This window comes from Heterocephalus glaber, unplaced genomic scaffold (genome assembly GCF_053883595.1).
Source record: "Heterocephalus glaber isolate CG9 unplaced genomic scaffold, H.glaber_assembly_v1.0 deba00001504, whole genome shotgun sequence".
NCBI lineage: Eukaryota > Metazoa > Chordata > Mammalia > Rodentia > Bathyergidae > Heterocephalus > Heterocephalus glaber.
In genome coordinates, this window is record NW_028258324.1 from 386,946 (window position 1) to 458,752 (window position 71,807).

General features: G+C 40.0%; 2 protein-coding genes and 1 pseudogene across 7 annotated transcripts; 1 reads left to right on the forward strand and 2 right to left on the reverse strand.

Moving 5' to 3' along the window:
* Positions 1 to 5,817: 5,817 nt before the first annotated feature.
* Positions 5,818 to 17,574, reverse strand: Thap6 (THAP domain containing 6). Of its 4 annotated transcripts, none has more exons than XM_004833903.4 (5): positions 17,343 to 17,574; positions 16,910 to 17,012; positions 15,504 to 15,711; positions 11,398 to 11,523; positions 5,818 to 7,406 (listed from the first exon to the last, which is right to left on the reverse strand). In XM_004833903.4, exons 2-5 carry the CDS (start codon positions 16,987 to 16,989, stop codon positions 7,149 to 7,151), a joined length of 672 nt encoding a protein of 223 aa, XP_004833960.2. In that variant the 5' UTR covers positions 16,990 to 17,012; positions 17,343 to 17,574; the 3' UTR covers positions 5,818 to 7,148. The 4 variants fall into 4 exon arrangements, with proteins under 4 accessions (XP_004833960.2, XP_004833962.1, XP_004833961.2 ...); XM_004833905.4 differs by having other exon boundaries at positions 5,818 to 10,424; XM_004833904.4 differs by having other exon boundaries at positions 17,134 to 17,562.
* A 7-nt stretch (positions 17,575 to 17,581) lies between these two features.
* On the forward strand, positions 17,582 to 35,763 carry Rchy1 (ring finger and CHY zinc finger domain containing 1). 3 transcript variants are annotated; one of them, XM_013069687.3, is made up of 9 exons: positions 17,582 to 17,745; positions 23,135 to 23,254; positions 23,793 to 23,908; positions 28,291 to 28,369; positions 30,714 to 30,758; positions 30,859 to 30,917; positions 31,026 to 31,052; positions 32,009 to 32,129; positions 34,759 to 35,763. In XM_013069687.3, exons 1-9 carry the CDS (start codon positions 17,647 to 17,649, stop codon positions 34,885 to 34,887), a joined length of 795 nt encoding a protein of 264 aa, XP_012925141.1. In that variant the 5' UTR covers positions 17,582 to 17,646; the 3' UTR covers positions 34,888 to 35,763. The 3 variants fall into 3 exon arrangements, with proteins under 3 accessions (XP_012925141.1, XP_004833957.1, XP_012925146.1); XM_004833900.4 differs by having other exon boundaries at positions 17,594 to 17,715; XM_013069692.3 differs by lacking the exons at positions 17,582 to 17,745; positions 23,135 to 23,254 and having other exon boundaries at positions 23,793 to 23,904.
* On the reverse strand, positions 20,381 to 21,518 carry LOC101699838 (protein SGT1 homolog pseudogene; annotated as a pseudogene).
* Positions 35,764 to 71,807: the final 36,044 nt, after the last annotated feature.

Consider the following 71,807-nt stretch of genomic DNA (forward strand, 5'->3'; position numbering starts at 1 on the left):
TGGGGAGCCGGGAATTTTATTGTAAGCCACAGCCCTGTCGGGAGCACTGGTGCTTCCAGCTGACCACAAGCCACAGGTTGGGCAGGTCCAGGTAGTGGGGGTGACCTGGTGCTGTGAGACAGCTACTCAGAGCAGCCGGCTGAGGGCACCAAGGGGACTGGTCCTGAGGGAGAGAGGCCCTCGTCCTCGGTGCCAGCTAAGGTCTCCCTCTCAAGACAATGAGGTCTGAACTGAGCCATCGATGTGCTTCTGATGGAGCTGGTCTACACTCCAGGCAAGCCTTTTCACTTACATGCTGGTCTGTAAACCCTTTTCTGAGTAGCCCTGTTCAGCATGATTTATACAGTTGAATGAATGAAACACATCCAAGATGGGTGAGATGGCCCATCAGTGTTGGGGTGGGAAGATGGGTGATTAGAAGACAATCTTCTCTTTAAGTGGACAATTCTCCTTGTCTGCTTTGAGCTGCCACAGAGAGGGAAGCTGATTTAAGGCACAGACAGCCTGGCCACTCTGCCCACAGCACCTTCATTCTCTACCAAATCACATCCTCCTTTTGCTTCCTGCCATTCTTCCGTCCATATTTCTGGGATGGGTTTTAAGGAAGAAAGAAAATCAATCTGTGGAAGGTTCATTGTATGGTCTGTGTTTTATACATAATAAAAATCTCTCCACAACTGAGCTTGGAAGATACGATTGTCTACTTCAAAAAGGCTCAAATTCAGCAACTTGACAAGATCCTCTGTGTACGCCAGTGGCAGGGCTGCATCACCTGGGCTCTGTGATTCTCCCCAAGGTGAGACAGGAGACAGGTCTCCTGCTCTCACATCTGATGAGAGTGCTGAGAGAATCCGACACACTCCTGTGGAGTTGAGGCTCCATCGGTTTCACAGCCTCTGCACTGTGCTGGCCCCGGTGCTCCCCCCACTGTCTAGGAACCGTCCTGTGCAGGGCCTGTGTGCCGAGGGGGGTGAATGCTTCTCTCATTCATCTCATGTCCTCACAGCGGTGCACAGAACTACGGAAGCAGTGGATGTGAAGGGTTGTTACATTGAATATGCCAGGGGACAGACTCCTTTATGAGCCTGAAAAGATAAATATCAATAAATGAGGCTCCAAGACTTAGACATAACACACTGTGCTATAAATCTACAGAGCACATGTGCTGTCCTTCCAAACATGACACAGCTAGAACACATCGGGCCACCTGAAGACACCTCTTGAGGTAATCCTGATCCCTCTATGGTGGGTGTTGAGATGTTGGACTGGACTGCCACCTCCTGGAGGACTGGGACTGAGTCTTCCTCATTTCCTCCAACGCCTCACATATCCCGGACATCCAGCCCCCGTGTGTGCAAATGGTGTGGCAGAACTTCCGCCTATGCTGGAGTCTCAGTGCTTCCTCTTCAGCTGCTGTCTCTGGTACAAACTGAATGGGCACAATGCTGTGGTCTGAGCACAGCTGGGCTGCTGAGTGAGGCGTGAGCAGGGGCCAGATGTTTCTGCTGAGGATGTTCTCCAGAACAAGCCACAGCAGCTGTTACTGTTGGGGAAGGAAGCAAAGGAAGCAGTGTAACAGACAAGATACGACAGTTGTCAAGATCACTGTAGACGGACTGGGTGCCTGTGGGTGTCAGGGCCTGGCCCTGGGCCCAGAAGACCTGGACACCACATTCTTTCTATGAACCTACAGAAGAGCTGTTGCACCTCTTCTCCACCAGGCAGAGAAGATTTCCTTTCTTCTTTTGGTAGAGAATCAGGCTTTCCCTAAGCAGAAGTGGCAGGTGTTAAGACCTTGGAGGCATGAGCCAATTTAGGGGTTTAAAAAAGACATGACCTTATTACCTTGTAGTTGTGGGATCAGAAATCTGAAAGGAGCCACATGGCTGCACCCTGGAAACTTGGAGGATTCATTTTCTTTTCCTCTCCAGCTTAAGAGGGCACCCACATTTCTCAGCTCATGCCTGTGTGTCCCATCTCTCCAAGGCCTCACCTGGAGAATTAGGATCATCCTCCCTCATCAAGACCTTTGGGTTAATCATCTCCGTAAAGCAGGTAAGGAACACATGGTATTCACACATCCTGGGGATGAAGGTGCGTGCAGCTTGGTAGGGGGATGTTATTTATGTCGTAGTCCCTACTGATTTTGGTGACCCCCTGAACCATGGTTCTCTCCCTCAAGGGCTGTTTCCAGCCTTACCCATACTCTTGTTTTTGACAACTTATTGCAGTTCTATCAGTTGTCGCTTCATGAATTTTGAATCTGTTATTAGATCCATAAATATTAGGATAGTTGTGTCTCGATAGACCCACTCATTATGATGAAAAAACCCTCACTTTCCCTGCTTATATTCTTTGCTCTGAAATCTGGTTTTTAATTAGTGTAACTACTTCAATTTTCTTTTTGAAATGGGGGCCTTGTAGATGCTGAGCAAGTGCTGTGTACTCACTATGCCCTCAGCCCTCCAACTTTTTATTAGTGTTACCGTCTTTTTACATCCTTTTAATTTGTAATTTAACCTATTTGCTTTTGTATTTAAAGTAGCTGCCTGTATCTAGCATATAGTTAGGTTTCCACCCAAGTAGGCTGTTTAGGCTACTTGTTTCTTTCTCTTCTTTGAGAAAGGGCTAATCTTGCTCAGACTGGCCTTAAACTCTTGGCTCAAGTGATCCTCCTACCTCAACCTCTGAGACTACAGGTGTGCACCCACACCTGGGTTTTTTTTGTTGTTATTTTGTTGAGACAGGGTATCACTATGCAGTTCAAGCTGGGCTTGAACTCACTATGTAGCATAGGCTGGCCTCAAACTCATGGTGATCCTCCTGCCTCGGCCTCCTGAGTGCTGAGATTACAGGTGTGTGCCACCATGCCCAGCCATACCTGGTTTTAAACCACTTGTGCTTCATATAATTATTGACATATACATGAAGGGCAAAAACTTCTGGAGACAGATTAGAGCCAGTGATCCAGTTAAGAAACAATGGCTTAAAAAAAGAACAACAAAAAAACAACGGCTTTACACAAGGAAACCACTTGGAGAAGAGTGGATAAGGAAGGGCTGTGCCTGAGTGGCTAGGAGTATATAATCAGCAGAAATGGAGTGCAGACAGAGTTTTGAGTCATATGTAGGTACTGGATGAACTGCAGTTTGGAAGATTACCTATAATGCTTTCTTCAGGCAGGAAGAGGGAGGAGAGCACTTTAAAGACATTGCAGGATGAAAGGTATTAATTAAATGAGACCAGTCCAATACAATTGTGCCCAGGTGTGGGAAGGCATTGTTTTAGGTATTGGGATAATCCTGCAGGCTGCCTCTGACCCTACCAGTACTAGTTTACCTCCAACTTTCTCTATCTAGACTATGTCAGGCAATTCTGAAAGGATGTCTGTGTTGAGGTCCAGGAGCACCCCAAGCTTTGATGATTTGTCAGAAAGAGTCACAGAATTCAGCATATAGTTGTAGCTGTGGCTAGGATTACAGGAAAAGGATGTGAAAAAAAGGCAAACCAGTAAAGGGAAAAGGCACATGATCCAAAGGAAATCAGGTGTATGATTCCCATGGTGCTCTCAGTGAAGTGACACAGAATACACTTAATTTGGTGGCATCAAGTTGTGACATCATGGAGTGCTGTACCTCAGGGGAACCCATTAACAGTCAGTGTCCAGCATCTTAAGGACATGTCAGACATCCTCTGCCTGATGTACTCAGATTCCAGATTCTCTGAAGTAGAGCAGGTGTATAGTGTAAACACTGCTTTCACAAACAGTAAAGGTGCAGTGAGTCACTTTTAACGACACGTCTCCGAGTCCAACTCCCAGATGACAACCAAGAAAACCTTGTGACGCTTCACTTCCCACATGAACTGTTTTGCATACTACCTGTTTCAGAGATTACAGAGTTAAACTCCTCCTTTATGGACCTACAGCATACAGGAATGATGGCCCTCATCACGTGACATTTAATTTACACACTGCACCCTGTGAAATATAGACAGATCCTGCAGGGTGACAGTTCAGAAGCAAACTCAACCTAGTAGTAGTCCTGACTGGAGTGGCTGTGCCATCTCTTTTGGGACAGATGAAAATGCCAGTGTCCATGCTGTGTGACTGAGTGTGCTTTGCTGTCCCTAGTCCCTGGGAGACAACAGTTCCTGTCTGTCCTGAGGCTATGTTAGTATTGCTGCTTCTGTTATGCTGTAAGGACTGACAGCAGATGTTCTAAAGGAAATTCATAGGTCACTACATTGATGGATTATGTTATTCTAACAAAACAATTAAAAATGGCTAATAAATTGGAGGCCTTTATAAAGCACATGTGCTCTAGGTGAGATAAAAACCCACAAAATTTAGGGGGTTACAGTATCTGTAACACTTTGGGGAGGTGTGTCCAGTGTTCTGGGGGCATGCTAGGACATCCTCTCTAAAGTAGATTACAAATTACCAGGAGTCTGCGGCAGAACAGCAAGTTCAAGGCCAACCTGGATTCTAGAGCAAGAGCCAATCTCTAAACACAAAACAAAGGATCACAACTTGCTGGCTCTGCTGTGATAGAACCCTCTGGGGCCTGAAAGCTGCAGGTGTAACCCCGGAACACCGCCTGCCCTTACGCCCTTGTGTATGCAGGCACTGCCAGCAGGTGGGAGCAGGGGCCAGCTCTCACTGGTGAAAGGTGACTGCCACTCAGGTCAGCTGACCTAGCGGCCCTTGTTAGTTACTGGGGAGGGAAAAGACACAGAAGGAATGAAAGCAAACCTTTGTACCTGTGTTCTCATTCCCTGCCTACTTTATTGAATACAAATAAAATCATTAATTTGTTTTTATTAATAAAGACCATGACTCATTACTAGAGAAAATATTTTATTTTTTAAAAATGGATTTTTCACTCTTCAATTATTTAAGAATTTTATCTCTATTAAAACTAAATATTTGATATAATCCATCTTTTCTCAAATGAAAGACTATGGTAAAACTATACTTTAGCAACTCAAGTTGCTGTTCAGACCTTGACTCCTGCAGTGAGCAGAACCCTGAAGCCTGTCGTACCTGGCTTGCCACGGAGCTGCGCCCAGGCTGTGCACTTCTGGGCCCAGTGACTGCTTCATGAGGCAAAGCGCTGAACATTTGGTCTGCTCAGGCTGTCTGAGGACCTCTGGTTGGGGTGACCTGGCTTCACTGTACAGGATGGATCTCCCTGCAAGGACCAAGACCGAGGTCCATGTGGCCGCTGTCCAGGCATTCAAGCGGCAGATGTTGAGGACCCTGTTTTCATCAGGTTTCTGCTGGCAATCTTTTCTCAGTAAGAATCAAGAACTCTGGGTTCTTAAGGATGCTAATATTTTGGCAAATTACATGTCAGTGGTATTAGGTCCAGTGAGAAAGACAGGAGGGCTGAGCTCACTGCACACAGTAGCAGAAGTGATGGTGGCAACTGTGTATGGCAGCAACTGGGACTCTTAGAAGGGCCTTCCTCACACAGGCAGCAGTGTTGGAACTGAGGACACTGCTCGGGCCTGGCCACTCACTCTTCTCCACATCCACTCACTGACTTTGATCTGTATGCTCATAAGCAGAGTGAAGAAGTCTCTATTCCCATTAAAGTGTCTCTGTAAAACCTAAGGTTAGACCTGGAGGTCTCATTAGAGTGCCATTATGAATTCAAAATTAAATAACTAAAATAAGTAATAGATAATAAATTTTTAGGGTAGTAAAATGATTATGACTTCAGTGATCTCCCTTTAGCATAAATCTTTTAAATGTGGATAAAAATCTCATTTAGAAGGAAGATTTGGAGACCTACATAAAAATACACATTAAAACATAGAAAATTTGTATTTGTATTTAACAAACACAAAAATTCAAGCAACCATATCCGTACTGATACTAATGTAACATAAATAAAACTGCAATGAAGAAAAGAATATAAAATGCAGTTAGTTTCTGGTTAATACAATGACAATCTGGCAATCAAATGCTAACTACTACAGCACGGATGACGAGTGATGGTCATGTGCTTCCCAGAAGAGGGTGACTGTGGCTGAGTTTTATTCTAGTTCACAGTATAACTTATTACTCAGTTTTACCTGTTTGGGCATGAAATTAGGAGAGAAGGTATATTTCTGACACTCTAGTCAATCAAAAAATAGCTAAGTGACTTTTGTATATTTAGTAAGAAGCTATTCTAAAACTGCCTTTTTATATATCTATTTCTCTAAAAGCCTCTGGACAATAATTTACTCTCCTAACTACTATTTCCACTGGAAGATCCAGAATTATTAATTTTCAAATGGTTTCTTCTATATTTAAAAAAATGTCAGCAATATTACTTTCCATACAATACAAAGCAACAATTCAAGTATCTGGCTAACTCCAGCATGCAGACTTTGAGGCAGACCTTCATGGCGTAGTAACAGTCAGGGAGCCAAATGCTGAGAGTACTGGGGCAACTGACTGCTTAAAATCACACTTATACCATTTTTTAGGTTTGTTTTTAAAATAACTCTGGTTTACATCTGAGTGTCCCTCTTGAGGAGGAAGGTGGTACCCTTGTGAAGGATCTTCTTAAATCGGCTCTCAATTTTAAAAGCCTATTCATTTTTCCTATATCTTATTCTTAGGGTCAGTACTATAAGAAGCCATGTAAAAATGCCTTTTAGTATTATTAATGAAAGCATCTTGGGTTGGACGCAAGACAGATGTTGTTACAATAAATTCTGCTTTACACTAAAATATATTTAAAATAAAACCCTATTTGCCATAAAGCAAGTATAATTAAAGGTATTCACTTGAAACAAAAACTCTGTTGCTGCTGGAGTGTCTGGTTCCTACCACCAGAGTTTAACGTGGCTAATATAATTTCCTTATTTCTATGGAATTTTCTTGAGATTTTAACATCTTACAATAGTGATCTGGCACTAGTTTAAGTCTATAAAAAACATTAAGTATCACAAGTGACACAAAACATTGAATTACCACATAGGTATTTCTGCACATCATCAAAAACATCTATGGATAACAACCATAATGTGTAACTCTGCAAGGGACGGACCCAAGCAGCACTTCAGTGACAGAGACTATTCCGTGACACACGTGAGAATTATGCTCTGAAGGGCTGCAGCAATGCCCACTGCAGGCAGAGCGCAGCATGGCACTACCTCGAGGAACAGTCATGCTCTGTGGCCTCCTGAGGAGGCTCCCAGCAGAATGCATCCAGTCTCTCTGCTGTTTCTTGGCTGATGAGACATTCATCCTTCAAGTCCCTGATTGTCTTCCTCAGTGATTTTTGGAAATGCTTTTCTCGGTCTAGAACACTGCGCAGACTTTCCTGGGTATCCTCTAGCTGGCTGATCACATGATCTAACTTATGCTTGAGTTTCTTTGGACTGTCCATTACACTGTAGCTGTGTTCCTGAAAACATAAACACTAAGCTATTCAACAGACACACTAGCATTAGATAGAAGCTTGTTACCAGGTTTTGGCTGTTTTTTCACTTATGATTCTTAGCAAAGGTCTCTGAGTGGGTGACATTTAGAGGCGTAAAGACTCCAGGAGAAGATGGGGTGGAAGTAGTACATAGGCCTCTCTGCTCTCCCAAGAACAGGAAGGCACAAGGTACACAGAACATTACAGATGATCTGGGCTTACATTTGCTACAAATCCTGCATCCCTGCACTGACTACATAGCTTCATTCCTTGTGGCACCGGTGAGCTTAATTCTTATCTATTACTTTACTTTGATGACTATTGCACTTTATGAAAGATAAAAGGCAAAGAACATCGGGACAGGTCTGCATTTGGGGCAGAGGGGATCTGCAGAGGACTCTGGTCTCCAAGTTTTGCCGTGATAATTTAACTCCTGTTGAGACTTATGGTTATGTTAAAGGTTTGCTGTGTACAGATATGTTTTTCATTTTCAATTGAAAACACGGAAAATAACACTAACATATCTTATAAAAGATACCAAATAATAATGTTGAAGAGCTGTTATAGAGAAGAGGAAATAGTAAAAACAAAAGAAAAATGAAAATCCAAGTACAGAACTCCGTAGCACAACTTCAGCAATGTAGTATGTATGTGATTAGAGCCTTCAAAGGACAGGAAAGCAAAGGTGGGATACATAGAAAAATCTGAAGGAATCATGGCCCCAAAATTTCTAAGATTGATGAAAAATATAAATCCAAAGATAATAAACCTTAACAACACAAGCATAAGAAATATTAAGAAAAGTAAACCAAGCCATATCATAATTAATCAAAACTAGTACAAAATATTTTTAAAACCAAACCAAACCAAACCAAACCAAAAAACACCCTAAAAAATGTAATCCCTATCCACTCATTCTCTATACTTGCTGTTTCATGAAAACCCGTGTAACCGCTCCCCCTTCTCACTGCCTAATAAAGGCGGGCCAACCTCAGAGTTTTATTTGAGTCTGTCTGCTAGAGACAGGTCTCCTCCCTGTTCCCCTTCATATCTAGAAAACTGTCCCTCTCTTTTATTCCTCATCTTTCCCCCTAAAAAGTAGCTGAGGGTTTGACTGATCTGCCCTCAGTATAATCCAATTAAAAGGAAGATTATCAGTCTGGACTAAAAACAAATGAGAACAAAACCCAAAGTATATGCTGCCTACCAAAAAAATGCACTTCAAAGTAACACTGAAAAGAGCTGATAAAGATACTAACACTGATAAGAGTAACAATAGTCAAAAGTCAGCTCAGAGCAAAGATGATTACCAAGTATAATGAAAGTAGTTTTGTTATAACAAAGGGGTTGATTTATCAAATCTAACAATCTTAATATACCTGGTAATAGTGCTTCAAATATAATAAGTAAAATTACTGACAAGTGCAAGGAAAATCAGACAAATCTCCAATTATATTACATCATTTTAACACTCTTTCTCAAAAACAGATAAAATAAGTAGAGAGGAATTCAGTAGGGATAAGGAAGTCTTACACAATATCAAACAGCTTGACCTAACTGACTAGTGCATCCCAGGTAAGACCACAGGGCACTCTGCTGCACACACACAGAGAATGCTTACCAAGACAGACCACACCGTGGGCTGGAAAATACACCTCAATACATGCACTGGGAGTCAGGCTATGCAATGGATAGCCTCTAGCCACAACAGAATTTTCCAATATATGGAAATTATATAACACACTTAAAAATAACAAATAACAAAGAACAAATCAAAATGTAATTTGAAAGTATTTCCAACTGAGTGACAATGAAAACACAACACACATAATTTGTGGGGAAACAATACTTAGGGAGAAATTAATATCATTAAATTAATACCACTGAAGAAATACTTTGAGAGAAATAATACCACTGAATGCCTACACTAGTAAGTCTCAAACAATAACTTCAGCTTCCACTTTGATTGGAAACAGGTGAGCAAATTGAAATAAGTACAAAAAAAAGAAGTAACATCAATGAGTAGAAATCAGTGAGGTAGAAAGAAAATCAGTAAAAGCTAATCATTGATAAGATCAATGAAACTATTAAATCTCTAGGAAAACTGATCAGCAACACAAGAACAGAAATGACCAGAAATGATCAGAATGATTGATGTATCAATATAGATTCTATAGTTACTAAAAGGATTAATACAACAATGGTATGAACGACCTTAAGCTAATAAATTAGACAACTGTGATGAAATGGACAAATTCTTTGGACACAAACTATTAAAAAAAAAACACAACCCAACTTTCCCACAATGAAAACTACAAGTCTAGCTTCACAGAAAGAAATTTATCAAATATTTATAGAAGAAATAGGAACATCCTACACAAACTTTTCCAGAATATAAAAAATGTCAGCAATATTTTACAACACATTTTTGAGATCAGTTATTATTCTGATGCTGAAACTAGACAAATATATGAAAGTAAAAACAAAAGAAAACAAAAAATTATAGGTCAAAATATCTTTCTTGAACATATAAAGAAAGACTAGACAAAAAACAAACAGAATCCAACAACATAGAAAAGGGATAATGAATGAGTGAGGAAAATAAGGTTTATTCCAGGAACAAAAGATTGGCTTAATTTTTGAAAATCAATTTATGTAACTCATTATATTAACAGACTAAAAAGGAAACATTGTATGATCACTCAACAGACACAGAGACAGCATTTGGTGAAACTAACATAGACTCTTAGCAGATTGCGAACAGAAGAAACCTCCTCCACTGGATAAAGGGATAAAAGGCATTCATCAAAACCCACAGCTAAGATCACAGCTGTGAAAGATGGGACGCTTTCCTCCAACAACGGGAACCAAGGCAGGAGATAAGCTTTCAGTCCCTCTATTCAGCAGTCTTGAAGGCTCAGGGTAGTACCACAAAGAAAAGAAATGACCGGCATCCACACAAGAGAAGAACTGAAACTCCTCAATCACTGAGAACATGATGATCTAAGTAGGAAATCTGCTGTAATTAATATGTTTGAGTTGGGGCAGTCTGCCAGATACAACATCACTGCACAAAAGTCAATTTCATTTCCATATCTAGTAGTAAACAAAATAGTACCATTTATTATTATTATTATTTATATATTTATTTTTTTGATCCCAGGGATCAAACTTGGGACCTTGCGCTTGTGAGGCAGGCACTGGAACCACTGAGCTAAATCCTCGACCCTAAAAATAGTGCCATTTATAACAGCATCCAAACATACAAAATACTATGGAATAAATTTGATCAACTGAAACACCTGGGTCCTGAAACCAAAACAATGCTGAGAAGTTAAGACCCTAAACAGAGATATTCTGAGTTCATGTGCTGAAAGACCACTAAGATGTCAATCTTCCCAAATGGATCTACAGGTTAAACACAAAACTGGCCAAAATTCCAGCAGACTTTTGGGAAGAAAATTATAACATGACTCTAAATTCGTATGAAAATGCAAAGAACCTAGAACAGCCAAAACACCTTTTAAGAATAAAGTGGGAGAACTAATACAATTTTAAGAATTGTTATAAAGCTATAGTAAACTAGATTTATATTCCAGGTCTGGCACTAACACGAACAGGCAATAGATGAATAAATAAACATAGGTAGGTATCTGTAGGTGTATGACTGTTTTTCAAAAAAACAATAAATATTTTAACTAGGTATTTCCATACAGAAAACATAAAAAATACCTTTCCAAAGGGATTTTTTGAACTAAGGATTTAATTTAGTAAAGGATTAAGTAATTCTGTACTACATTTGCATACATACAAATTATAATGACCTTGGGAAGCAATATTTACCTATTAAATGTTAAAAAAACTCACAAACACCTATATTCCTAGCTTTTGGTGATTCTGAAAAGTTTGATCTTAATGGATAGGACATATTCATCTTAAAAGCAATGACATTAGCTCAGTAAGTAATTTTACTTACAAAAATGAACTGGGATTGGAATTCTTCAGTATATGAGGAAGCACCAACGAGCTGGTGGTTGTGCTTTGTGACTGGAAGGGTTTTGAGGGTGAAGTTTTTTCTACAATGAAGCTTTTCTTTTTTGTCCTGTTAAGAGTTAATAACAATCACTGAGGTACTTAATTTTTGTTTTCCGGAGTGGGGACTAAGCCCAGAACCTTTGCACTGAGCTACATCCCCAGCTATTTCATTTCTTATTCTGAGAGGGTCTTGGTTAAATGTTAAGTTGCCCAGGCTGGGCTTGACTTTGTGACCTTCCTGCGTCAGGCTGTCAAGAGTGCTGAGGTTAACAAGCATGTGCCATTTACAGCTGCCTTCTATCCCCCCTGCCCAAACTAGGCCTCACAATGCAGTTCAGGATGTCTTGAACTCATTATGTAGCCCAGGTTGGCCTCAAACTTGAAGGGATCCTCCTATTTCAGCCTCCTGAGTGCTGGGATTACAGGTTAGTGACACCATGCCTGGCTACTTAAATTTTCTTAACTTTGTGCAGTTTAATGAATACCTTATCTATTTTCATGAAAAAGGCTTTTAGAAATTCCAATCAGATTTTGACACTCTATAGTTCATTTGGAAACATAAATTTTCCTGAAATTGAACAGTGAAAATCAGGCAGGATATGCCCTCTAAGCTACTGAAAATATGGTACACAATAAAATAGCTCAAATAGTGGTCTGTTTTCTTAGGACTATACAGATCTAGACATTGATAAAGCAGATAAATGCCTTTAGTGGCAGTCTAAATAATGGGAGAAAGGCTATAAACCATGTAAAAACTATTTAAGAAAAGCAGTTATAGGGGCAGGGATTTAGCTCAGTGGTTCCGCCGCCTGCCTTGCAAGGACAAGGTCCCAAGTTTGATCCCCGGTACCAAAAAAAAAATCATGCTAGAACTTGTTTTCTAGGTAGGTATTGTTTTGGGAAACATAGTATGTTACCACAATGAAACCGGAGTACTAAAAATTTATGTAAAAATGAAAACCATGAGGAACTAGAAATAGGGAACATTTATATTTTCTTAAGATGGGGACAGCTAAAATCATACAAGAAAAAATATTCTATTGACTATATAGAAAATATAAATTTCAAAAAAAAAATCAAAGCCATAATCAGAAATAAAGACAAAAGGTCACTGTAACATAAATGGCAGCTAAATAATTGATGGCCTGTTCTTTTTTCAAAACAGCTTAAAAAAATATAGAAGAGGACCTGAGTAACTTTTTCAAGACATAAATGCTCCATAAATACATGAAAAAATACATAACTTCACTAGTGTTGAAAGATGAATGAAAACAATAGGTCTTTTTTTGCGTGTCAATTTTACAGTGCACTAAGGTCTTGGGTGGGCAGACGCCCTCATACATACCTGGTGGTAAGTAGGTTGGTTCAAGCTTTCTAGGGAGCCTTTGGGAGATCTGTATCAGAAGCAGGGCTTTAAAAATCTTTATACTCAACCATCTTATTTCCAGGAATTTAGTTCAAGGAAATAAGGATATGAATAAAAATTCAGCTAGAATAATATTCATTTCAGTGCTGTTTACACTGGTGAAAGATGATGACCAAATACAACAGTGAAGACTGGCAAAGTGAAATAATGTTCACACATAGGATAGATTGTTGTACGGGCATTAAAACCCCCTGTCCCATCAAGTACTGGCAAGAATGTGGATACAGAGGAAATTTTATGTGTTGAAGGTAGGACTGTACCTTTGAAAATCCTTTTGGAAAACGATAGCAGTATCTACTCAAACTGAACCTATACATCTCTGACCTCAGTAATTCCCATTTCTAACAGAAGCATGTATACACTCTACCAAAATGTGTAGAGTGCACTAGAGATAAGGACAAAAGTGTTCATAGCTATACCATTTATAATAGCTTCAAAATAAAAACCTAAATGTTTATCAATAGTTGAATGGAGAAATGAATTTATTCATTTAAAGGAATACTACATCACAAAGAAAATAAACGGTAAGCCATTGTGCACTGCATGGATGAATCCTACGTGTTGAGCTAAAGAAGCCACAGAGCACACTGTACACAGTGCTCCATTTACATAACTGGTAGTAATACAGGTCCAGGTGCTAGTTACCTTGACTCGACAGTGAGTGGGGAAGACCATGTGGAAGGCTTCTGGGACACTGGTAGGAAGTGTCACTCCTTGGTTTGAGGTGAATCACATGAATGTATTTACCATTCAGTGTGAAATTCAGTGATCTGCACACTTCATGTGTGCACTTTCCCACGTATGTAGAATTTTAAAATTGATGTTCTATATAGGTTTACCTTAAACAAATGATCCACCGATCTGTAGCACAAGGTAGGGTACTTGTTAAAAAGTGTAAGCTCACTGAATCAATTTCTCCAACTTACTGAATTAAATTCCCCAGGAGTGGGGCACAAAGTTCTGTATTTTAAACAAACCCTCTGAATAATTTCTGCAAAGACTAACATTTAAAAGCTATCATCATGGGCAAATACTGCACTTAACATCATGGAGCTCAGTAGTTAAGATGAAGCCTGGGGCTAAAGTGCCTGGGTTTTAATCCAGCCTCTGTTGTTAACCTAAGTGTGGTTCTGGGAAGGCATCCCAGCTCTCTGGGCTTCTGAGTCCTCAGGCAAGACAATGAGAATTAAGAGTACTCTCTGCCTATGGATGTTTCAACAACTAAGTTAGTATGTACGTAAAGTGCTTGGAGCAACGCTGACACATAGCAAGCACTGTATAAATGTGAAAACACAGAACAAATGAAAGCAAACAAAGGAAAAGACACAAAATGTAACTGTGTAAGATGTATAGAAATACAAATGAATTTATACAGAACGTGTACAAATGACTGGAAAAGTACACATCCAGGTGTTCAAAGTATTGTCTCTGGATGATTTGTGTAGTATTTTTATTTCACTTCTATCACCTAATTTCCTATTATCTTGTTATAAGGAAATAGATTTTAGAAGTTAGCAACTTAAGATTTGATTTATTTGTGGTGGCACATGCCTGTAATCCTAGCACCCAGGAGGCTGAGGCAGGAGGATTGCCATGAGTTTGGGCCCAGCCTCTGAACTTCATAGCAAGATCCTGTCTCAGAAAAAAAAAAATTGATTTATTAGGCCCATATTTCTTAAGTTCCCTTTTATATTATAGCTAGATAACACTGTTAGTGGCAGGAAAAAAGAAAGGGAAAAAGACATCCTTGAAGCTAACTGCACAAGATCCTGCACATCTGCTGAGGTGGAAGGATGCCAGCCATCTGCAGCTGAGGCAATGAGATGTGATCACCGCAGAGATGCAGCCTGCACAGAAGGGAGCAGCAGGGTTCAGGACCATCTGTGTCTCTTGCTGGCAAGAGAAAGTTCTTGGGGGATTTCTCCTTGAGTTTCTCACATGGGAACTGTCTTTCTGTCCAGTTTTGGGAAACAAACATGTCCCCAAATATCTGCCCGCAAGAGATACTGAGGGAGAGGCTGCCAACCCAGGTACCATCCCTGAGAAGAAAATGTACTCAACTACAGTTTACTTATTCAACTCTTCTCTTTTCTTTTTCTGACTTCTTTTTCCTTCTGTTCTTACCTTTTTATCTTGGTTTTCTTTCTTTTGATCCCTAGACTTTACACTTGTGTACCTGGCTGCTCTTGGAAGCACACTGTAATTCTGTTAGTGGTTTTGCTCTTGACTTCTTTCGTACTGCCAATGTGGAACTTCTGTTCAACCTTCTTACGTTGTTTATGTCTCTCCCCCCCGCCCCCTGCAGGTTAAGAGTAGGACAATTTATTGGGGAATAGGAATAGCTCCTGAGAGATTGGAGGGGTCCCAAATGGGTTGCCCTCAACCTTAGGTTAACTTTCATTTTTAAGACACAAATCTTGAGTTATGTCAATTCCTAAGTCAGTGTACTTTACCAAGCCTTCGTCATGCACCCGTATTTGAGTGCCTACCGGTAAAACATTCCTACTACACATTGTGAAAATGGATAAATAAACAATAGAAACATAGGCAACAGGGCTGAAGATCTTCAATCATGCCACTGAAAGTGAGCATTAATGCTAAGTAGTATCTCATAAACCAACCTGTAAGTGGTATGGGGAATCAAATATAGACGGGATGACTCCTGGTTTTAGTTTAAGATTTGGAGCACTTCTGTCAAAATCTGTCTTCTTAAAGTGCCTTGAACACAACACATCTCCTTTTTTAGGCTCCCACATACCTGCAGAATTCACATCAAGTCTTTTCATTGCTAATACCCATTTTCTTTTGACATTTTCATCTGTGGGGAATCTAGAAAAAAACACACAAAAAACTTAAAACTAATCACTACTGATATATACTTCAATTGAAGCTGTCCTCTATGACCGTGGCTAAACTAATTCCTTACCTAGTTGGTCACAACTCTTGGGAACTGCAATATTCAGGAAGCTATGATTTATGTACGTGTAATTCAGATTTAATATTCTGAATTTCGGCCAAATCTGCAGATGTGGCCCTCATTTTTCTCATATTATGAGAGAAAAGTTTCAACAGATATTTAGCATGTTATAGAAAGATCCACAATTAAAGGTTTTTCTCCATCTATAGATGATAAAAAATATCCTGGGCTTTTCCTGTATGAAGTGATATCTACAAATGATCCCCAATGAATAGGGTCCTGTGTACTTTATCAACACCAGAGAATTGCTCAGCCCACCATTTAATGCTCAGCAGGTCTATAAATGCTTAGTGGATGAATGAAAAGAAATGTAGTAGAATCTGGAATTCTGGCTATCAGAAATATAATGAGACATCTGAAGACCAATAATCATGTCTTTCTCAATTCTCCAAGCTGGTTCAAATATTTTTTTGGAATAAGGTGGGTATACATACTCAGAAAACAAGCTAGCAGATCTTTCTCTAGCACCATAGCACAGGCCTGGCACAAAAGAGGCCAAATGAACTTCTAGCAAGGGAACAATGATTAAATCCTACTACTCTCTTCATCACTGCCAGGGAAACGGCTAACATAAAGATCATCTTATCTGCACTACTGCTAAAGAATGCTTGGTCTGAACCATAATTTGTACTTTACAAGCTAAGCTTGATCATCTGTTTCTTAATAGAAAGGACAACATATTCGAGCAAAAATCCTTCATATTTCGTAAGCAACGCTGACCTTTTCTTTAAAGAAAATACAATGTTAAAACACAAAATAATAACTTTAGCAAAAGTTGAGTTTCATAGTACTTTTTTAACGAGTGTGACACCTTGGCAGTTATCTTAAACCTTACACTAATTTACTAAAGGGTAAAGGTATCACTGTCTCTGCAAATTTAACAAAAAGCTCATTTAGAAGTAGAACTTTAAGGACACAAAACGGTTATCCGGAGATAGGACTATCCAGAATAGTGGCCCTGGCACTTTGGGAACTGAAGTTTGGCGCTGCACCCTGGACTAGCCGTGTGCTGTGCAGGGCAAGCGCCTGGTGGGCCGCAACAGGTCTTACGCGTGGAAGGTCAGCCCTTTCAACTTGGAATTGGGTAGACAGCGAGAGGCGCATCCGATGGCTGAGCAGCATTTCACCATGACTTCAGCAGCTCATCACAGCGCTGAAAGACAATTACAGAGGGAAGCGTCGGTGACTCCAAGGCTGGGAGGGAGTGTGTGTGGATCCACCTTTGCCAGCGTTCAGGGAACGCTCGCCAGCACTGGCACGGGCGGTATCCTCACCTGGACTGCGGCCGCTCCTCTCCGGACCCGCGCTTCCTCCTGGCCGGATCCCTGGGGGATCCTGGTCCTCCGACCCGCCCTGTCTTCTGGTTCCAGGATCTGACCAGGTCCCCCGCGTCCCCCAGCGCACACCTGGCCGCCCCCCACCCCCACGTCCCCGCCCTGTCACCTCCCCATGTCATTTCCGAGACCCAAGCCGCAGTGCTCACTTTCCCCCCGCGGTATCCCGCGCAGGTTCACGCTCACGCGCATCCGAAAGAATCCTAGGCAGGGGGAGGCCTGGAAGCGCCAGGCGGTGCGCGGCAGGGAGAGTTTACGAGACGTGGCGGGAAGCAAGGCGGGGAAGAGCAAAGCTCAGAGGAACGAGCAAGGCCGTCAGAACGGTCGGCGACTAGCTGCGGAAGCGGCGCGCTCACTTCCGCCCGCCGGAGACCGGAAGTAACGTCATGTGACGGCCGCCTTCCACGCAGGGCGGCGGCGGGGTCGACCGGTGGGGTGCCTCCGGCGGCGGCGATGGCGGCGACTGCGTGCGAGACAAGGCGGCGGGGCTGCGAACACTATGACCGCGGGTGCCTGCTGAAGGTGACTCGTGGGTCTGGCGGGGAAGGGGAGGTGAGGCTGTGCCCCGCGGAGTTACAGTATCAGGTCGGGAGTGGCGAGGCGGCACGGGTCGGCCCGGTGTGCGAGGGGGCGGCGGTCACGGGCAGGTGACAGGTGGGTCCACGGAGTCATCGCCGGCCGTCACCGTAGTCCGCGCCTGCCGCCCAGCGAGCATCATACGCGGGCGACGGAGACAAATTGGAAATGAGGCATGGAGAACCGCCCACTAAGCTTGGATTGTTACCTTCGCTGTTTACTTGGAGGAGACTCGTAGTCTAGAGGGTTTAAGTAGTTGCTCCTCCAGCTGGAGCGTCCTGGTGCTTTTTTGCCGGAAAGCAGCGTAATCCTGCGCTCAGGCTTGGGGCAGCGTAAGAGTAGAGCCAGACCGAAGCCCCGGGGTCACTCCTAGAACCCCACCCCCCCAAAAGAAAAAGAAAGTCAGCTTGAGCTTTAAAATTGTACACCCTTATCCTCAAATCTTAGCTGTGCCCTTAATAGCGGTGTGATTTTGAGTAAGTTTCTGTTCAGTCCCCCCTGCATGAAATAGGGATCTCACCTAAAAGATTGCGTCGTAGAGTGCACGTGAGTGTTAGCAAGTACATTCCCTACCATCGCCCTCCTCCATTTTTTGGTCTCCTCACTCCACCAGTCAGCCGTTGTGGTCACTGACTAGAGATTAGAAGCAGGAGGTAGTCTCAGGCTGTACGGACAGCTGAGGCCCTTTCTCCCCAGATCATCTATTACCCTTTCAGATTTGATGTCTAAAAGGAAGTGAACTTCCTTTCTTCCCCTCTCCTCACCCCTCCGAAGAAACCACCCAACTCAGTCTGTTTCTTAGCACTGAGATACTTTGCCCTGAGGAAGCTCAAAAACTTCGTTTTTACTGAATACCAGAGGACAGTGGAGGGTGTGAAGGAGGAAGTGGTCAGCTAGATCAAGTGCAGCAGTTTGAGTAAGATAATTGAGAATTGATCTTTGAATTTGGCAAGGGCGTCAATGATGGTGACCTGGACAAGTGAGTGTCAATGGAGAGATTGGGATAAAATCTGATTGGAATGGATTCAAGAAAATGGGAGAACTGGAAATGGCATGAATAAAAAGTTCTTGGAGTTTTGCCTCTGAGTTTTGCTGGAGAGGAGGGAGAGGAAAAAGAGGACATTGTTGCTGACAGATGTGGGATAATGGGAATTTTTTTCCCCGCTTTAAGTTAGAAAGTGTTACAGCATGTTTGTAAATTGTTGGAAATGATCCAGTAGAGAACGTGTTGTAATGTGGAAGGAGGAGGGAAGACTTGTAAGAATATTGTCATTGGGTAGAGGAAGGAGAAGAGACCCAGTGCCTAAGTGGGGAAGCTGGCCTTAGCTACAGGCATGGACTAACTGGAGATGCTTTCTAAAAGAAGAGAAGGCACAGGATGAGGTGTATTTGCAAATAGGTTGATAGAATTTGTGGGAGGATGTTTTCTTGTATTTCACTTTAAATAAGGGGCAGGGTTATCACCAGAGTGTTAAGAGGGAGGAAGAGGTGTTAGGAGTTTTAAAGAGAGGAGAAAATATGACGTGATCATCTTAAATTCTGAGTCTTTTTTTTGTGTGTGTGTGAGGCAGGGTCCCGCTGTGTAGTTCAGCCTGGACTTGAGCTCACTATGCAGCCCATGCTGGCCTTGGACTCATTGAGATCCTCCTGCCTCAACCTCTCCAGTGCTGGGATTACAGGGTGTGCCACCACACCCAGTGATTTAATTCTGAGTCTTTGACTGTAGATATTAAGGACTTGTGATAGTAGGAATTTGCTTTTTATTAGTGGTTATGATTTAAAAGTGAGCCCAGACAGTATGTGGTCTTTTTTTTCCCCTAGCTATTGTCAGCTCCTAATGCAGGTTGAGTAGGAGAGAGTAGATTTGACTAGGATTGTGGTGTTGTAGATGAGTCTGAAGAGGAAAAAAAGAGGGGAGTAGGGTTATGCAAGGAAAGACTTGGAGTTAATTGAACAGAGAAGAGGTTGTAGTTAGTTTCATTTTTGAAATTGAACTACAGAGAGTACAGTCCTTGTACTGGACCAGCAGTTCTCTGAGTGTGATGAATGGACTGTGGGGATCCCTGAGGCTGTGAGGTCGAAACCACTTTCTAGGAGTACTAAGGCATCATCTGTTCTTTTCAGTGTGTTGACATGTGGACTGATGGTAGAAAGCAGTGACAAAAACCGCTAGTACCTGTGTTGAATCAAGGCAGTGACAGTGAACTCTGTGATGTAAATATAATTTTTGAAGCTGGTGATACTTAAAAATGTCATTGATGAAGCTGTAAAACTATTGTGTCAGTTTATCAGATCTCACCTTTGCACACATGTCTTTTTAATACTCTGTTTGACAAAACGGGCAGGTTTTTTTTGGTACTGGGTACTGGGGATCGAACTCGGGACCTTGTGCTTGTGAGGCAGGGGCCGGAACCACTGAGCTAAATCCCCGGCCAAAATGGGCAGTTTTAATCAAGTACTTTGTCTTGTGGAAAAGCTCTTGCATAATTGCATTGTGATATGAACTAGTCACTTTTTTCGTGGAACATTTTTTCCTTGAAAAAATCTGTGCTCATTCAGACTTGGGTATTTGGCAGACATTTTCTCAAAAAAGAGGGAATCAAGACTCATTACAAGGGAAACAATTGACAGTATCTGTTGCCAGTGAGAAAAGTCAAGCTAATTTAAGTGAGCTTGGTGTTGGAAACTTCCCAATACCGAGTGACTTTTTCTTTTTTTTTTACAGTGATAGCACATTAATTTATTTAGTATTTTTTCCATTCCATATCATCAGGAGGATTGATTTCAACTTTCCTTTTACCTACATTAGACCAGTTGGTACTCAAAACTGTACCACCAGACTCCATAAATGATTTGTTCATGGTGTATTTGACTTCATTAGAGCCATCTGACTAGATCTGCTGAAATAGCTTGTTTAAAGCTGCATCTCCCTCCAACTTCTCATTCTTTTCTTCTTCTTTGATCTCACCAACCAATTTATCCCAATTTCTTATATAATGAGATGATGACGGATATAGGTTGTTTACATCTTCTATGAACTGTTTTGACGTAGGCACATCTCCTTGACCCTCTAGCTTTTCCCATCTCACAACCTCTGGCTTTTACATTTTAATTTCAATCTTTGTTGAAAGTACTTTAAATGTGCTCTGTTCTGGTATTATAGGACGCAGGAGTCTCAGTTTCAAATTGTAATCCTCTCCAGAAGGAAGTTTCACCAAAGCAGACAGCTCTTTTTCTGAAAATTCCACATTTACATCATTCTTCTGAACATTCTTAACCCTAAGTATTATGATTACCTGAGATTCTGTTTGATACCAGTCATACTTGATTTTTGATTGAGTCCTCCCCTCAGATTCTTATCCATTCTGTGCTTCTTGGCATCTTTTAATTCAGACAATAAAATTAGCATCTGCACTGTCTAATTTCTGAACTTCTGTAAAAGTTTCTAGACCAGCAGCATAGTTTTTTTCATGATATTCACATATCCCTTTTCTCAGCATAGCAGTGGAATTATTGGGGTTGAGTTTGAGAGAAGTTTTTGCATCTGCAGCACCATCACAGTAATTCCCAAGGAGAATGTGACAATGAGCTCTTTGACAATACTACTGTGCATCATCTGGTTTCTGTTCCAAAGCCTTAGTCAGCTCCTCTAACGCTGCCTGGGGTCCTCCTCGTCGATCAGACTATCTGAGAAGCTCTGGAAAAACCGCTGGGCTGTTTGTTGTAGGTCCTGCTGTAGCCGCCACCATCCCTAAATTACTGTTGCAGCTGCCTGAGACACTGCCACCCTGGTTACCAGCTCCACCGCCACCCAAGGGGGAAACTTCTGGAGAAAACCCTGAGTGACTTTTAATGAATGTGAATTTTTGATTATACATCAAATGTGTGAACATTTGGAAAGTCTATAAAATTCAGGGAAGTGATGTTTTCCAAATAACTAATGCATGCATGGTTAAAAGAACCATTTCAAGTACAAGTGAATGGCTTTTAATGGAATAGGAAGCAGTTTCATTGGTGTGATTTCAGCTTCTGTGTTGCAACTAACCTTTAAGAGTTGTTGAGTTTTGGTGTAGTATCCATTTCTTTGAAAAGGCTTTAAAATGTTCTTTCCTTTTCCAGTTACTACATGTTTGTGTGAGGCCAAAATTTCATGATATACTACAATCACACTGATGAAACACGGAAGCAGATACTGTGTGAATTCAGCTGTTTTGGGAGGGGAAAATGTAATTGTTGTCATTAAAATGTTATGTTACATGTAATAAACTTGATACTTTTATTTAAAAAAAACCTATCAGTTGTAATTTATGATATGGCATACATCAGTTATAATACAAATAAACAAAAGCTCCTTGGTCTCCTCAATACTTCTAAGAGTGTACAGAGTTTCCCAGACCAAAATGTGAAGGCCTTGTTCTGTAGTTGGTGAGGAAGATTGGAGGACAAGGCCGAGAAAAGTGAGAAAGTCAAGGAACTGAGATTTTAGGCTAGTGAGAGGGCTGTCATGGAATGTAGATCACTGAGATTTAGAGGTCTAGTGTTGAAGAAAAAGGAACCCAGCTCAGTGTTGAACAGTTAAAAAAAATGAACTGTGTTAGATCCTGGCTTAAAGGGTCTCAAGATTGGGTCTGCAAGGTCCTAAGAGTCCTGGTCAGCTCACTGCCTGAAAATGTCTTGTTGTGCTCATTAGGGAAGGACCCATTGATAACATCAGCAAAGAATCTGGTATCTTTCCCTTCATAGTTCCAGTGTAGGTGATCCACCTTGCTGATGGAGCTGTCCTGTGGGCATTCCAGGGACATATATTTTCATGGTGCTATTTTTTGCCAAGTTTTTTGGCATCTAAATGACCCAACTGCAGCATAGGTGGGCATTCAGATGCCCAGGAAGAGGAGGGAAGAGCTTTTGGTGGCCAGTTGACATCTTTGCTATGCTTGAAAACAAGGGCTCTTACTTCTTACCATCGTTGTGTCCTGTAATTTGAGGTATGTAATTGATGATTAATCAGTGATAATGGAATAAACGTGCATTTTGTGTTTGGGGATTGAAGTATATAAGGGAATTTATCTGGAAATGTCTGGGAAGGGGTTGGCTGTCAACTATAGGCTGAGAATGATCAGGGTGTTGTGGAACTAGTTTTTTAGGCTAGGGACTTCTATCCCTCATAATTCTTGGGCTTTAAAAAGGTTAGAGATGTTGAAGGAATACTAAACATAAGATATAGCAGGTAACAGTGAAGTTAGCACGTGATCTATTGGGTGTAATCTATGATGGTGTTCAGGGAGAGGAGAAAGACATTTTTTTTTATTATATATATGTAGTCAACTTGTCTTCTCTTGCTTGTGTGTATTTTTCTGTGTTTTAGGCGCCTTGCTGTGACAAGCTTTATACTTGCCGGCTGTGTCATGATAACAATGAGGATCATCAGCTAGATCGCTTTAAAGTACAGGAAGTGCAGTGCATCAACTGTGAAAAAATTCAACATGTAAGGTTTTATGACGTGTTTCTGCGTCTGTATGTTTTGTGGTAGAGTCTTGCTAAGTTGCCTAGGTTGGGTTCGAACTTGGGATCCTCCTGTCTCAGCCTCCTAGAGTGGTGTGTATAGGTATTCATCACCACTTCTAGCTTTCCTTTTTAAAAATATTAACAGTCTTTTTTTTTTTCTGGTACCAGGGATCGAACTCAGGACCTTATGCTTGTGAGGCAGGCTCAGCACCACTGAGCTAAATCCCTGGCCAAAAAAATTAAGATTGAAAAAATTTATTTAAAAAAATTATAAATAAAACTTAACTCTGACAGTAAGCAATGTCTTTGTTTTAGATGTTTAAAAATTTGTAAAAATAAGTGGTGGTGCACACCTGTAATCTCAGCACTAGAGAGGCTAAGTCAGGAGGATCTCTGCATAGCCTGGGCTACACAGTGAGTTTAAGGACAACCTCAACTACCTAGCAAGATATTCAAATAGTAATTGACAATGTTTTGGTAAATTTATTCCAATTTTTAATTATTTTTTCTGTTTTTAGGCCCAACAGTCTTGTGAGGAATGTAGCACATTGTTTGGAGAATATTACTGCAGTATATGCCATCTGTTTGACAAAGATAAGAAGCAGTATCATTGTGAAAACTGTGGAATTTGTAGGTACTGTATGTGAAATGTTCTTTCCTGATTATTTCTAACATACCTAGCCAAAAACACTTTTTAAAAAATCACCTTTATTAGGATATAATGTATATCTGATAAAATGTACTCAAATGTCCATTTCAATGTGTTGTGATCTCTGTCTCGAAATATGTTAACATTATTCTAAAATTTTTTCATCTCTTTTTTTACAATAGTTTCTCCATCAACTACCATGTGGCTATTTTTGTTTGTTTTTATTTTTTTGTGGTACTGAGACTTGAACGTAGTCCTTTCCACTGAGCTATATCTCCAGCGCTTTTTTATTTTTTGAGACAGGGTCTTAATTCAGTTGCAAGGGTGTCTAGGCTGTGCTTGAATTTGTGATCTTTCTGCCTTAATCTTCTAGAGTGCTAGGATTACGTCACCATACTGGGCCTAAGTACTTTTTCAAACATACATGCTTTCAACATTTAACCATTATGAGCCATATTAAGTAAATTTTGGTGTACCAACCTTATGAAGGATGGGCAAATCCTGTCATATGGTCTTTTAGCAAAAGCTAATGGTTTCAAGTTACAAAATACTTATGATTTGAGGATTCCATCTTTTCTTTTTATTCTAAAAATGTATTGTTGATTTCTTTCCTTTTTCTTCTTTGTGCTGCTGGGACTGAATCTAGGGTCTTACATATATGAGGCAGTGCTCCCCCACTGTACTATCTCCCTCCCTGTTCTTGCCTTGTGTGAGAATGTTCATGCAGTGATACTGAACCTGTCAGAGACAAGGTCCCAAATGGCAACTTTTAAAACCCGTTTATTTATTGGAAGTGCCAACACTGCAATTAAACCAGAATACTGAGGTTTTTGTTTAGGAAAAACAACTCATACCTGAAAATCTTTTGTCGTAAAGAAAATCGCAGTAACACTTGTGCAATAGGTTCATCACCACTGGTCTAGGTTGTCATCATCTGACTGATTGCTTATGGGACCAGTGCCACTGTCCTCTTAAGAGTCCTGAGCAGTGGTTCTGAGCTGGGGATGATTTTGCCTTCTGAAGATGTTTGGCAACCTTGGGAGACTGTTTTGGCTCCCACCCCAGGTGTATAGGAGTGCTGTGGCACCTATTGGGTAGAGTCAGGTGCTGCTGGACATCTTGCAGCGTACAGGACAATCCTTGCCTGCAAACATAATCCCATCCAAAATGTCCATAGTGCCTGGTCTTGGGCTGCCATGTCATGTTGTTCTCTGCCTCTTTTTTTTTGGTACCAGGGATCAAACTCGGGACCTTGCTGCCTGTGAGGCAGGAGGTGGAACCACGGAGCTAAATCTGCAGCCCCTTAAATACCTTCTTGATAGAAGGTGTAGTGCTTTTTTGGGCAGTGCTAAGTGATATTTATTTCATATTGTTCATTTTTTTAGGTGTTTTTGCTGTACTTCCCATTTTAGTTTTTGGTTGGGATAGTAAGAAATAATTGGTAATTAATTTGAAAGAATTCCTAGGATACTGAAACACCAAAATGTTTCAAGCTAGAGAAAAAAATAAGATCACTAAGGTCCTGTCGTATCAGATTTTTAAAAGAGTTCAGTGGATCCATATTGTAACTGCAAAATGGATTGAGTTTTATTAAAGAAAATAGATTTCCCCTTGTTCTTTGGGAGATCTGTAAATAATGCCATAAAATATTAATCTTCAAAACAGAATTGGTTAAAAAATGATTCGGACCAGTTACAGAGTGGATGTTGTATAATGAAAGCTTTATAGTCTTGAAAATATGGTAAATGCTAAATTTAATCTCCATTTCTCAGGACTCCTAACTTGCTAATTGTAAACTGTATATCTCTTATAAAGACTGCTGGGTTTTGAATATTTGGACATAGAGTCATTTTCATATTCAGTGGAATATAGTTAGGAAATACTTAGTCCCTAAGATGTTTTCAAATAAAAACTTGTTTCACATATTTTTATTATTGAGTATAATAAAATTGTGTGAATGAGGTTTTTAGACAAATAGGTATGCTCACTTCAAATAGTTATTTTCGGAGTTATTATTACATCTGTTGTCATTGTCCAGAAATCCTTGAAATGTCTGTTCTACACTTCCTTTTAATGAGTGCCTGTGGCACCCTGAAAACCCACCCTCCTGGAGGATGTGCAAAGCTCTGTTTTGACTTTTAAAAAATTTCCTCAAAGGTACTGAGAGCAAAATCTTTGAGATTGACAAATACTGTCTTTGGTCAGAAATGACATATGAACATGAAATAATTATTATTTTTTAAGTAAAAAAGCTATCAAAAGACAAGTTAAAAATGTTTGTGTAATGGCAGCATTCTCTCATAATAACGTTAAAAATCATGTCATTTGAATGTATGAATTCTTATATTTTCATTTAAATATAAGTCACATTTATCCACATTAATTTACAGCAAAAGTGACATTTTAAATTAGGGGCAGGGATACTAGGATAGTTGCTTATTCATTAGGAAAACAAAGAGTTGATTCTTAAAACTCTTCACATTCATTAGAATGTGGTTTTAGCATTGTGTGACAGAAAGCCAAGATAATAATGACTCCTCAGGAAAGGTAGAGGTTTATTTCTCCTGGCAAAGTCCTGGCTCCTTTTTTCCCTTTTCTCTGCATGGGTCTCTGTAGTCTAATGGTTCTTATTTTGGCCAATGGGAAAATGGGTGAAAGGAAGGATACCCTTTCCTCTTAAGGGCATAACACAGAATTTGATTTCTCTCTTCTGTCCACAGCCAGAGAAGATGGAAAATAGTATTTATTCAGGACAGCTCTGAATAACACAGTTTCTAGTTAAATGTTGTGTTACTGTGGAAGAAGCAGAGAATAGAAATTTAGGGACAGCTAGCAGTCTTGGCTTTACCCTATCTAATAAACCTCAGAGGGATGAAAACAAATATAAAGGAAAAGCACTAAGTATTAGCAGTATGCAAAGGATAATATGCTTATGGTCTATAGTTGATAGAAGTCATCTAAACAGTAGGTAGAAAACATAGCTATAAGGGAAAATATTGATGGAACATAGGAATTAAAAATGGCTGTAGCCAGGCAAGGTGTCATTCAACTGTAGCTCCAGGTACTTGAGAGACTGAGGCAGGAGAACCTTGAGCTCGAGGTTAGCCTGGGGAACACAGGCAATATAATGAGACCTTCTCTCTAAAAAGAAGAAAAACTACTGTAGGAGAGATGACCAACCAGAAAAATAAATGTAACATATCAATATCCAAGCTATATAAAGACCTTCTATAAGTTAGTAAAAGACAAATACCTCAGTAAAAAAAGTGGGCACAGTATGTCCACAGAAAATCTACAGGAAAAGTCCATGTGGTTCATAAGCATTAAAGTATATTGCGTCTTGTAATTTGAATGATGCAGATTTGTTATTTGTCTGTCATGCATGTTATAAGTGTTGGCCAGGTTGTGGGAACAGTGCCCTCTAATGCCATGCACTGTGGCTGTAAAGGTAAATCAATTCTTTCTTGTTGGAGGTCAGTTTGGTGTGTCACAATGAATAATCCAGTACCTTCTGATTCAGTAGTTTTACTTTTAGAAATCTTGTAAAAAAAATGTATCTTGACAAGGATGCTTAATTTTTTTGGTAGCAATTGAAGATTGTAAATTTTATCCTTAAAGGAATGGTTTTTAAAAATTGTAATATACAATATCTATCCCATATTAATAGTGTTATTCTTTGAAATAGGAAAAGGTCCAAAGGGGTAGGGGTAGTGGGAGGAGATAGGGAAAGGGAAGAATAGAAAGGAAAGAATTATGAGTAAAGAAAAAGAAATGAAAATGAAGTATGTAAATAGGGAAGGGTGGAGGGGTGAAGGGCGCACAGGTAATGGGGAAAAAATAAGAACCAAGATACATCACGTACAGGTACAAGTACCCAATGATAAATGTAAATGTATTGTATACCTAAAATGTACCGATAAAAGAATTTAAGCAAAAAAAAAAAATAGTGTTATTGTGGGAGAGTTGTATGTAGCTGTTAAGAAAAGTAAAGTGGTTCCTTTTAGTCAGAGGTAATCCTCAGGATATATATTGTTAAATGAGAGAGTTGCAAAACATCATATGTAGGGAGAATCTCTTTGTGTAAGGAATAAAACCTAGATTGTGTGTATCTGTCTTTTCTCTCTTTTTCCTGTGTATATAATTATATAGTGGGAAAAACAGAACAAAACAGCATTAGGTGAGTAGATACCATTCTGTTTAAGATGCTTATATTTGGAGAGAGGGATGTTCCAGAGATGGGAGTTTATCCTATATCAGTGTGGTTTGAATTTTTTTTTCATGGGACTAAATTTAGGTGTTATATTATGAATAAAATATCATTGTTAAAAAGAAAAATCTAATCTTTTGGCTTTCATATGTTTTGTTAGGATTGGTCCCAAGGAAGATTTTTTCCACTGTTTGAAATGTAACTTATGCCTAGCTATGAATCTTCAAGGAAAACATAAGGTATATAATCCAGTTTGCATTATTTTAAAAGTATTACAATGCTTTCAAAAAGGAGCTTAAATTCTCATACGTTTTAGAAGCATGATAATTTTCAGATAATACCATGTAAATCTGTATTTTGTGCTTTTTATAAAGCAGTATTAAGTAGATACTAAAACATGCCTAGAACATCTGATCAACAATTTGTTTTGAATATTTCTGTCAGTTTTTAGTGTAATGTTGACAGCCTCTAAGTCAGAGTATGCCTTACCATTGGTCCAGCTTCTAGATTAAAAGGAGTAGTGCCGAGCAGTGTAACCTGCCCGGCATTCTAAGAAAAGGTAGTATTTTTGTATTTTCTTTCATAATACATAAAGATTTTTAATCTGGATGTGGGAATTTTACCACAACCCCACACTCTTTCATTTAAAAACTACCTAATAAAAACATTTAATAGTACTTGATTGTACTTATTTAAAAAATTTAGAGAATGGAGACTGGCATAGACTGGAATATAAATCATATGTTACAAGTATAGCAAGTTCCAGATCAAGAGAACTGTGAGTAGCAACATTGTATGAGAGAGAGGGAGAAAAGGAGAGGGAGAGAGACACATAGTAACTAGAAAGAGACTGAAATGATTTGCTTAGTGCTATGCAGGTTCAATAGAAAGGGTAAGAGGGTCTTACAGAGATGTGGTATTAGATACGTGGCCTGTAATGAATTGGGGAGGAAAATGAAGATGAGTAATGAGCGTACACAATGTGTAACTGGATTCCTCGTACTAAAGATTGAGTTTGGCTCTGTGAGTATAGCCTTGGGTAAAGTGAGGCAGGCTCATGGAGCAACTTGAGTCACCTGTTGAGGTGTAGGGCTGGTGTCCAGAGCAGCCGTTGTGTTTATGTCAAGCCCACTGTGTTATTGTGTGTGTACTGCACTCCGCTGGCCTGTCTCATGGCCTTGAAACACCAATTATCAGCTGGATTGTGATCACAGAGGTGTTAAAATGTGTGTGTATGTGAGATTAGTTTTATTTTATAAATAAGATAAAAGGAGTGCTTGTCCACAACCTCTTTTTATTTTATTGTTTTTTGGTCAAGCTGATTGAGCCTAGGCCTCAGGCATATGAGGCCAGTGCTCCATGGAGCCCCAGTCCTAGTCTCATTATCCAGATCGGAAGGGTTCATAAATAGCCAGAGTGTGATTACGTTCATATTTTAAAATTTATTCCTGTTGAAGGTTTTCTCCACATTGTTCTCTATTGTCTTTAAAGCGCTCTGTGTATTTTCCCCTGTGATTTTTTTATTTTGCTATTTCTCAGTTGTCTTTTATTGCCTATAAATTAATAAGTGGTCCCAGCTGCTGCCCAAGTACTTGCACTAAAACTGAGGAGTCACCATAGCAGGGTGCTTCCCCTTTGTCTGGTATCTGAACAGACATTGAGTCTTGAAAGCTAAGAATGCAAGCTCTGCATTCAGTCTGCTGGAACTCACGTTTAATTCTCTTACTAAAAAGAAACCTGAAGGGCCGGGGATTTAGCTCAGTGGTTCTGCCACCTGCCTCACAAGCACAAGTTCCCGAGTTCAATCCCTGGTACCAAAAAAAAAAAGAGACCTCAGTTAGCTCTGCAGTAAAATGAAGTAATTTTGCCTAATTTGTCTTGGGTTATGAGAATTAACTGAGCTAATACAGGTACTGTACTTGAATGGCATGTAGTAAATCTGTATGATCTATTGTTACCAAGAGATTATTAGTTTATCCTACTAATACAGGGCAGTGAAACACTTATAAGTAAAACACGTATAAGATGGAAAGGTTTCCAACCTTGTTATCTTTGGATAATTTAGATAGTTTGTATCAGTCAGCTTTTCCTTTGCTGGGACAAAATAACCAACACTTGCAACTTAGAAGAGGCGAGGTTTATTTGGCTCACAGTTTACAATGGGTTTGGTCCATGGTCAGCTGGCTCCAAGGTGGACACTAATGGTGAAGGACAGCTGCTCAACCCTTGGCTGCCAGGAAGCAGAGAGAGGAGAGGAGCCAGGAAAAGAGCACCCCTCCAAGTAGGCCCCACTTGCTAACAACAAGTCAATGTCCTTGTGATCCAGTCACCTTCTGAACACATGAGACTTTAGGGGTACATTTTAGTGGCTTTTTTTTTTTTTTTTTTTTTTGGTACCAGGGATCAAACTCGGATCCTTGCGCTTGCGCAGCAGGTGACAAAACCACTGAGCTAAATCCCCAGCCCTCCAGCTCTTATTTTTAATAAGTTGATTTTATTAGCTTTTATTATCAATACTACTGTTATAATTGTCATTTTTTAACTGTTTAAGCTTTCATTAATCTGAGTTTCTCTTTTAAACAGTGTATTGAAAATGTTTCTCGGCAGAATTGTCCAATATGTTTGGAGGTAAGGTAAAATACTTTCACTTTGTAAGTCTTCCTTCTTGACTTAGAATACTCGGGTGTTGATATCGTCTTTATGCAGCACTCACATTTTCCCTCTGTAGGACATTCATACATCCCGTGTTGTTGCTCATGTCTTGCCATGTGGACATCTTTTACATAGGTAAAAATAACTTTTTTCTCCTCAAAGATGTTTTAAAAATAGTAGAGTTATTTTTTGGAAAGGAAATGAGAGTTTGTTTTACTAAACTACTGTTATATTTTCTTTCAGAACGTGTTATGAAGAAATGTTGAAAAAGTGAGTTTTGATGGAATTTTAAAAAATTATAGTTGTAAGATGTCTTTCCTTTGTGTGTGTGTGTAAGTAGGGATGTGGGCAAGTATGACTGTGCTTACACATTGTTGGGCTTGGCAGATATTTGTGTTGAGATCAGTAGGGTAGATGAACGGTGTTAAACTGGCCATGCCATCTTGAGGATATGTGCCTGAATTCCTGTGTCTCTTACGCCTTATGTTCTCCCACAACTCAAAACAGATACTTCTTGCTTTTTGAGTAGATTTTTTTTTTGGGGGGGGGTACCAGGGATCAAACTCGGGACCTTGTGCTAGATACTTCTTGTTTTTTAGCCATGCTTGTTAAGGAATACAGTCTCCACCAGAGGCAGTCATGGTATTGTGAAAACACTGAGGAATGGTGCTAAAAATTTTGTCAGGTCATTAAATTGATCCAGTGATGAAATGCAAAGAAAACTGGTAAAGAGTTTACTTAAAAGTAGAACTAAAATCAAATGAGAAGTAGTTAGGAAGAGGAGACTGTAAATGTATTCTGATCCTGCTCATTGATGAGCAGAAATGTTACTAACCAAAGAGAGGGGAACTTGTTTTGAATTTTTAGAAAGGAAATAATAAACGATCTGAATAATTTTTAAGGACTATACTCTCTTCTTTACGGAATGTGTAAGAAATTGAGGTTGTTTAGCTAAGGAGTAGCTCCATTAGTGTTTTTAAGTATATGAAGTATGTTTCATGAAGAATGTGGACTGATTCGATCTTAGAGAACTGAGGAAAAAGACTTAGGGTTTAAAAAAATACCATAATATACAGGATTTAATTTAACCCTCTTAATGGTGAAGTTTCCTAGGTTCCTAGGAGATTATTTTGAGATACAGATGATGCCCTAAAAAGGCTTCTGGACCTCATGGCTCCCACGTTCTGCATATGTAAGTGACATCTACTCTCCATCTTCTCTTGCAGAGGCTACCGGTGTCCGTTGTGCATGCACTCTGCCTTAGATATGACTTGGTACTGGAGACAGCTGGATAATGAGGTGGCACAGACTCCTATGCCATCAGAATATCAGAACATGACTGTGGATGTGAGTATAATCCATGCTTACAACTTTTCAGGCTTCCTTTTTTTTTTTTGGTACTGGGGATTGAACTCGGGTCCTTGCACTTGCGCAGCAGACGGTGAAACCACTGAGCTAAATCCTCGGCCCTCAGGCTTCTTGCTGATACTTCTAAAAAATTTTGCCCTTTTGCTGAAATTTGTCCAAAAATTGCATTGACGTAAATGTCATTGTGATGATTAGTGAGAAGAACAAATTTAAATTTTAGTGTATTTTTTTTTTTTTTTTGGTACCGGGGATCGAACTCAGGACCTTGAGCTTTTGAGGCAGGCGGCGGAACCACTGAGCTAAATCCCTGGCCCTAAATTTTAGTACTGTTGAACACAGACCAGGACAAAAAAGTTCTAAAAATACCTCTGTGTAGTTTTTTACCAACACCAGATGGCAGGCAGAAACTTTATCCTGAGTTACTTACCCATTACTTGCCAGTCAGTGATATAACTAGCTAAGTGTGGATTACTGCTGTTTTATCTGTAATTATTTTCAGTTTTACTTCAGGGAGACATAGTTACTCATTTTTGAAGTTTATATTTTGGGTTTTAATGTTTATTATTTTTTAAATTCTATCTTAGACTTAACTTTATTTGATTTAAATTAGTATAAAAAGTATTTTTGTGCCTTGTCTTACAGAGAATGATCATCTGTTTTCCATTAATTGAGATGTGCTACTCTAGTAGTTTATTTTCAGCACAGTATTGAGTTATACAAGGAGTGATCTAAATATGTTGTGAACATTTAAATTTTAAAGATTTATTACAGTTAAGAACACATCGCCATTAATCCTCCTCAGAATACTTCCCCTCACTTCAGACACACATATCCCATCATTCTTGCCATTCGCTGAAGCCATTCTGGAAGTCCTCTTGTGAGTGTTTTTATGAGATGTGATCAAAAATACAGTGAATGCAAGTGCCATCTAAAGGAAAGGCAGGCTCATAAAAACATTTCCATGTGTCCGTGTTCACTTTATTAACCTGATTTGATACTGCAATTTGTGGTTCTTGCCCAAAATCAAAATGGCCACAAAAGGTAGATGTTTTGAATCGGTTCAAGACATCAAGGCAACCATGACAGTGCAACTAAAGACATTTTTGAAAGAGGACTTTGGGAAGTGCTTCAGAATGTGGCAAGAGTGATGGGATAACTGTGTTTGAAGTGAGGGAAAGTATTTTCAGGAGGATTAATGGCACTGTGTCTTTTATTGTAATAAATTGTTTTTATTTAAACAGACACTGTATTTTTTGATCACACCTTGTAGCTCAGAATGAGAAAGCTAGATAAGCTTTCTGGTGTTGTAGTGATTTTTGGACATAGACATCTTCCGAACCTCTTCAAATACTTCTAAAAACAAAGAAAAACCAGATAACAAAGTCAAATAAAAATTTTTGGTGTGATTCATACTGGAAGGTTTCATAATTCTTGTGCATAATCAAATTGTTAATATGGACAATGAAATATCACTTAGACAATGAAGTCATAATTATGTGATTTTTTTTTTTAACCAGAGGCTGAAGTATAGCATATTCCACTTTAAACAATAGTTTTGTTAAGATAAAATTCATATATTGTACAACTCATTCCTAAAAGTGTACAATTCATTGCCCTTTAGTATATTCATAGAATTATACAAACATCACCACAATTTTACAACATTTTCATTATCCAAAAAGAAACTTTGTGCAGTACCCACTGACAGTCATTATCCAGCCTCCTTGGGGTCTAGGCAATCTTTGTATATTTAGGTAATATTTTTAAAAGAATTGTTTTTCAAATTCATAATTTGGAGTGAATTTGGAAAATTTCTGTTTTGATGACGTGACTATGCTAAAGCTTATGCTTTACAGCATAGTAGTGCACTGATCTATTTTGAAGATAACATCTTTTTCATTTTTCAGGATCTAAGGATCAGAAGAGATTTATTATTAGATGGCATTTTGTCATTGTAAAGATGACATGAGAGCCTTTCCTTACTCAATTTTAAGAAACACTGGTTTTTGGACTTTATTCCTGAGACATAGTAGACTGAGGATTTGGTACAATAAACCTAAAAAATAATTTTTTATTTAATTTAATTTTTTTGTTTTTTGTACTGGGGATCGAACTTGGGTCCTCAGTTTGTGAGGCAGGCACCAGAACCACTGAGCTAAATCCCCGGCCCCAAAATAATTTTTTTAAAAAAGCAAAAATACTATAATGAAAATTTCAGTTTCATTGACTAAATGAGATAAATTTCTCAGTACCAGGGAGAAATAATGAAAGCATATCTGTTATATCTTAAATTGTAAATATGGGGTCTTGATCTGATATGCCTAGGTTAATTTTTGTTTGTACTATATTATTTGGGAACTACTGTATTTTAAAATAAGCTGCCTTTGTTCAATGTTGCATTTTCATTTTCTAAATTCAAAGTTACCCTAATAGCCTTTTGGAGTTAAAAGTGAAAAAGTGAAAGTGAAAAGATATTTCCACTTAGGGAAATGTTCAGACATAGTGTATGTATTTTCTTATCTTTGATATGATTGTCAAGTGATTGTGGGCAATGACCTTTGTATAATATTTGAAGTATTTGTCTTGAAGTTATCTCTTCACTTTGCAGATTCTCTGCAATGACTGCAATGGACGATCCACAGTCCAGTTCCATATTTTGGGCATGAAATGTCAGAATTGTGACTCTTACAATACTGCTCAAGCTGGAGGGCGTAGAATTTCACTGGATCAGCAATGACCAGCTTGTACGTCACAGGAAAACTCAGCATTTGTGATATGGAGAAAAGTTCTGTGGAAAAGTACTCTCTTGTCATAATGTGTCATAATCAGTAAATTATGTATTGTCCCAGCTTTTTTTTAATCTCTAGAAAAATACATATCAACTTATTACTTTTTAATCCTTCAGTTTCTGGGGTTATCTTAACCAGTACATGGAACTATGCATGATACTAACTTCAGCTTATTTTTGAAGTAGTATAAGCTGTTTTTATATCTATCTCAGATTATGTAGTGTGGCTTACATAGACCATGTACCCCAAAGGCCTCATGTGCCATAGGTTGGGCTTTTGCAGGATGATTGAATCATCAGGTGCTGTAGCTGACTTGTGAGAAGGTGGTGTCTTCTTTGCTTCCTGGCCACCACAGTGTGAGTAGCTTTCTTCTGCCCAGGTCATTTCACCATGCTGTCTCTGCATTGGAGCAGGGCAACTAGACTGAAACCTCTCAAAACCATAACCCCAAATAAATGTCTCCTTTAAGCTGTGGTGTTGGGGTATTGTGTCTCAGCAGCAAGGAGAGTGACTATGCATATTTAATTTTCCTTTCCTTAGATTTTCTTTTGATCATAAAAGTACTAAGGTGCCAACTTATACTTACCTGGCTTTTAGCAGGTATTAAACAGATGAGTGGATTAATTTGAAATGAATTAAATTGAAATGTTACTTTATTTTTTTGTTTAAAAAATTTTAGTTGACAAGCAATTGTATATATTATATACTTGTGGGGTATAAGTTTTGATGTATGTTTATATTGTGGAATGATTAAACGAAGCTAGTTAACAAGCCCACCTCACCATTTTTATATGGTAAAAACATTTAAACTAGTAATTTAAAAATGTGTGATGCATTATTTACTATAGTTGCTATTCTGTACAGTAGATCACTGAAGCTTATTCCTGAAATTTTGTACCCTTTTATAAACATGACTTCCAGCTGCCATTCTGCTCTCTACTTTTCAGCTTGTTTTTGGATTGCACGTACAAGTGAGATCAAGCCGGGCCTGGCTTATTTTGCTTGGCATTAATGTCCTCCAGGATCATCCATGTGGTTGCAAGTCACAGAATTTTTTTTTTTTACAGATGAATAGTATATACTATATATGACCCTTTTATATCCATTCATTCAGTAATGGACACTTAAGTTGATTCCTTATCTTGTCTATGTGAGTAATGTTGCAGTGAACATGGAAATGCAAGTACCTCTTTGACATTCTGATTGTAGTCCTTTTGAGAAGCAGGTGTGGCGCCACTGAGCTAAATCCCCGGTCCTTGTAGTCCTTTTGGATATAAACCCAGAAGTGAGGTTGTTGGGTCATATAATTCTATTTTTAGTTTTTGAGGAATCTCCATACTGTCCTTTATATAATGGCTTTACTAATTTGCACCCCAAGGGTAACCTTGTCTCCACGTTGTTGCCAACATTCATCTTTCCTCTTTTCAGTGATAGCCATCCTGACAGGTGTGAAGTGATACTGCATTGTGAACTTCATTGGCATTTCCCTGGTAGTTAGTGATGAGCACTTTTTAAATATTTATTGGCCATTTGTTTTATTTTATTTTTTTGGTACCAGGAATCAACTCAGGGCCTTGTGCTTGCCAGGCAGGTGCTGCGCCATTGAGCAACATCCCCAGCCCCAGCCATTTGTATATCTTTTCAGAAATGTTTATTTGGTCCTTTGCCTATTTGTAAGTTGGGTTCTTCATTTTCTTGCTATTGAGTTGAGTTCTTTATCAGTTTTGAATATTAACCCCTTCTGAGATGTATGGTTTGCAATTTTTCCAATATTTGTGGGTTTTCTCTTTATTGTTTCCTTTGTTGAGAGGAAGCTTTTTAGTTCAGTGCAATCTCATTTGTTCATTTTTGCTTTTGTCGCTTGTACTTCTAAGATCCTGTGCAAAAAAAACTGCTCAGACTAATGTGGAAAATTTATGTCGTGCTTCTTTCAGCTAGTAGTTTAATGGTTTCAGATTTTACATTTATGTTTATAATCTAGTTTTAGTTGATTTTTATATGTGATGTGAGATGAGGATCCAATTTCATTCTTCTGCACATGGATATGTAGTTGTCCAACACCATATATTGAAGAGACTATTTCCAAGTGTGTATTTTTGGCACCTTTGTTGACAATCATTTGACATTAGGTGTGTGGGTTTGTTTCTGGGTTTACTATTCTGTTCCACTGGTTAATGTGCCTGTTTTTATTCCAATAACATGTTTTTTGGATTATTATAGCTTTGTAATAGGTTTTTGAAGTCAGTGTGATGCCAACTTTGTTTGTTTTGTTCAAAATTGCTTTGGCTATTTGATCTTTTGTGGTTCCATATGAGTTTTTCAGGATTTTTATTTCTGTTAAAATGTTACTGAAATTTTGATAGGTATTGCATTGAATATTAATAGTTAACAATATTAATTTTTCCAATATGTAAACATGAGATGCTATTCCATTTATTTATTTCATCTATTTGTTTTCTTTGTAGTACGAGGGATTGAATAGAGGGCCTGCACACTTAGTTATCCCTCCAACCCCCATCTTTTTGAGGCAGGGCCTCAGTAAGTTGTATAGACTGGACTCAAACTTATAATCCTTCTACTCTGCCTCCCAGAATGCTGGGATTACTTGCATGTACCACCATGCTCTGCTTTGTGCCATCTGTTTCTTTCATCAATCATTTACAGTTTTCAGTAAACAAATCTTTAACTTCCTTGGTTAACTTTGCTCCTAAGTATTTTATTTATTTATTGGTGATGTAGTGAAGCAGATTGATTTTTTCTTAAAGATCATTGTTAGTGTAAAGAAATACTACTAATTTTTCTTTTTTGTACCAGGGATCAAACTCAGGTCCTTGCACTTGCAAGGCAGGCAGCGGAACCACTGAGCTAAATCCCCGGCCCAATACTACTGATTTTTGGGTTTTGATTTTTATGTTTTGCAACTTTACTGAATTCTTTTATCAGTTCTAACTTTTTTTTGGTGGACTCTTCAGGGTTTTCTATATGTAAGGCCATGACATCTGCCAAGAGATAATTTCACTTCATCCTTTCCTCTTTGGATGCCTTTTAATTTCTTTTTCTTCTCTAATTTTTCTGGCTAGACCTTTTAATACTATGTTGAAAGGAGTGGTGACACTGGGTATCTTTGTCTTGTTCCTGATCTTAGAGTTGCCTTTTAATTTTTCACCATTGAGTATGTTAGCCTGGGGTTTTCATATATGGCCTTTATTGTATTGAGGTACAGTCCATCTATGCCTGATTTATTGGCATTTTTTTTAGCATGAGAGGATATGGGATTTTGTCAATTTTTTTTGAATGAATGAATTATTGGGATGATGACATGATCTTTGGCCTTCATTCCTTCATATAGTAATCAGCTCTCCTGTTGCTGGGACACCATACACGAGACCCACAGTTTAAAGGAGAGGGGGTTTAATTTGACTTACAGTTTCAGATGATTCAGTTCATGATCTAATGGCTTAAAGACATAAACATGGGGAAAGGGTGGAGCACAGGAAAGCTGCTTAATTTATGGTGATGAGGAAGCAGAACAAGGGAACAGTGCCAGAGAGGAAGGAGGGAGGAGAGAAATAGGAACCCAAGGTCACATCTTTGTGACCCACCCAGACACACCCAAAAGTATGCTTCACTAATCTGTTAGGTGTTTTTCAAATCTTGGTATCCCTTTTTTTTTTGTATTTTAGAAAACAGCTTTAGGTGTAATTGACATAAAGCAAAAGTGCTTATTTAAAATGTACAGTCTGTAAGATTTATTTACTTTTGTGGTACTGAGGATTAATCTCAGGGTCTTCACACTGAACTATATCCTACCCTTTTTTATTTTTCATTTTTTTACAATAGCAAAACATTTATTGGTACGTTTTAGGCATGCATAATGATAGGACACATCATAGGGAATTTGTACCTGTACATGATACATCCTGCCTATTTTTCCCATCCCTCCTGCAAGCCCCCTCCCCTCCCCATGTACAAAAGCTTTGTTTACATTTTTTCTTTCTATTTTCATGTTTTTCCCTTCCCTTCTCCCTCCTCCCTTATTCCCCTTCCAATTTGAACATTTTCTTCCCATTTCCCAATATCTATTATATATTTTAGTCCTTATTTTCACTTTTGATTTCTCACACCAGAGAAACAGTGTGGTAAACGTATGTGTCTGATTTATTTCGCTTAGGAGTATGGTCTCAATATACATCCACTTAGCTATAATTTTTTTTTTTTTGGTACCAGGGACCAAACTCAGGACCTTGCACTTGCAAGGCAGGCGCAGTGCCACTGAGCTAAATCCCCGGCCCTAGTGATAAATGTTTGAAGCTCATCTATCTTTATGTCAGAGTAGTACTCCATTGTATAAAAAACCACATCTTCTTTATCCATTCATTGGTTGATAGGCATTTGGGCTGTTTCCAAGATTTAGCTATTGCAAACTGTGTTACTATAAACATAAGTGTTCGTATATCACTGTGTTAGGATGCTTTTAATTCTTTCAGGAATATACCAAGAAAGGGAATAGCCAGGTCAAATGGAACCTCTAGTTTTAGTTTTTTGAGGAATCTTCACAGAGATTTCCTCAGTGGTTGTACCAGTCTACACTCCCACCAACAGTGGAGTAGGATTCTTTTTTCCCCAGAGCCCCACCACCATTTGTTATTGGTTGATTTCTTAATAAGAGCCATTCTTTCTGGAGTGAGATGGAATCTCAGTGTTGTTTTAATTTGCATTTCACGAAAGACCAATGATATTGAGCATTATATTTATTTGGTGTTTGTACTTTATCTGAGAAGTGTCTATTCATTTCAGATCCCCATTATTGGATCGAGTCTTTAAATTTGGGGGGTGTGATTTTTTTTTTTTTGAGTTTTTAATATATTCTAGATAGCATTCCTTTGGTGAATAGTTGGTAAAAAATTTTTCCTACACCATGGGTTATCTCTTCTTTCTTTTGGTGTTTTCTCTTTCTGTGCAAAAGCTTTTTAATAAGGTGAAATCCCCGTTGTTGATTCTTTGTGATACTTCCTGTGTGATCAGAGCTTTGTTCATGAAGTCCCCAAGCATTCTACCTATTCTCTCTTCAGGCAGATTTAGTGTTTCTGTTTTAATATTTAGATCTTTGATCCATTTTGAATTTAGTTTTGTGCATGGTAAGAGTTATGGGTCTAGTTTTAATCTTCAGCATGTGGAAAGCTGTTTTTTTCTAGCACCATTTATTAAAGAGGCAATCTTTTTTGCAGTGAAGGTGTTTCACCCCTTTGTCAAAGATAAGGTGGCTGAGTTGTATTTGGAGTTGTTTCTGCATCTTCTAATCACCTCCATTGATCCTTAGGTCTGTTTTGTTTTTTTGTCAGTACCATGCTGTTTTTATCACAGTAGCTTTGTAGTATAATTTCAATTCAGGGATTATGATGCCCCCTGCCTTGCCTTTGTTGTCCAGAATTGCTTTTGCTATTTAAGCTCTCTTCTGTTTCCAGATGAATTTTAGGATTGTTTTCTCTAATTCTGTGAGATATGCAATTGGTATTTTGACTGGGATTGCATTAAATCTGTATAACAGTTTTGGAAGTATGGCCATTTTCACTGTATTTGTTCTTCCTACCCAAGAACAAGGGATATCTTTCCATTTTCTGATATCCTCTTTGATCTCCTTTTTCAGAATACTTTAGTTTTCAGTGTAGAGGTCTTTTACTTTTTCTTTTTTATTAGGTTGATTCCTAGATGTTTCATTTTTTTGGATGCTATCAAAAGTCTCTTCTGAGGCTCAGGGCAAACTCTTGGTTGTGAACCTCTGTAAAAATAAAAAGCAGGTTACATAATCCCAAGGGACAATGACACAGGATAAATGTTCCCATTCCAAAAGGGAAAAACAGGGACATTGAAAAGAACTGGACCAAAGCAAGACCAAAACACAGCAGGGAAAATATTGTTAAGTCCTGTAGCTCCACATCTGGCCTCCACTCTGCTTTTTGCCTTGATTCTCAGTATAAATCTAGCTAAAAGCAGCCAGCAGTTCCCATGCCATAGCCTGAATGTTGCCACCAGATCAGTTAGTCCACCTCTCTTGATCTCAGACTCCTGCAAAATCTCAGGACATGTCAAAATGTAGAATTTCTTCCTTTTGTTAGAATGTAATATGCATGGCTTCTAGTCTAATTGCCAATGAAGTCTTTCCCAACTGCAGCCTCCTGACCCTGATGTTTACTATCCACATTCCTATCAGCATTTGAGTCTTGTGAGCTCTAACCAGAATCACCCATCATGTTCTGCTTACAGCATTCTAGGACTTGGCTACCTTGCATCTCCAAACCTTTATAAACTCCACAGACCAGTTCCAAAGGCTTCTGAACCACATGGTTAGTGTATCGGTTAGTGCTTACTAGAGAAACATTTAATGCAAGAGAAATAAAAATATATAAGAATTTACAAGTTTGGCTTACAGTGCCCACCCACAGAGTCAGATGTGGAAGAGTACAAAAGGTCTGTCTGCACATGAGATCTGTAGGTCTGGTGTTGGGAGGAATGCTACATAATTCTAGGGAAAAATCATTTGAGTAGGCCTAGTTCTCCTGCCTACAGGCCAGCTATAACACTCCAAGACATAATTCCATTTTGGCCTCAGGTCACAAGGGAGATCTCAATGATCCCATGATGCTGTAATGCTCCAGGACAAGACCACACCTGCAAGAGACACCCTGGGAGGAACCAAATCTTCATCTGTGTAGTTCCTGGGAAGAACTAAATCTTCATCTGCATAGTTCCTCATTGTTCTTAGATTTCCACCGCCCCCACCCAGTCTTTTGTTACACCTTGTTCATCCCAATGTGATACTGAAATCTACATATTCATTTGTTACATTTGTTTCTCCGGATGTACTAAATAAAAGGTGCTACAAGCTAGGGCTTCTAGTCTTTGGTGTCCAGAGCAGCACTGATCAGACCCAAAGCTCAGCTTCTTCTCATTTGTCTACCTTTCCTGTAATTCACCTTGTGCTGCCGTGGCTCACAGGAGACTAGGACTTACTGCAGAGGTTCTGGTAACGCCCCCTTCCCCTGTTCCCTACAGTCTGGAGCTCAGTGTATTTTATCAGGAGGCTGGACAGTCTGCAATGGAAGGCTGAGAGTTCTGCACCAGAAGGCTTAAGGATCTGTGCTGGAGCCTGAAGAGCCTGCACTGGAAGGTCTGAAGAGTCTGCCCTGAAAGCCAAGAGATGATATCCAAGGTGAAAATGAAGACTTGAGCTCCTCCAAAGAAACAGAAGCAAGCTTTTCTTCTTCATTTCCCTTTTATGCTGTTCAGATGACAAACTGCTATAGGGTGGGTCTTCAGTAAATCCCCCCAGCCACACTCAGAACTATGCTGATCCAACTTAGTTGGGTATTTCTTAGTCAAGTTGGCACAATGAGTTAACTATCACCGTCAGGAATATAGTCACAGCAGTGACCCCACTTCTGTGGTACCATGTAGGGAACAGGGAAAGGGTACGTTACCAGAACCCGTGCAGTGAGTTCTGGTCTCCTGTGAGCCAGGACAACACAGGCAAATTAATGAGACTTAGAGAAGAAGCTGAGCTTTGGGCCTGATCAATGCTGCTCTGATAAGCAAAGACAAGGCACCCTGAGCTTGCCACTATTTATTGGGTTCATAGGGAGTATCAGATGTCTCAGTAGTTGGCAGTAAATCCTAAAACCCTGAGGATCTTATGCTGATGAGGATCTTATGTTGATTAGAACAGCAAGATGAGCAAAGATGTTCTTAACAACAGTAGGTGGGATTAAATAAGTGGATAAGGAAATTGTCCCTCCCCAGGTGAGACTTTTCTGCACAAAGACCAGGATATCTTCAACTGATATAATCTTGCCCTTGAGTATCACAGCATCATGGGACCATTGAGGTCTCAGCTGTGACCAGAGGCAAAAATGGAGTTCTGTTTTGGCATGTCATGGCTGGCCTGATGGCAAGGAGACCAGGCCTGATTATAATTTGGTTATGAAATGATTTTTCTCCAAAACTGTGTAGAATTGCTCCCGACAGTACCAGTTTTCTGTGTTAGTTTTCCTGTTGTCTCAATGCAATACCCAGCACCCACAATTTAAATGAGTTTTATTTGGCTAAAAGTTTCAGATGATTTAGTCTGTGGTTGGCTGGCTTGAAGGCAGAAACATCATAGTTTACTTCATGGGTTGCCAGGAAACAGCAGGGAAATGATGCCCAAGAAGAAGGGGTGAGGGATCAGATATAGACCCCAAGGTCATGCATCCATGACCCCCCTGACATACCCAGGAGCAAGCTTTACTTATCTGCCAGGGCTTTTAATCCAAGTTGACATCAAAACCAACAGTCATATGGTGAGTCACATTTATTGATTTTCATATATCCATATGCTTTTACCCCAATGTAGATCCCACTTGATCTTGGTGAATGATCCTTTTTCATGTGTTGTTAAATTTGGTTTGCTAGTATTTTCTTCAAGATTTATATACATCCATGTTATCAGTGATACTGATGCTTTCCTTTCTTGTGATGTCCTTGTCTGGCTTTGGTGTCAAGTAACAGGCCTAGTGTGTTCTGTGGTAAGTGGTACACAGGTGCTAGTGTGACACCAGCCATTCTCCATTTCCACAAGGATTTCCACAGATTGTGCCCCTAGGGCATGCCAAACATTTTAACTTGTAGACCTGGGATCAGGATTAAAGTGTTACTTTTTCTGAGGCAAGCAATATAGGATGTTTAAGTCTGTACTTCCTGTAATCCCCTACCTGCTCCCAACTCTTCTCCCATTTTCACTCTTTTTTTTTTTTTTTTTTTTCCATTTTCACTCTTCACCCTTTTCTGTCTTGTCTATTCTGTTTTTCTAGTCAGGATTCAGAATGCACCAAGAATGACAAATGCCCTGTCACCCATCTGTAGACAGTTGTAATTCCAACCTTTGCAGTAGAGTGGGCTTATGGTGGGATTGGCCTCTTAAGTATGTGGGGACCCTTAGAAGCTGAGCCTGCCTGAGCCTCTGAGATGTCTCTCAAAGCCTGATCACGTATCAGGATTTCTTTTAGAAGACCATCACTGATTGTCCTGGGCTGCTGTCCACTGCCCTCTTCTCATTCCATCCCACTTGGTATCACTGCAGCATTTGCTTAAGTCTATGATTGGCATGTATTGTGATCTACTTTGCTTTAGATTATTTATGTGCTAATCTCCCTTGTTGAGTTCTGAACATCTTTAGAATTCCTAGTATGATGCCTGACACAGATTTTACTATGGTTTGTGCCTTCTCTTACAGTTTTATTGGGGTGTATTCCTCAGGAGTTCTGATTCAGCTGAGAAGTAGATGTGGGAGGCAGATATTAATGGTAAAGCTGGAAAGGAGATCGTGACTTGGAACTCAGGCCAATTTGAGCTTGCATTTCCTTGCTCTGAACTGAATGCACTCCTGCAGTTGCTGACCACAGTCTTCCCTCCACAGTCCTGAGTCCTGCAGCTGTCGGGGAATGGCTGGGACCTGGAAAGGTGCTGTGCAATGACTCCCCAAAGCTCACCAACAAAGGGATGTTATCTGATGGGATGGGATGCACAGAGGAGCCATGGAGGATGCCAGCTTTCTTCCCAGTACTGCCAAAGGTGGCAGAATATTTTGTTTAGTTAGCTGGGGGGGAGACAAGAGAAATTCCTCATTACCAAGAGCCTGTCACAGCCCTGGTATTGCCCTGGCACATACAGGTGAAAGGTAACAGACCCTGCGGAGGACAAGATAACAACCTTTTCTTGGAACAGAGTAACAGCAATCTCTAGGGACCACTGGCTGTGGCGCCGGGCCAGGGCCCCTTCCACTCTCTTCTCAAGAATGACAGTGCTGGTCATGTCAGTCTGTGCACTTTTATGTTTTTAATAAGTCATTGATGTTCTAGGCACAGAGCAGTAGTTGTCAGAATTAATGTTTCTTTTAACCTTTTTATGAGCTGATGCGTTTCTTTGGGGGGATTTCATTGTGAAGATCAATGGATTTAGCTTAAACGGAATCATATACTTCAGAGCTGGAGGGCATTAGAAACCTTGTAATTAAACCCATTCTAATTGTGGTTGATCAGATTGAAGCCCAGCGAACTTCATTTTACCTGCCCAAGGTTTCTTAGGAGGCCTGCAAAAGAAGGTATTTTTCTTTATTCTTTGGCATCCTGATCTGCTTTAAGTTTCTGTATATGAATACATTGGAGCTTGGAATATGTAGCATTGGTTCCTTTGAGAAACACCTACCCCCAACAGATTGACAGCCGATCTGGGTTGGTAGAAAGCAAATATGGGGGAATAAAGAGGAGAGGTGTCCTTCCCAAGATATACTTTCCACTGTCTCAGTGGTGTCACAACCTGGCTATAAAACATTTGGCTTCTGGGCTGGTCTACAATTTCAGTGGAGGGGTCCAGAAACAACTTTCAGAGTTGTCCAATATTATGACTCATTTGTTGCATGGGCATCTTGATATAATATGGCTTGGGCTTTGGAAACAGAGGTTTAAGTTCTGTCCATGTAACACATGCTGGTATGTAGCCTTGGTCAGTATTAATTTCCTGGAGACTCCTTTGTGTGAAATAGGGATAATAGCCCCATGGGGTTCATGTAGTGAGGTTTAGACAATGATGAGGTCTGAAGCTCTAGGGCCTGGTGACTTCTGGGCCTCACTGCCCCTCCTGTATGTGGTACTGCAGTGACCTCTAGCACATGCTTCTGGTACACCGTACCATTTCTCCAAGCCTTCCAGCAGCCAGAGCAGAGCCTGGCCTACTCTTATCTTATGGGTTCTGAGCAGGAGGACTTGGGAGTCCACCTAGGGACAAATGACCTGCATGGATTAGACCTTGCTCCTTGCTCTGCCTCAAAGTTCTGATAGAGTGTGAGGTTCTTTGAGGGCCATGCCAGGAGCTTCAGTCTTGAGCCTGGAGCTGCAACCTGCATTCTTGCAATGCTGTCACCTGGCCCAGACCTGTTGGATGCATTTTCCGCTGAGGAGGATGAGAATGAGTTGTTCTTTCCTGTATGAAGAAGCCCCCACCATGACCCCTTCATTCCAGGTGACACCTGGCATGTGAGCCGGGCTTTGGATCTAGAATGTTCTGAGTGGCTGGGCGGCTGGTTGGGTGGTGTGTGAATCAACCAGGTGGTGTACACTGTGTGTGTTCTAGATGGAGTCCATGCTTGTAAGAGAAGCTGACAGGTTTTAGTGAGGCTGTGATGAGGGACATTACTTTGGGGTTACTGAAATAAATTTTGCTTTCTTATAAGAACAAGTTTATTCCTAAATTTAGAAGGGAAAAGAATTTTAAGCTTTAGAATGGCTTAATTGTAGATGAGATACTTGAATTATTTCTTAATTTCTCTGCTTAGTATAGGGCAAGAAGTTTTTCTGGAAATCAGTTTTCTTTTGGGTAACTAATAGTACCTAATAATAATCATTGATTTATCTAAGGAAGTCTTGCCCACCATTAGTAGTCATAGCTGTTTGTCAGGCAGTAGAACAAGACTGGCTAAAACAGGCTCTGTAGACAGATGACTGGGGTTTGTATCTTGGCTCTGCCATTTACTGCTATGTGACCCCAAGGTCATTAAACACAATCTGTGTTTAATGGATTGTAGCCCAGGCTGGCCCCGTGGCAATCCCGCCTCAGCTTCCCAAGTGATGGGATTACAGGCATGTGCCACCACACCTGGCTAATGATAGCAATATTTTGATGTCTTGATATTTACTAACTCTTGAGATTCTCCACATACCTTTTTCCCCTTTTCTACTTAACCATTTAACCACACATGGGTTGGATTTTCACTCTCTACTTTTACATTTGGTTTCTTGCCTACATAAGCACTCTTCTTAGTATCTTCCCCTCTCTCAGTCATGCTTTTTACATCTGAGTATTTAGCAGCCTATGGTGCAAGGATGCCGGAGAATCCCGCAGGGAAAAATAAACTGAGTACCTTTAAATTTTGTTTCTCGACAGCAGAGGGTGCCATAATGTTTCTTGGTGATAGAAGTTTTCCATGCAGGATGATTTTTTTCCCATACCTGATACTTTAAAAGTAAGAGATTCTGCAGGATACATTGAGTCTTTTTTATTGTCCATTATATAATGGTGACGCAAACTAACATGAATCCAGTCACTGAATAGTTTTAAAATTTAATTAAGCACAACTGTTGACACTATTTCATAGCTGCCCATTTGTACTTCTCAGGGCAGGCTTTATAAGCAGAGTGCTTTCAGTGTGCTCCATTGATGTTGTATCTGTGTACATGCGGAAGTGGGGAGGGAAGGCTAAGGAGGAAGAGATGGGGCTGGGGTGAGGCAGGGTGGTGGGAATGTGGGCACCGTGGGGTCTGGGAGCTGAGTGGGACTAAGCAACAATGGCTCTCAGCAGGAGCACTGCTGGGCTTTGTGATGACTGGACCTGGTCAGTTCCAGGTTGTCACATGTATCAGAGAGGGGACCCACAGGTGGCTGGTTGAGAGTTCCAAGATGGCTGCATCTGTTCCACGTGCTCATCCTCTTCCTTATAATACCGACAGCCTTTTCCTGACATAAAGCCATTGCTTTTTTGTTTCTAAGACTAACATTTTCATGACCAAAAATTAGGATTTGTGAAGAAAAGAAAGGAAAAACAGTAGCTCTTAATTGTACTACCCAAAGACAGCCTTGTGAACATTTTGGTTTTTCCTCACAATAATTTCCTCAAACATTTAAAAAAAACCCCATTTGTGATCATAATTTAATTCATATTTATATCTTGCATGTTTTCATACCGTAGAGTAAGCACATCCTTGTGATACTGCAATCCCTCTGTGAGCAGTGAGTGACCAGCATGACATTTCAGCTTGTAGATACTAAGCATCTAGTGTGGGCTGGGGTCTTCAATTACAGATGTGCTCTGGTGAAGGGTGGGCTATGTGGTACAGGGTCTGTATTTCAGAGGCTACTGTTAGGCACTGGTCTCATGTTGAAGAGGTAAGAAAGCTTCATGTACAGTGTAGTGTAACAAAATCAAGAGACTTCCACAAGCTGAGAACCATTCATTCATTCATTCATTCATTCAAGTATCTGCTGAGCTGTTGCTGTGATTCAGAGCCTTGAGGATACAGTGGAGAGCAAGCAGTAAGGTCTTGCCTCTCTTAGGTTATGAATCAGAGCTGGTATGGGAAGACCAATGATAAACAAGTAGGTAAGTAAGATTATTGTGGACAGTGTGAAGTACTGTTAAAGCCAGGAGACAGAGGAAGTTAGGCCGATAGGGCACAGGTCCTGAATAGTTAACCTAAACTAACAGTTGGGGCTTAAGTGAGTTGACAAAGGACCCAAATAATTAAAGTATCAGGGCCTCATAAAATATAGGGACAAAGAACATGTCCCTAAACAAATGTTTTAAAGCCCTAAAAGAAGCCCTGGAAAAAGTAAAATGCAAACAAAGCAACTGGCTTTCCAGACTGGAAAGGGTATCTACAACAAGAATATCCCTGTGTTCTGTGATGTTCACCTATACCCAAAACTATATAAAAAGCCAATAGAACTAAACATCTATGGTATGTGCCTTATGGAACCCCTCCCTGACAAGTGGGGAGCTTTTCCTTTTATTCTAATAAACATACATTCTGTTATTCCCCACTGCTTGCTGCTTGCTGTTTGCTGTTTTGTCGACTTCAAAGTTCATTTCCCCAAAACAAAGACCCACATACAGCATAGCACAGCAGGGAGCTGGTTACATCTTTGGAGCCCAGTGTGGGGCACTCATCTCTACAGATGTAAATGTGACAGAATGGCTGAACATACACACACCCAATCTTAGTCTCTTTATAGAACTCTAAGGAACTGTGAGTGTTCTGCTAGCATTCTTAGAGCAGCTGGCACTCTTAAAGCAGAGGCAGGTTCCCCTGCACCTCCTGGTTAGTCTTCCATTGTAGTCAGTGGGAATGTTGGCCAGACAGGGAACTGGGTTCCTTTTCTGAGACAGATCTCTGATTGCGTGGAACCAGTGAAAGCTGAGAGGGCAACTGAGGGGCCATGGCTGGGGCAACCCCTCAGTGGGTGCCCAAAGGCTCCTCTGGAAATTGGGTCCTGACAGCTTGAGTAGCCAGTAGAGAAATCTCCACTTATCTATCGTCCCCACCTGCACTCCTCCATGGGGTGAGGGGTAACTCAGTGATCTGGTATCCTCTGTCCTCGAGTGACCTGAGACACTGTTAGAGCCCTCTCTTAAGTCTCCCTTAAGAGTTGAGCTATAGGTTTGGACTTTTCTCCCCTGGTTAGTATGATAGACTCCTTCATCAGATATGTCTTGATAAATTTACTGAGGTGGGGACAGGTGAACAAAATGACCCTCTAGATCTACTGAGAAAGGTTTGCTAGGACAAAGGTTGAAGTGAAGAGAAAGTCCCCCAAGACTGTTTTTCCATCCCAACTCACTGGGAGTCGGCTTTGGAGCTTGTTGGCTTATTTGATCACCACCTCCTTCCGATCCCTAGCTACTTCTCTAGTCAAAAGCCAAGTGGCAGCACTGCCTCTCCAGGAGGTCGGGCTAAGGCAGCTTACAAAAACGGTTTGCCTTTAGCACAGGAGAACAGCCATCAGAGGAACGATTTACACTTGTCCCTTGCATAGACTAACAGCATAAAAAAGAAAAAAGCTGTTAGCTAAGTATGAACCAAGGGGTCACAGGATCAAGAAGAAGGAGACACAGATGCTGCTGGTCACTTCTAGAGCACCTCCAGTCCACTGTTGCTGGCACTGGATGGGGACAAAGTTAAAGGATGCCTTAGGGACAAAATGAAAAAATAGTGTTGGGTAGACCAGCACCACGGCAAAATGAAGCCTTGACAGACCTTCAACTCCCTCACTTTTTGAAATGCATACTTTGCTCCAAAAATCATCACCTAGTCTCTTTCCACACTCAGACCTGGCCTAAATGGTTTTGTCTATCAGCTGTGGCTATCAAATCAGAGGGCTCTGAGAAGCTTGGAAGGCCATTCCAAGATTAAGGCAACATCCCCTAATTCTTCTTTAAACAGTCCTTGCTTTCTCAGTGTGAAGAGGGTTTTCTCTCCTTACTGGTGTTAGCTTATTACAAGAGATCTCTGTGCTAATTGATCACCTCCTAAAAGTTCTCTAACTATGCTGTTTACCTACAACAGATTATTATAGCTGTAGCTCAACTTGGCCAGTACTTGTAAGAGTGCACTCTGATCTAAAACTAATTCTTTGTGTGTCTGTGTTACTTGTTCATTTGCTTAAACTGATTAAGTTACTTAAAGCTGTTTTGTTAAAGCTTTTTGAGCTCATAACAATTTTATTTTCCTTTTATTTTTTTTCTGTGGCTCATTTGGCCTCTCATCAAAAACAAAACAAAACAAAAAAACCTGATTATTTAGATTTTTAAAAATAGCTAAGTCCACTTAAGAATTTACAGGATGAGGGTTAAGAGACTTAAACTTCAAATGAGACTTACAAATAAAAGCCTTGAATTTGCGAGCATAAAGGTTATATATGATTTAAACTAATGTATATGTTTCTATATGCCAATTTTCAAATGTATGTTCTTCCTAGGTTGGCTTATAAGTAAATAAACATGATATTAGCCCAAATGCTTTTTATTCACATAGCTTAACAGTGAGCTAATTTAAACCAATTGGTAAAGATAAAGATGTCTTAAAAGTTAATGGCATGTTTCCACTCACGTTGTCAGCCAATCTGAATGATATGAAAATTGGTTTTGTAAGTATAATGCCTATTGTCTCTATATAACAAGAGATTTTCATTTGTTAAAAATAATGTGTTAACTGTTATGATCTAAAGTTATCTAAAAACTTGTTATGATAACTAAGTGGTGACTCCTTAGGCTAGAAGAAACTGCTGGGCAAGACTCCTTTTGCTGCCTAAAATAAATTCATTCAGTTTTTCATTCAGTGGTGGGAATTCCAGTAGTTGCCAAAGCCTTATGAGGGACACATTCCAATAAACATTATTAAATATATTACTTTAATGTTTACATTAGCTATCATCAAAAAGTTAAGTTCTCCATGGGTAAAATAATGAGGTTTTTATTTATTTTGTATTGCTACATTTTAGATATAGATCTTTTTTTTTTTTTGTTAAATTCTTTTATTAGGTATGCAACACAATTACATTTCTCATTGGGAATTGTACCTTTACATAATGCATCTTGGTTCTTATTTTTTCCCCATTCCTAGTCCTCCCTTCACGCCCTCCACCCTTCCCTATTTACAAAGACTTTATTTCCATTTTTTCCATTTCTCAGCATTTTTCCTTTCCCCTCTTTCCTTTCCCCTGCCCCTCCCACTACCCCTACCCCTTTGGACCTTTTCTTCCTATTTTGCATTTAGATATAGATCATTATAACATTCATCATAGGGAATTTGTACCTGTACATGATATGTCTTGATTCTTCTTTTTTTCCCCATTACCATCCCCTCCTTTAATCCCTCTCCCCCTTTAGGTACAAAAGCCTGTTTCCATTTTTTCCTTCTATTTTTTCTTGTCCCTTTTTTGCTTCTCCCCTCCCCCTGCCTCACTCCCCTTCTTGTTTGAATATTTTCTTCCCATTTCCCAATATTTATTATATATTTTGGTCCTATTTACACTTTAATTTTTCATACCAGAGAAACCATGTGATATTTAAAGATGTGTGTCTGACTTATTTTCACTGAAGAGTTTGATCTCAAGGTGCATCTATTTAGATAGAAATGTCTGAAGCTTATCTTTATGGAAGAATAGTACTGCATTATATAAAAAAACACATCTAAAAAAAATTAAAAAACATCTTTATTCATCGATCAGTTCATGGGCATTTAGGCTGTCTCCAAGATTTAGCTCTTTCAAACTGTGCCACTATAAACATGAATATGCATATATTGTTGTGATATGATACTTTTAATTCTTTCAGGAAGATACTAAAAAGAGGAATAGCTGGGTCAAATGGACCCTCTAGTTTTAGTTTTTTGAGGAATTTCCACACTGATTTCCACAGTGGTTGCATCAGTCTACACCCCCATCAACAGTGGAGAAGGGTTTCTTTTCCCCCACAGCCCTGCCAGCGTTTGTTATTGGTTGATTGCTTGATAATAGCCATTCTTTTTTTTTTTTTTTTGGTACTGGGGATCAAACTTGGGACCTTGCCTTTGCGAGTCGAGTGGTGGAAGCAGTGAGCTAACTCCCTGGCTGCGATAATAGCCATTCTTTCTGGAGTGAGATGGAATCTCAGCATTGTTTTAATTTGTATCTCTTGAATGGCTAGTGATGTTGAACATTTTTTTCATATATTCATTTGCTGTTTGTACTTCATCTGAGAAATGTCCATTCATTTCAGATGCCCATTTTTGGATAGGGTCTTTAAATTTAGGGTGTCTGATTTTTTTTTGAATTCTTTATATATTCTAGACATTAGTCCTTTGGTGAACAGCTGGCAAATTTTTTTTCCCATACTATGGTTTGTCTCTTCACTCAGTGATTTTCTTGGGTATGAAAAAGCTTTTAAGTAAGATGAGATCCCAGTTATTGATTCTTTGTGATAGTTCCTGTGTGATCAGGGCTTTGTTCATGAAGTCTTTATTTACACCAGTGTCCTCAAGCGGTCTACCTATTCTCTCTTCCAGCAGATTTAGTGTTTCTGTTTTATATTTAGACCTTTGATTCATTTTGATTTTAGTTTAGTGCATGGTAAGAGATATGGGTCTAGTTTTAATCTTCAGCATGTAGAAAGCCATTTTTTTCTAGCACCATTTATTGAAGAGGCAGTCTTTTTTGTAGTGAAGATGTTTGGTCCCTTTGTCAAAGATGAGGTGGCTGAGTTGTGTTTGGAATTGTTTCTGAATCTTCCAATCAGCTCCATTGATCTTTAGGTCTGGGTTTTCTTTTTGTTTTTTTTTTTTGTCAGTTCAATGCTGTTTTTATCACAGTAGCTTTGTAGTATAATTTCAAGTCAGGGATTATGATGGCTCCTGCCTTGCCTTTGTTGCCCAGTATTGCTTTTGCTGTTCTAGGTCTCTTCTGGTTCCAAATGAATTTTGTAATTGTTTTCTCTAACTCTGTGAGGTATGTAATTGGTATTTTGACTGGGACTGCATTAAATCTGTAAAACAATTTTGGAGTATGGCCAGTTTTGCTATATTGGCTCTTCCTACCCAAGAATAGAGGATATCTTTCCATTTTATTTTATTTTTATTTATTTATTTTTTTGGTACCAGGGATCGACCTTGCACTTGCGAGGCAGGCGCTGGAACCACTGAGCTAAATCCCCGGTCCTCCATTTTACTTTTTAAAATAAATTTTATTTTATCCCATTTTCTGAAATCATTTTCCTTCTCCTTTTTCAGAGTACTGCAATTTTCAGTGTTAAGGTCTTTTACTTCCTTCATTAGATTGATTGATTGTTGTCCTGAGGAGGCAGTGGGCGAAACTAGGAGTTCCTTAGTCCCCTACTGTGGCCATAAACAAAACAAAACAAATAAACTAGCAAACAAGGAGGCTCCCACAAAGCAAACAGTTCCTATCACACTTCCCCACAGGCATGGGCCAGTGCACAGCGGGGCCTGCTGCTGGTAAGTGAGGGGGAATTAGTCTTCCTCTATCACTGCCACAAACATAGAGGCTAAAAAAGGTTGTCAGGTATGATGGTGATGTTCTCATGCCTCCTACCTTCTTTATGTGTGTGTATCAGATAAAAAATTCAGTCAGCCTCCCTTCCACAGACGCATCTCTGGGGTGTATCCTCAAAAATTAAAAAAATTTTAGTCCTCAGCCAATAAAATATGGTTGAATTTTTCTACCCAGAAGCATGGACAGGTTATCCATTGAGAGATGGTGAGGTGTGGCCAATTTAAAAAAAAACCAATTATAATTCAATCCTTTAACTAGACCTGTGTTATTAAAGACAGGGTAGATACCCTAAGTGCCCTGTGTACGGGCTTTCAGTGCTTTGAGAGATGGTCTTAACTTCTGCAGGCCATGCTGCATAGACTCAGCCCTTTTACTGAAAGACAAAGCCTCAAACTTGGTTTTATAATAAAAAGAGATAATAAACAAATATCCCATCTAACAATCTAAAACTCTTCTTTGTGATAAAATATTCTATATTAAAATAAAAGTTTAAATATACTTTTATAAAAACTATAGTTCTCACTTATTGTCAACATAATTGTTGTGCTAAAATGTTATGTTTTGCTCTTGAGTTCAAACTCTCCCCATAAAAATTTTATTACTATTATCTGATACTGTTCTATAAAAATTTGACTTCAAAGACAATCATGATTGCTCTCAGTTCAATGCTGGTGTATCTGATATTTTGGGTATTCAACAGCTAAGACTCTGAGACCAAAGTTAAATACATATGTGGGTTAAGAAAACAGCCAATATTTTGGTCCTGGTCCTCAAAGTCAGCAAGGACTTAAGACATGAGAAAATCTCTCTATGTGATCCTACAACTAGTTAGTCACCCAACCTCCTAAACAGGGAAACAGTTAAATCCCAAAAGACAGGAGTTAACTTACATACATTGTGCTAAAAAAAGACACACACAGACACACATAAACACACACACACAGACACGCACGCAGAAAGCATCTCCCATGCTTCCAAGAAAACCATGTTGTCAAATGAGACCAGGACTCATCCTAACGGATGACATTGACAAAAGAGTTAAGAGCTTCTGTATGTAGTTCCAAAAATAGCCCTTAGAGAGCCTTAACTGACTTTAATATATAACATAAGATTAATTCTAATAACACATGTCTCACTTTAACTTGGTCTTAAACAACCAACAAAAAGTATAAATGACAAGATGTATATAAATATTAATAATAATTTAGGCTAAATTTACAAAAGTATTCCAAGTCCTATAATAGACCCCTGCTGACAGTCTCTAGCTACACCTATAACTTGTCACCATTGTGATTAAATAAGGCTAAAAAAACTACAGTAATAGCAACAAAATTCTTTTAATTACTTAGCTAAAATTGTCCTTCCAAATCAGAGACCTCAATATTCTTACAGCTAAAAATTTACATGCTTATAAATAAAACTTGTTATCTTTAAAGAAATGTCTCATCAGATAAAAGATCTTAAAATATCAAACTTATAACCTCTTGACTACCAAAAAAGAGAGGGTATATCTATTCCTAAAAAATGTTGCTTTTATGCCAGTCTGAGATAGTAAAAAATATAACAAAAACTGGCTGACTGTGCTTCAAAGATCCTCCCAATATTATCCCAGTCATAAAAATCTGGGCCAGAAATCTAAAATTGGACTTCCTGGTTACTCCCCCTATCACAGCCATTATTAATGCTTTGTATAGCCCTGATATTTAGACCATGTTTTCTCAACCTCTTAGTCAAATTTGTTTCTCCTTGTTTAACAGCTTTAAAGCTATAAATGGTGATGTGGACAAACTCACCAATGAGGAATCCCCTTGACTTCTATTCAGGACCTTTGGATAGGCCTCCCAGTAGTGGGCCCTAACTTCAACAGTGCTGCCTCTCAGAAAAAAAAAATAGCTTGAAAGACTCTTTGATGCCCATTCACCCTGACAGCAGTCAGTGTCACTACTGTGGAGGGAGGAATAAAACCAGGAGACAGAGGAAGTTAGGCAGATAGGGCTCAGGTCTTGAATAGTTAACCTAAAATAAACTAAAAGTCTAGGCTTAAATGAGTTGACAAACAAGGGCCCGAATAGTTAAACTGACTATCAGGGCCTAAGAAAATACATGGGACAAAGAACATGTCCCTAAACAAACAGCCCTAAAACAAACTCCGGAATAAGTAGAATCCAAACAAAGCAGCTTGCTTTCCAGACTGCAAAGGCTACCTATAACAGGAACATCCTTGTCTTCTGTTATGTTCACCTATACCAAAAACTATATAAAAAGTAAATAGACCTAAACTTCTGTGGTATCTGCCAATATGGAATCCTTCCCCAACAAGTGGGAAGCGTTTCCTTTTATTCTTTCTAATGAACATATGTTCAGTCATTCCCTACCCCTTGCTGCTGATGTTTTGTTGGCTTCAAACATCACTGCCCTAAAAAAAGAAAAGAAAAAAAGAGATCCAGATCACAGCATGGGAGGGAGCTGGTTACACTATGAAGGAAATAATAAAACATGGGAGGGTAACTTTAAGTTTATTTTAACTATTGTTATGGCTTGTGTCTAGTTGTCTCCCCAAAGCCTCATGCGATCATAGGTGGGGGTTTTTTCAGAGATGGCTGGATCTAGAGTGTGTGAAGCTGGAATTGATTCAGTGATCAAGGGCACTAGGATTAAGGGTGTGAGTGTTACTCACCCTAAGTAAGTAGCCTGGATAAAATATAAGGGATAAAAAGAGCTGTGGTCATCCCTTGTTGCTTTGCTACCTTCTGCCTGCTATGGACTGTTTTTCCTCTGTGATGCCTGACTGCCATCCACCCTGCTTTGGAGCCAGCTGATTGTGCACTGAACCTCTACAGACTGTGAACTAAATAAACCTTTCACCCTTTAACTTTGGGTGTCAGGTATTTTGTCTCAGCAATGAGAAAAGTAACTAAGACAACTATACATGCAAACAAAGCTATACATATGAAAGGGGTACTATGTGATATTTTAATACTTGTATAAATTGTGTCCCTTTTTTTCCTCAAGGTTCTAGGGAGTGAACTCAGGGCCTTTACACTGAGCTACATCCCCAGAATTTTTATTTTTTATTTTGAGATAGAGTCTTGCTGAGTTGCTAAGTTGTACATGCTGGCCTCAAACTTGCAATCCTCCTCCCTCAGTCTCCCAGAGTGCTGGTATTACAGGTGTGCAACACCATGACTGGCTATGTGTCATATTCAATCAAGCTGGACATATCAATCTCCTCAAACATTTACCATTTCTTTATAGTGAAGACTTTCAAAATCCTTCCTTCTAACTTTAAAGTGTACAGTACGTCGCTGTTATCTCTAGTCACCCTATGTGCAGTGCCCCCCAGAACTCTGCTCCAGTCTTACTGCAGCTTAGTACCTGTGGATCAACCTTTCCCTCCCCACTGCTGCACCTCTGGTGGCCACCACTCTACTCTCAGTGTCTGAGTTCCAGCTCTGAGTGAGACCATGCAGCACTGTGCAGGGGAGTTGCTTACAAAATGGTTCTCCATGAGGTCTGGCTAGACGATAGGTTTGGAGTAATTGGAAGTGTGAAGAAGACAGAGGGAGGAAGCAGAAAATAGGGCACTGATGCAGGTGAACATTTTATTGACAGGAAGTGGGAAGACTAACATTTTAGAACCAAAGGAGGTGTGTAAGGAGAACCCTAAAATGGGGGTGGTATTGTTTATTTAAATCTGCCAGCCCCACAGAAAGACCCTCAGCATCATTAGCCACCGGGGAGTGGGAAGAGAGGTGGAGGGAAGAGGAAGGACAGGGAGAGAAGGCAAGGAGGGAGGGGACTTAGAAAGAATCAGGAGGTATGATGTACACCTACCAGCTCCCCATGGGGAACATGGTCATTATGTACTGTAAACATGCACTAATAAAAATAAAAAATATAAAGACCCTGATGAGGTACCACTTTGCAAGTCTTGGAATGGCTGGAATGAAAAAGACAGATAAGTAAGTGTTGATTAGGATTTGAAGAAACTGGAATCCTCCATATTGATCATGGGAATGGAAAGTGGTGCTGTTGCTTTGGAAAGTCATTTGGCGAATCATAAAAAGAGTTTGCTTGCACACAACCTATCAATGGGGCTGGGGTTCTGGATGAAATAGGATGGCTGTGGTTTGATAGCTCCTGAAGCTGAGGTGTGGGTACAAGGTCTATTATTTCTATCTACCTTTCTATCTATTCGACATTTTCCGTAATAAACTGTAACAATATGTTACTTTATTTAAAGGCTTTGATTCTGGGATGGTGAGCAGCATCAGGCCATGGTGTGGGAACTGGAATAGTGTGGGGGACAGCCTGAAATTTGGAGGCAATCTGTCTATATTGAATCCTGGCTATGCTGTGGGACCCTGGCGAACCATGAAACTTCTTTATGCCTCCGTTTCTTCAGAGTGAAGTTGAGGGCTAAAGCCTCTACATTATAAGGCTGTTACAAGGAGTAGTGGGTTCCTGTCACAGAGTGCTTGGAACTTTCCATTTGAAAGAGAAGGGAGGGATGGAGGAGTGATTTCTTCGCCATTTTAGGAAGACCATTTTCTGTCTCCCTCCCTTGTTTTGCTGTACTAGGGATTACCAGGGCCTTGAACATGCTAGGCAAGTGGTCCACCACTAGGCTACAATCCATCCATTTTTGGAAATTTTTTTTTTTTTTTGTACCAGGGATCGAACTCAGGACCTTGTGCTTGTGAGGCAGGCGCTGGAACCACTGAGCTAAATCCCCAGCCCAGGAAATTTTGTTTTGAGACAGCAGCTTGCTAAGCTGCCCAGGCTGGCCTCGAACCTACCTCAGCCTCCCAAGAAGCTAGGATTTTAGGCATGCGCCACCATGCCCAGCCTCCCCTTGCTTTTCAGTTGAGAACTGCTTTTGCTTCTGAAACCTCTGTACAGGCTGCTCATCTACAGGGTGACAAGTGCAGCTGGTGCACCCAAAGTGAGTGCTGCTTTTATACCATGCAGGGCAGGAGCAGGTGGTGGCCTGTCCTCGCCAGCTGAGGTCCCTGCCCAGCCTCAGGAGTCAGATGCTGAGAAAGCATCTCCACAGACTGCTGAGACAGGTGGATCCTCACCCTCACTGGCCTGGCAAGTGGGAGTTAGGTGTGAGAATGTGCTTCTTGGCTGGTCCTGACCATGAGGGTTTCTGGAGGATGCCCCTTCATGGTGATAACACGCAGGAACTTCAGTTAGGGGCCCCACACATGGGCCCCCCACATCCAAGGTGACTTTGGAGGTTGTGTCCACCCCTGACGGGAGGGATTTTCTACCATAGCTTCATGTCTGTTGCAGAGCCGGACCCCTGGTTCTGCCCTGGCCTGGGTGTGGATGGGTCCTGGACACCTCCTAGCAGATATTTCTGACTTCACAGAAGGAGGGTACATTTTGCCTCACTAAGCACATCCACCTTGCACGCTCTTCTCATCCCTTCAGCCTTGAGGACTCACCCGATGTTGCCTTCCTCAGTCAACACACAGATTCCCCTGCATGAACGGTGTTACCCTTGAGGTTTCGGGGATTCCAAAAAATAAAAGGAAGGAAGGAAGAAAGGAAGGGAGGGAGGCTAAAAGAAATGTAGGAAAAAAAAGGAGGGAGGAAGGTGATTGTTGTCTTTGAGGAAAACTAGTTAACTAGTCGGACAATTTAAATGTTTATTTAAAATTTCCACAGCAATTTACCAGTGACTTATAGTAGTCTTTTTGCTTAGACCATCCTCTATCTTGTATTGTGATTCTCCATGTAGAATAGGAGCTCCTGTCCTTTGTTCTTCTTCCTTGACTTGAGTCCTCCTCTGTGAGAAATAAGCTCTGTGCTTGATGCTCTGCTCTTCACCTACCTGACCTGGGCCCGGCACTCTGAAGTGTATGTCCCTTCCTCCCTTCCTTCTTCTTTTCTTCTCACCTTCCTTCTTGGCATTTGGGTTGTGGTGAGACCTGGGAGATGGGAAGGAGGAGCTTGCCGAGATGGGGTAGGGGGCACAAGGAGCAGTGGATGTGGGGACCTAGGCAGGACCAGGTTGGCCGGACCACCCTGGCGTCTTCAGGGAGAGAGGGCAGAGATGCTGGGACCCGGTGCTGGTGAACTGTGCATCTGCAGAATGTCAAGGGTGGTCAGACTTTCAGCACCGGATCTGGAAGTTTCTTGGATCAGAGGTTTCTTGGTTCAGTGGGAAACTCAGGACATTTTAGAGCAAGGTAAATCATCTAACTGATTCTAATGGCTGCCTGGAGGATGAGCGTGGCAAGGGACCCGGGCACCAGTTAAGAAGCTGCTGCAGTCCCCGACGGCATCAGAGTGGTGCAGCAGGGGGCACACGGCCAGTAGGTGAGGAGGCACGCCCACTCAAGCATCCCCAGTCCCCCACTGGTGTGGAGCAGCAACACGATGTGCAGGGTGCGAATGTGGATGGAGAACGTGTCCACTCTGCAAGAGAAGCCACCCTGGTCTGAGGCTGATGCTCACTTTGTCTTGTTGTTCTGACATCAGGCAGAGTGGTGCCTGGCACCCCATCCTCAGCACCCCATGTTAAACCAGAAACAGGGCATGGGCAAGGAGGGACTGCTCGGTGTTCTGCTCTAAATTTTTCCTGAGAAATCAAGGAAACCACAAGGGTCTTTGGAAGAGTATCCTCCATCCTCCCTCCTCCCTCCCTGACTTCCTTCTACTTACATCATGGTAGAGACTTTATAAAAACTACCCATGTATTCAGGGTTACTCTTTTGGGTTCATCAGACCAGCAAGACTTCATTTAAGAGAAATTGAGAAAGGAATCGCTCTCATAAAAAACACAGCCATTTATTATCAGAGCCACGCTGACTCACCAGCTGACTCAGAGTGCACAGTGAGGGTTCAGTCGTCTGAAGATACTGTTAATCCACATAGGTGTAGATGAGTGCAAGGACCAAGGAGCTTGTGTTTGGTGGCATTTTTCAGGTCCATGGTGAGTTAGCTTTCCTAACAGGGCAATCACAATGCAAGTTTGGCAAGACGCCTATAGGTCCTGACTCTGAAATGAGGGACTAGGTTGGGATTTACTGTTTTAGCAACTCATAAATTCCTCACCTACACCTAGAGTTGAAAGGGTCCAGAGTCCGAGGAGAGGATTTATTTGGAGAGCTTGTTTCCAGTCTCCATTTCACCCAGAGAGGAGTGGCAGGGCCTTTGTTTTGACATCTGAAGCCAAAGGAAAGGGCGCTGGGAGAGTGTGGCATGCTCAGGCTCTGTCACTGCATGCAGGGCCAGGTCCGAGAGTCACAGCTGTGGTCCTTGAAGCATCCCTGCCAGGCCCAGTGTGATGTGGCCCCACCACCTAGGCCACCCACTCCTCTCCCTATGGTTCCTCCCAACTGCCTTAGCCTGGTCATTGTTTCTAGAACATACAGGCAATCTGCACTCCTCACCAGGCTCTCTTCTCAGAGGGTGGCACGACTTGTTCTGTCAACTCCCCAGTCTTGGTTTAGCCTTCTTCAACTACTCAATCTAAAATCGAAGCACCTCCCCAACAGCAGGGATAGCTTGATCAAGGTAGGGAAGGAGGGGGAGACTTCATCATCTCTTTCTACTGGACAGATTTAGTAAGCAAACTAAGTACTCACACAGAAGAGCTGAATGCTACATCTAATTTAAATAGCATTTACAGAAACTTACACTTTTTGAAAGGAGAACGTTCATTTTTCCATTTGTAGTTGGATAATTTATAAAAAATTGATGTGCTTGACCTCAAAGAAAACCCGAAGTTGTAATCCAGTACAAATAGAAAGATAGGATGGTGACCTAAAATTTCTTTACTACCAGGATAACAAACACTATATACTTAGATGATATCTAAATAAAAAAAGCCAAAAAAAATTACAAGATTTCTAAAAAGCAATAAAAAAGAGTACCTTGGCCCGGGGATTTAGCTCAGTGGTTCCGGTGCCTGCCTCGCAAGCGCAAGGTCCTGAGTTCGATCCCCGGGCCCAGAAAAAAAAAAAAAGAGTACCTCATACCAAAATCAATGTACCCTGCAAAAGCTATATATATCAAAAAAAATTAAAGCCTTAAATAGTATTATTTGTACTAAGGAAGACAAATTATAAAAAAGAACTTAATATTCACTTAGAAAAACAATGACAATAACAAGAACAATTAGTAAAGACAAGTATAGTAACACCTCAATTCACAAATGCTTCCGTTTGCAAACAATACAAAAGCATTTGAAGCTTTACCACCACTCCCAATGCACCCAGTGCAGAGGAAGTGAGCCGTGTGTGGCACCAGCAGCACCCCTCTACCCAGGTCGAAATGAGAAGACACATAAACAAGCCTCAGAACCAGACTTCCAGATCACTTACAGTAACTCCAAAGGGAAGCGAGATGGAACATTCTGATACTCAACCACCTGGACTCCCTGAACTGGCAACAAAAGAGGATCTGGAAAAAATGAAATCAGAAATAATTTCTCAGATAACAGCAGAGATTGTGCCCATATTGCAAAAGCATTTGACAAAATTTTGCTTTTATTCATAAGCTCTGCAACCAGTGACAAACATGATCATGGCCATCTTCTCTACACAAACACAAATGCAGCCATCTCCCCCAAAATCGTAAAATAAATTAAGTTTGTAAACTGAGGCACCACTGTCTAATGAATGGAATTAGGATTAGAATAATTTTAAAAGCTTCTCTGCATGATCAGTAAGCCATTTGTTGAGTCTAAGAAGATGCGAGAAAGTATATACTAGGTTAGGCATAATAAAGAAGTCAGAAACAGATTTTGGAGAAATTAAGAGTCCTAAGAGGCACTGTATAGAATTTTATTATTACAAATTGAAGTGAATATTTTTTATTTTCCAGGAAGAATAAATAATCAAAAAAATTTAAAAAATGGAAAAGTACTGTGGATGAAAATTGAAAGGTGTTTAGAGGTCTGTTAAAAAAACGAACCCTAGAACAAATGGGTTCACAGCAATTATGTAGCCTTTGAATAATGAATAATCCCATTGTTTGCCAAGTGATTCTAGGTCATGTAAAAAAAGAGATATCTTTCCAGATGATTTTATGAGGTCATCATAATTTTAATGCTGAAACTTCATAAAGACAGACAAAATAGACAAATTCATTTATGAACGTGGAAGGAAAAATTATAAAATGCATTAGCAAACATAATTTGGTGGTAAATCAAAAGAATAATACTTTTGCTCAAGTACTTTAATTTTAGACAGGTAAAGATGGATTAATAGCAAGAAACCTAGCAAGATACTTTTTATATTAGTAAATCATATTATCATTTTCATAGACAAGAGTGTTGGATAAAAGTTAACAATTATTTCCAGTTAAATTATAAGTAAAATAGGAACAGAAGCAATTTTTTTGGTCATCATTTGTTCTGCTATTTCAGAAACGAAGTTTTTCTTACTGTGACAGACTGAATATTTCATGAATATTTCCCTCTGATTCATGCGTTGAAACCCTGACACCTCGTTGAAGGCAGAAAGAGGTGGAGGCTTGGCAGAGGATGGGTAGGGTGGGTGACATGGAGCCTCCTTAGCAGGATCAGTTTCCTTGCAGGAGAATCCCCAGGGAGCTGCACTGCTCCTGCAGGGGAGGACACGAAGCGGGTCACCATCTGGTCACTGTCAGCACCTTGACCATGGCTTTCTACTGTCCTGACTGTGAGAAACAGATTTCTGCTGTTCTTAAGCCACCCAGTCCACACAGCAACCTGGACATGCTTGACACTTAACTCTTAGCATAGAATATAAACATTCTGAACTTACTAACCATCTGGAAACTGAAAACAGGTAGCCAACTAACTAGGTGGCCAGACAAGATTTGCTTTTTCAGGCTGTCAACTGCCTATAAATCACAAAGTCCCCGTCACGTTCCCCTAATTCCTGTGAGGTGAATGTCTGGAATTGCAGAGGTGTCCGCAGGGAAAGCTGTGCTCCTTCCACATGGAAGTCAGGCAAGCATGCAGCTCACCTGGGGATGGGCTTGCTGTCCCCATATCCCCCTAACTTCATTTGCAGCTCAGTCACTGTGTGGCCGGCTATCTTCAGTTCTGTTACAGAACTGACTCATGAAAACCAGGTACCAAAACCTAACAGCAAATAGCCGGAAAGCAAATTATAAAAATCTCTTCTATTGTAGTTGGGAACTAAGCAGGAATGTTGACAACCAATGTTATTTGCCACGGATTGGGAAGTCCTTGTGATAAAGAGATAATCAGATACAATGATTGATATAAATGTCAGAAAAGAAGAGAGAAAATGCTTCATTTTTGCTGATATTATGATTTTTGTATTTAGAAAACCCAAGACATTAGTAAATAAAAACACATAAAATTGATGAGAAAATTGGGCTAGGTGACTGCTATAAGATTCATATATAAGAATCAGACATTTAAAAATTTGCATTATGTAAAGGTACAATTCCCAATGAGAAATGTAATTATGTTGTATGCCTACAATGTACCAATAAAAGAATTTAATAAAAATTTTTTTTTAATAAAAACTGAGTAAGAGAAATGGGAAAAGAGCATTTATATAAGTGAGAAAACCTATCCAGTACTTAGAAATAAATTTTAAAAGAAAAGCATGAGAACCATATGAAGAAAATTATGAAATGTTATTGTATGCCATAAAATAAGATCTTGACAAATAGTAAAATACTGTTTTTAAATAAGAGGACAATATAATATCAGTGTCAGTTTCCTCTAAATTAATATATGTTTGATGAAATTTAGATTATAATACCAATAGGTCATCAAAAATCTCTTTGGGACAGGATGAATTTTCTTAAATTTAGGAATAAGAGTATGTGCCTAAAAATGGCCAGGAAAAAAATTAAAATACAGACTAGCTAGGCATGATGGACTTTCTTCCTAGATGTGAGAATATTCTATAAAGCCATTCAAGTCAGTCAGTGTGGCCATGGTCTGGGGATAGACAAATAGGCAAATAGATTGAAATGGAGAACACAGAAACAGATTCTAGCATGTAAGAAAATTTGAAATCCAAGAGCCATTTTAATATGTTGTATGGGGAGGGATAGGAATTATTTAATAAAACTAAATCTAGAAAAAAGTAAAAATTTACCCTTATGCCATATAGAAATATAATTGCAAGATCATTTAATCATGTAAGTAAATAAAACCATCATGAAAATTCTACAAGAGAATTGTAGGAAAATAAAGTACCATTTAGGCACGGGAAACAACACCAGCAGGACTGAACACCCAGTGATTGCATTGAGTGTGCATGTGTGTATATTTTTTCCAAAATAGGAGTGGTCCCAGGGAAGGTGGTGGCACTCACTAGTAGTAGAAAATGAAAACAAAAGTACCTGTGAGATATCATTTAAAATCAATTGGGGCCAGGATTTAGCTCAGTGGTTCTGCCACCTGCCTTGAAAGCAGAACGACCCGAGTTCAATCCCCGGTACCAAAAAAACAAAACAAAAAATAAAATCTATCAGACTGGGACAAAAATGTAAAATCAGTAAAATTCTTACTGACTGGGATCCAGAGCAAAAAATAGTCATGTGGTGTATATTTCCAACAAAGAAGGATGCTCCACACAATCACCATATGATCATTCAGTTCATGGGAATAACATCGATATATTACTATCATTCAATCGCAGGTTTCCATCCAGTTTAATCAATTGTCTCAGTATTGTTCTTTACAGAGTCCAGTTTGTAATAATTAGCTATGTCATATTTTGTGTCTCTTTAGTTTGTGCTTATTTTTCCCCCAACTTTCACATCCTTGGTGTCTTTGAAGATTATAGGCCAGATTTCTTGGAGAACGTCCTTCTGTTTGGATTTGTCTGGCATTTCTTGATGGCTACATGCAGGTTGTGGTCTGTGGCAGGGACACCACAGAAGTTCTGGGTACTTCTCATGGTGTCCCACCAGGTGCCGAGGGCACAGACTTTGTCTTGTAGCTAGGAAACTCTGCTCCATCAATGGGTCTGCTGGGCTCTCTACCTAGAAGTTCCTGTTCTTCCCTTCTTGTTGTATTTGATGTTTTGTGGGAGGTAATTTGAAACTAGGTAGATAGTCTGTCTCATTAAACTTCCAGTTTATCTGTTTTTTTATCTGTTTATACTGTATTACTATGGACTGATGTCAGCTATTTTTTTTTTTTTTTTTTTTTGGTACTGGGGATTGAACTCAGGACCTTGCAACTGGGACGCAGGCGGTGGCACCACTAGCTAAATCCCCAGCCCATCAGCTATTTTATTGACTGGATTAAAATTTATCTATTATTATTATTATTTATCTATTATTATTTATTTTCCTGTTCAAACTGGTCAATGGGAGCCTCTGGACAGCATATACGTCCTTGTTAACATTTCTCTTCATTCCTATAGCTTCTTTGCTTTCTGGCAAAACAATATGATCTCTGGTCATCTTTGTATTTATCTTGTCCCAACCCTGAATCACCATTTCTGCAAGAAGGCCAGACTCTTTCAGTGGAGAATGCTATTATCTGGGGGATATGGGTGCCCACTGGTTTTCAGGTGACCCTTCCTGTCTCAGTTAGCAGGCAGAGAATATTGGCCCCTCTCTGTCACACACACACACACACACACACACACACACACACACACACCTATTAATTTCTGTATTTATGTTGAAAGTCACAATTTTGCATAAATTTCTAATCCAACATCACAGATATAAACTAGTTTTTTCTTTCCATCATCACTGAAAGTATATTTAAATTTCCATTACATTTATTTTTGTGAATTTTGAATAATACATTTTCAATTTGGTCTTTTTGAGTCAACATTTGCCAACTTCAATCAGACAGACTGAAACAAAAATCTAAAATTAAATATTTATCACTTAAGATAGAAACCTGCATAACTATAGGAAAAAATGGAAGTGCTTAAACATGCAAATCGTTATCTTTGCTTTTTGGCAAGTTTGTAGAATTTTTGATTCAGAAGTTACTAGAGCTTAAAAGTGCATGAAGGTCTCTGGGATATCCTGTATTTCCTTTTTTATGCTTCTTGTCCCGGCCACATAGCCAACCCCATGTCAGAGCACCTTCCTGGCTGAGCCCTGCTCTAGTTCCAGCCTGAGTCCCAGGCCACAGAGCTTCCCTTTCTCTTTGCCCTGCCCGGCTGAGCTGGGCCTCTCCCGGGAAGGCACCTGGTTACCCAACCCGGACTGCAGCTCTGTGCCCCTTGGCCCCACTGCCCACTCACTTCTCTTGAGTTCATCCAAGACATTTAGGGTGGGATTTGTTTGGGAAGGAAGGAAAAAGAAGGAAGGGTGACAAAGAGAAATGGTTAATTTGTTTTTAATCTTCCTTCAACATATGCAGAGATGTAAATTTCCTTCTAAGTGCCATTTAGGTGAATCTCACAGATTTCAATATATAGGACTTTCATTGTCATTCAGTTCAAAATAGCTTATAATTTTTCCTACAATTTTCTGTTTAACCCAGACATTATTCATTTGTTTAAATAAGACCAGACTTTCAATCTAAGAGCTGTTTTACTTGCTTTTGCTAGGGAAAAAAGATCTCTTTCTGGCTTAACCAAGAAAGCCAAGTATTTATGCCCTCAATACACCTATTTAAATATCACCAGGGCAATGCATTACAAGACACCCAATCAGCACTGTAAGCATATAGAGAAAAGGAATGGTTTCCCCAGGACATCACAACAAACTGTCAAGCCCAGGCATTTTATTTATTATTATTTTTTTTGGTACCAGGGATCGAACTCAGGACCTTGTGCTGGCGAGGCAGGCAGCAGAACCACTGAGCTAAATCCCCAGCCCAAGGCATTTTATAAATGTTTGTTGGATTGATGCTGCCAGGTCAGTCTAGCTAGAAGCACCTCTAGTTTTTCAAAGATCAAGATTAAAAATGTATGAAAAGGAAAAGGAAAAGGAAAAGGCAGCTCCAAGAAAACCCAAAAGGCAGAGTTTGGAGTGGGTCATGTAATTTCTGCCTCTATGTTTAGAAACATAGGTTTTTGTTTCAGACAGTATATTACCTTGATCACTGTCCTTGTCTGGTCAGTGTGACAGTATAACCGTGTTTGTACTCTCTGTCTGTAGCTATGTGTAGATTTCCTTACTGGTCTACAGCATAGGCAATTTTCAGGCATATATTCTGAATGTGGGATCATGTACCTATCTCAGGGTTTGAGTTTAAATACCTATTAATTTGAGATTAAAATATTGTGGCCCCCCTCATACTTGGGCTATCAATTTCTCAGAATGGTGCTGTCATCTGAGTGACACCCCTCAACCCAATTCATATGTAAGAACTTCATACCCAGCATGGTAGTAATAAGAGGTGGGTATTAGAGATATTAGTAGGAGCCCCCATGAGTAGTATTAGTGCTTAGGAAAGAGCCGTGCTGCTTCTTTTGCCATGTGAGGACATTTTTACTACTGTAAATGATTTTGCCATTTCAATACATCATTGTATCTAGGGTGTTAAGATCTTGCTATTACAACCAGAGCTACTGTGAACATTCCTGTACAGGCCCCTGGGGGAAGATTCTCTATTAGATAGACTTCAGAGAGGAAGTGCTGAGGCATGCTCTATGCAAATGTTCAACTTAACAATTGGATTTAGTTTTATCATTTGTCATCTGTCTATCTATCTATCTATCTATCTATCTATCTATCGTCTCTTTGCTGCATACACAAGGTTATGTGTAATTGTGACGTAATAACAGATACATATTTGGCCTTTGTTCCCAATCCCTAGCACACAGCTCCTAAACTGCTTGGAATCTCAGGAGTAATGAGTATTTTTTATATTTGAATGAGATGACAAGTATCTAGGGGTCACTTGATAGTTTTAGAATGGTTGCTAGGAAGATCAAGGGACAATTAGAGGGTTAAATTTTTCAGCCCTACTTCTAGGCTCTGGGGAAAGGAAAGGAGCTGGAGACTGATTTAGTGACTGTGCCTAAATAAGGAAGCTTTCATTAAAACCTCCCAAATGACAAGGTTTGGAGAGTTCCTGGCTTGGTGAACATTTAAATTGGGGGTTGTACAAACACATAGTCCACAACAAAGCCCTGAACATGCTTTGTTTGATTTATATGTAAATATTTAATTTTTTGAGTGACTGCAAGTGGCATTTTAAAATTTTGGTACCTACGTTTTCATTGTTCATGTATGGAAATACAGTTGATTTTGTATTCTGTGACCTCGCTGAAATAGCTAAGTAATTCTAAGAACATTTTGTTTTAGCTTTAGATTTTTTTGAACTTTCTACATAGACAATTTATGATGTTGAATGGAGTGATGGGTGGACATTCTTGGCTTGTTCTTGAATTTGGTAAAAGCATTCAATTTGTCACCACTGTGTAGAGGGTTAGCTGTGGGGAATTTCGTGGATTTTCTTTACCCTGTTGAGAGGAATGCCTCCTCTGTTTCTATTTTTTGGAGCATATGATGAATAGAGATTGAATTTTGTCAAATGATTTTTATGAATCAGTTGATATGACTATGTGATTTTTTTCTTTTTTAGTTTGCTAATATGCTAGATTAAATGGATTGATTTTTGAATGTTGAATCAGCCTTGTATACCTGGAAGAAAAACCCACTTCATCATGGTGTACACACGGTTCTCTTTCTCTCTCTTGCTCTCTCGCTCTCTGTGCGTGTGTGTGTGTGTGTGTGTGTGTGTGTGTGTGTATCATGTCCTTTGTATGGTTTTGATACCAGGGTAATACTTGTTTCTTAAAAGAAATTAGGAAATCTTCTATTTACTGTAAGAGATTGTATACAGTTGGTGTTAATTTTTCTTTAAACATTTGATAAAATTTCCAGCAAAACCATTTGGCCCTGGAGATTTCCTTTCTGGAAGTTTTAAAATTGTGAATTCAATCCCACTTTAACTTTGTTGGCAAGGGTGGTAGCTGGGCCTTAATATTTTCTGTGGTGCATGGTTGGACCAGAGGAGTTACTGTTTACAAGACTTTCATCTGGCTAGGTTGCCCTTTCCTGGTCCCTGAGCTGAGAGAGAGCTTTTGTTGTTCCTGTTTTATCTGTGGCCTTAAGTGTCTCCAGGCTGCTGGCTTCAGTTCCAACTCTGTGACACATGAGGCAGAAAAAGAACCCAGGAAATTTACAGCTGAGTCTTTCCTTGGGTCCTTAGGTCCCTAGCTGGTCTGCCTTTTTCTCTCCACTTTTCAGGGTCTTCTTATGCTAGTTGAGACATAACATCCAGAGTTTTGAGTTGTACTGAGTGGGAGGAATAGGGAAATTTAGGTCTATCCCATTCTCCCAAAGTGAATGTACAGTGAGTGTTACCATTTCCATTTTACCGAAGAAAAATAGCATTTTGAAAAATGTTACCTCTTCTAAGTTCACACAGAGAATGGGGAGTCAGGCAGGGTCATGCTCAGATTGTAAATCCTGGATGTCAGAGTGGAGGGACAATCCCCTCCAGAATATTCTTTCTGTTAACCCAAGTCCTCTTTTCAAGTGGTCACCACAGAGTTCAACTCCTAATTTCCTGCTTCTTGTGCCAAACTTGTTCCTCGCTGGGCAGCACAAGTTTCAGCTTATTGTACAGTCAATGTGTCCCATTGCTGGATGTTTCCCTAATTCCTACTCCTGTGTTAGACAAATGAGTGATCAGTAGCTGTCAGTTGGTCTTGGTGTTTAGAACCCAGATTGGGTAACTGTAGGCAACACTGAGATGTGTGAGAACGAAGATATTGCCAACTTCACTTTTCCTTTTACATCTGTCTCTCCCAGTTCTCTGGCTTTCTACAGAGTATTGGAGCATGGTGGTGCTCTCTGCAGACCCCCCTTGAGTTCCCTTTGATCATTTTTGTGCATCACCTGGTTTTCTGTGCTTCCCAAAGCCTCTACTTACAAACTTTCTCTGAAACTCTCTGGCTCCTAGAGCCTGATTTTTCATAATGGAAAAAGTTAAAAGTACATGAGAGTTACATCCCCTTGGGATAAACCTTTACTGACAACAGATGAGTGCTGGCATCTCAGCAATGCAGTGCATACACCAATTGCTCCCCAGGAGTAGGCTGAAGTCACCCCCTGTAGGACTGTACAAGGGTGGCATTGCTGCCTGGCTTTCCCCTTTTCTGTGCCCGCTCCCCTTTCTTCCTGGTTTCCCTTGGGAGCACTTTGAAATCCCTTGACACAAACTTTAATCTTAGGGTCTGTGGCTAGGAAACCTGATCTAAGCATCCATCAGTGGAGGGGAAAGTTGGACATTTTTGTGTTTGAAAAGTGAAGGTGGATAGCATTCTTTCTACGGTCACTGCTGAGGAGGAAGAGGGCAGACTCACAGCCAAGCTGCCATGATCTTGTTCTTATGGAGACAGACATGCAGGGATTCATTACGAGGAAGTATTTCACCAGGTGTGATGTTACTGTGGAAACAGTGAGCCCAGATCCTCAAAGAACACTCAGTTCTAATCCCAGCTGCTTCACTCATCTGTTCTGTGTCTGGTTAGCAAGAAGAGCCTAGCAAGATACCAGGTTTCATATCTCGATTCAACCCAGCCCTTTAGAGAAGCGCTCCAACTTGGACTTTCCCTGGGAAAGTGGGAATCTTGGGCTATATTCACGTAAGGTCTGATAAATTAGATGGAAGCAAAAATCTTCCTATGATGCACAGTTTTCGGAATCACTGCTAGGAATCACACTTACTCATGTTGATTTCAACTTGGGATCAAGTGGATCCACATTAGACCCAGCATTATTTTGAACTGGTAGATCCTTTCAGCATTAGCCCATCTATTCCCAGAAGTGAGAATGATCCTCTTAACTCCTGGCCAGGAACCCATGGATGGGACAGCACAATCATTGTTAAAACCTGCTCTTTGTGAGGCCCATGTATCTGCTAACTAGCAGAGGAAGAAGAGTACTCCTATCCCTGTTCTGTCTTCTATGTCTTGAATGACTTTCATCAATGAGTATATCTCATTGTCATAAACCAGACCAGACCCTTCCACCTTGCCTTGTGGAAGGACTCTCCTCGGTGGGAACCAGCCCTACAATGATGCTCTATGAATGGTCTCTGATGGGAGCCTTCAGCAAGGCAAGAAAGACTCAGTCCTCCACAGTCACTGCCCTGGACAGATTTCTGAATGGAGTTACCCAGTTCTCTTTCACTCTCTGTGTCTGGGTTCTCTAAGCTTTCTCCTCAGCTGTGCCTCTGGGAATGATTACTACCTGGAAACATTCAGGGTAAAATGGCCAATTCCAAGTCTACCCTATAAGTTTAGCTACAGAA

Coding starts and splice junctions, on each gene's coding strand:
- Thap6 (XM_004833903.4), bottom strand. CDS start 16,989: ATGGTGAAATGCTGCTCAGCCATCGGATGCGCCTCTCGCTGTCTACCC. Junction 15,712..16,909: donor AAAGGGCTGACCTTCCACGC/GTAAGACCTGTT, acceptor GTTTTTTTCTAG/ATTCCCCACAGATGAAAATG. Junction 11,524..15,503: donor ATTCCCCATACCACTTACAG/GTTGGTTTATGA, acceptor AACTCTTAACAG/GACAAAAAAGAAAAGCTTCA.
- Rchy1 (XM_013069687.3), top strand. CDS start 17,647: ATGGCGGCGACTGCGTGCGAGACAAGGCGGCGGGGCTGCGAACACTAT. Junction 30,918..31,025: donor TGTGGACATCTTTTACATAG/GTAAAAATAACT, acceptor ATTTTCTTTCAG/AACGTGTTATGAAGAAATGT. Junction 31,053..32,008: donor TATGAAGAAATGTTGAAAAA/GTGAGTTTTGAT, acceptor CTTCTCTTGCAG/AGGCTACCGGTGTCCGTTGT.